We start from the raw sequence: 71,630 nt of genomic DNA on the forward strand, positions 1-71,630 counted from the left end.
ATGCATATATAGTTGTCAAGTGGTACTTCTCATTACCTGATAGAAATGGTACCATCTCTACAAAAATGCTTTACATTCAAAGACTTTGTTAGTGCATCCTATTCATCTGTAATGTGAGTAATGTGTTTTCATTAGGGTTTTGGGTATATTAGGAAATATACTGGTTTTATCAGGTGTAGCATACATAGGCAAAAAGGAAGGAGTAGTTTTACACTGGCTCCTGAATTCATACCTTCCCTACTGCTCCTTCTCTGCCCCACCACTCCCTGAGGCTAAAGATAGAAACATGGTTTTCCAGTATCAGGCTATTGTCCAAGGCAATGGGAGGAGGATGTTATTTGGAGCTGAGCTTTCAACCCAAACATAAAGGTTTGGTCACTCACTCAATGACTTTTCCTATTGCATTAAGGAGTGAAATAAGGTAGGATTCCAGGAGAATTTTTTTTGAGTGTGTACTAAGATGCCTAAGAAGACTTTATTTTATTTTTTAAAAGATTTCTTTATTTTAGAGAGAGAACGTGTGCATGCATATGCACGTGTGAGCGAGTGGGAGCAGGAAGCAGGGAGAGAATCTTCCAGTAGACTCCCCAATGAGCAGGGAGACTGTTATGGGGCTTGTTCCCACAAACCATGAGATCATGATCTGAGCTGAAACCAAGAGTCTCACACTTAACTGGCTGAGTTACCCAAGCACCCCATGAAGACTTTAAACCTATGTGGTTATCACTAGTATATAATCCTTGTGTTCCTCTGATTCATAAAGGATCCCATATTAAGTGATTCTTTTCTTTTCTTTTGCATTTGGGAAATTGAAGAATTTGAAGGCATTGGAAGTATTTTTGTTGCCCTGCCCTCAACAAAGATGAAAAACAACTGTCTTTATAGAACCCTTCATTACTGGAGACCCCATAGGGGGAGAGAGGCTCTGGAGGTTGAGAGATCCTAAGGAGAAGACCTCTGTTGTCCAGCCACTCCAGTGAGGGGACTAGTCTAGCCTTCAGCATTTCTTCTGCTTGGTGCAAAAGCCCTGTTTTGACTGGAATATCAGATAGTCCAGAATGGCTGCCAAAAAGAGCTAGCAAACTGCTTCATTTGGAGATGGAGACCGCAGTGATAATAGAACCCTTGATACCACCTGAATTGGTAGGTCTTGGAGAGCTCTGAATGGTTGGGGTTGTGGTAGGATATGCTTTTCCTGTGTTGGAGATTATTACAGAATAGCCTCCCCAGTCTATCTCATTACATATATTGTATAATCCTCTCCCACACTGACCCTGGGCTGCTTTGACTAATGGAAGGTGACCACATACAGCTTCTGTGTTCACTCTTTTGGAGCTCTGAGCATAATATAAAGAAATTCAGCTGTCCTTATCTAGAGATTCATGTGGGGAGATGGGTCCTGGAGGGTCAGTGAACACCAAGAGAGAAAGACCCGATGTACAGTCATCTCATCTAGGGGACTCAATATGTGAGTGAAATAATCTTTTCTTTAAAATTTTATTTATTTGACAGAGATCATGAGTAGGCAGAGAGGCAGGAAGAGAGAGGGGGAAGCAGGCTCCCTGCTGAGCAAAGAGCCCAATGTGGGACTCGATCCCAGGACTCTGTGATCATGATCTGAGCCAAAGGCAGAGGCTTAACCCACTGAGCCACCCAGGCACCCCTTGAGTGAAATAATCTTAAATGATAACCATAAGAGCCAGCCCAGCCGACACCAAGTTGTCCAGAGTTGAGCTAACCTAGCTGGGTTCAGCCAATTTACCTAATAATGAAAATAAACAAGTAATTGCTGTTTTAAGTCATAGTAAATCTTTTTCTATATGTATATAGGATATTTGTGTGTTTGTGTATGTGTGTGTGTGTGTGTGTAAGTCTGACACAATGTAAGTATTTAGAAGTGCTAGTGGTTTCTTTCTTTGTTTCTTTGCCTTCTTAGATAGCCATAGGGTAGGTAACTGGAGAAGGACGTTGAAGGGGTCCAAGCTACATATCACACCACTCACCATCTGGGACATCCTCCTACAGTTAAAGATATTTTTCCCTCTTGCTTTCTATTGGGCTAGCGGTAGTTGAGAGCAAGAAGAGAAACTCTTCCTCCTTTAGAGATATCTGAGGTCGTCCTGGGAAATCTCAAAAAGAATGAGCGTTATGTAAAGGACTCTAATCTAAGTTTCTAGAATCTTGCATTTGTTCATATGTGTGCTGTTTTCTACACACCTTTCATTTATATTCCCAGTATTGTATTTCATTATGTAGAATGGGAATTTTAATCTTTATTTATAAACCAGCTATAAACCACAGAGTGGACTGTGCACTCTATTTCTGAAACTGTTAATCACAGGGTATATTGGGATACATAAACCCCAAGTAGCTTATGGGAAATTAGAGAAACCGAATATGTGATAGAAGTAATAACACTTGTATGAACGTGGTATGGGAGCTTAGGAGAAGGAGGAAGGTATTTTTTCCCTGTTGGATTCAGGAAGGCTTGCAAGAGGGAGCTCCATCTGGGCAGAGCCATGAGGATGAGCAAGGGGTTTGCTGGGTAATAGGGAAAAGATGGGCATTCTTGACACATGGATTGGTGTGGGAAAAGGCACAAAGGTGGGGAAGGTCTAACTGCTAAGAGATAGATGATAAATTTCTTCTAGGTGAGAAAAATTGGAATTAAAGTCTTAAACTGGTGTAATATCATCTTCCAACAAAATTAACCCATATAGTGTTTTACTATCTTTCTCTATGCTTATCTGAAAATGCAATCATGTTACTGTTGATGTTCTTCTATAAATATGGACACAAATTTTGACCTGGACAGGACTGAATGCAGAGCTAGGAGCACTCTGCTTTGTCCTCTTGCTTTGTCAAATTCCTTGATTCCTCTGATTGTTAAGCAAGTTTATTCATATACATGGTATGTGAAGCATTTCTATAGGTGATGAGGATGTAAAAATGAATTAGGTAAAGTACAGTGCTGTCATGCGTATAATCTCCTTAATGCTTATAGTCATGATTCTATACTCCACAACACCTGAGTGTTTGTGAGGCAGAACTCACACACTGCAGAAACAGTGGGTATAGCTGGCTCAAGAGCCGCTCTGATTGGCTTATCCAGTGGGTTTTTTGTTTTTGCTTGTTATTTTTAAAATAGGGGTTTTGAAGTTAGTCATAACTTATCCAGATGGTAATTTTCACATAGAAAATTTAGATTTTGGCTTGCCTTAAAGCAGGCAAATGTAGGGCCACCATCACCTCAATGTAACTATCAGCTAGAGACTCTTTCTAAAACTGAGACAGATTCAGCTTTTAAAGTGCTACTTTACTCTTGAAATCAGAGCAAACAGAAATAAATGGTCACAAAACTTAGTTCTTTTATTGACTCCATGAAAAATGTGAAGAACAGCTCTACTGAGGCAACTAGAAACATTTCCACAATCATGAGATTATAAAACCTGCTTGGTTTTGAACAGAACTGGATAAACATGACCAACTCTTTGACCTTGGGCTTCTTTTTTCTTTTAAAGATTTTATTTATGTATTTGTCAGAGAGAGAGAGCGAGCGAGCAAGCGCACAAGCAGGGGGAGTGGCAGGCAGAGGGAGAAGCAGGCTCCCCACCAATCAAGGAACCCAATGTAGGGCTCCATCCCAGAACCCTGAGGTCATGACCTGAGCAGAAAGCAGATGCTTAACTGACTGAGCCATCCAGGCTTCCCCGGGTTCCATGTCTTTCCATATTGTCCTTGGGTCTTTCATTCTTCGTGAAAATGTTTTCCAGGTAAAGTTTATTGAGTTGAAACTTGAGATAAAACTGTTTGTAGAAGGATGAAATGGTTTGAATGACTGGTAGGAAGTGAGATGACTGATGTAAGGCAGGACACAAACATTTAAAGCATGAATTGTCATGTGTTTATTTCAGTGTGAATGAATAATCAATATGGTAAATCACTGGCTTCATATGTATTATTGTTTAGAATCAAGCTGTGTGAAAACATGAGTTGATGAGAAAGGAAATGTTAATGAACAATACAGAAGGAATGGAGTCATGGTGTAGGTTGCCTGACGTCTGGGAAATTCTGAGATGAACAGGCTTACCTGGGTGGACGCCCTAATTGTCTGGTTTCTCAGTTTGAACTTGTTTCCCAACAATGTTTTCCAAGAATAGTCATTACTGCTGATATATTTAGCAGTTGGGTCTTTCCCTTTGATGGCTTTTCCGGGGAATTGTAGGCCCCTTAACTGTTAAGATATGTTCTTCGTTCAAAGCCAGGGTTTTCCTTCATGGAGCATCATGCCCTACTCTCTCCTACTTGCCTCATATCCTTCCCTTAAGAGGGACTAGCTTGGTTGTCTGATAAAGTGTGCAGGCTTTTTAAAAAGACAGCTTGGAGTTTGATTCACAGCCTTGCTATTCACCTACCGCACTGCGACCTCAGACAAGGTGATTGTCTTCCCTTTTCTGCCAGGGAAACAGTAAAATTCTTTCCAGATACACAGAAATACTAAGTCTGATGGTGGGTTACTCTAGATCCTGAGCACAGGTAAAAACACTAGGAAGTGTAGAGTGCTACCTACCAGACCGTATTGTGAGGCTTAATCCCAATTGCCCAGTCTGAAACAGGTGCACCAAGGATGTGGTGGTTTCCTGGTTTATTTTCAACACTCCCACAAGCCATTCAAATCACGAGTGATACTGAGATATTTTAGGCTGTATAGCACCCATCCATCAAAGCTTCCTCTTAGTTTTTTTTTTTTCTTAAAGATTTTATTTATTTATTTGACAGAGAGACATCACAAGTAGGCAGAGAGGCAGGCAGAGAGAGAGAGAGGAGGAAGCAGGCTCCCTGCTGAGCAGAGAGCCCGATGCGGGACTCGATCCCAGGACCCTGAGATCATGACCTGAGCCGAAGGCAGCGGCTTAACCCACTGAGCCACCCAGGCGCCCAGCTTCCTCTTAGTTTTAATGAATTAAACTCTTGCTTTCCTATTAGACCCGAGGTTGAACTACTGGAGCTAGCCAAGGATGGGAGCTACTCCACTGATGTTTGTGGACCGACTGAGCAGTATCCTCCAGGACATTAGCCAATGACCATCAGTCTCAGTGGTGTAAGATCACCCTGTAGTTCTGTGTTGAACTTTTCCCTTGCTCAACTGAAAAATGGCTCCAAGGGAGAGGGATTTGGATGTTACTTTCCATGTAATACTTAATGTTTTTCTTGATAATATTAAAGCAACGAAAACAACACAACAATAATAAATATACATGTTGCATTAGTGAGGTTTCTCCAGGGAAGCAGAGCCGAGAGGCTATACATAAGGATTTATTATAAGGAATTGGCTCATGCAGTTATGAAGGCTGGCAAGTTCCAGGATTTCTAAGGTGAGGCAGCAAGCTGGGGATGCAGGAGAGCTGATGGTGTGGTTCCAGTCTGAAGGAAGGCAGGCTTGAGACCCAGGAAAAGCTGATGTTCAGTGCAGGTCAGAAGGCAGAAAAGAGCCGTTGTCCCAGTTGAAGGCCATCAAGCAAGAGAATTCTCTTTCATTTGGGGAAAGGGTTACCATTTTGTTCTATTCAGACCTTCAAGTGATTGGATGAGGTCCACCCACATTAGGAAGAGCACTCTGCTTCACTCAGTTTAACAACTTAAATGTTAATCTCACCGAAACTTAAAAAAAAAAAAAAAAAAAGGAGGGTGTCTGGCTGACTCGGTCAGGGGAGCATATGGCTCTTGATCTCGAGGTTGTGAATCTGAGCCCCACACTGGGTGTAGAGATTGCATAAATAAATAAACTTAAACAATATATTAATCTCACTCCAAACCACCCTCACAGAAATATCCAGAGTAGTGTTTGATTGAACATCCAGGTACACAATGGCCCAGTCAAGTTGACACATAAGGGGTGCCCGCATGGCTCAGTGGTTGGTCATCTGCTTTTGGCTCAGGTCATAATCCTGTGGTCCTGAGATTGAGTCCTGCAGGTCCTGGGATTAAGCCCTGCATCGGGTTGCCTACTCAGTGGGGAGTCTGCATCTCCCTCTGCCTGCTGCTCCCCCTGCTTGTGCTCTCTTTCTGTCAGAAATAAATAAAATCTTTTTTAAAGAAGACATATAATTGGGGAGCCTGGGTGGCTCAGTGGGTTAAGCCTCTGCCTTCGGCTCAGGTCATGATCTCAGGGTCCTGAGTTCGAATCCCTCATTGGACTCTCTCCTTGGCAGAGAGCCTGCTTCCTCCTCTTTCTCTGCCTGCTGCTCTGCCTACTTGTGATCTCTCTCTGTCAAATAAATAAATAAAAAATCTTAAAAAAAGGACATATAATTAACCATCACATATGTATAATACAATAAGTTTTATTTCAGGTAGTCAGGCTATTTTTTCTGGATTTAGGTATAATCTTTTAGGAAAATCAGATTTACATTAGTAGAAAAATTCAGAAATGTGAATTGCATTTTCTGTTGAAATTCTTTACACACATGTTCCTACACCTCCATTTTCTCAAGGATTCAGAGAACTATGGAGAGTCTGAGTTGGGAGGAATTTGTTGGGTCTTTCATTCCAAGTCTTTCATTTAGCAGCTGAGGACCAGAATGGTGGGATGATTTGTCTAGCTGACACAGAAAATTGGTCTAGCTGACAGAACTGGGAATTAAATACATGGCTCCTTGATATGAGGACTCCGTTAGGACTATGTGGCAATATAACCAAATGAGGAGGGTCTACGTGCAATCTGTAGAGGTCTGCAGGTAGTGGGGTGGAGGGAAGGAAGGAGGCAGGAGCTGGGACTGGGTGTGCAAGAGGAGGAGGATATAACGAAGTGAGCTCATCAGTGGAGAACGTAGAATGAGGAGAAAGGAGAAAGGGGGAGAGTGTGAAATGCTGAGGGTCTGGGGTCTAGGGAAGGTGGGACTGGGGACCTAAATCAGGGGAAGTGAGACACAGGTGCCCTACTCTGCCTCTTCGTTCCCTCTTCTGGGAGAGAAAGCGTGACTAAGATGTGGATCCTCTTCCTACTCACTCCTGGACAAGACTGTCTTCTTTTGGGCCAAGAGCTTGGTATAAATATATTTTTAAAAAGCACTTATTTATTTATTTATGTGTATGTCAGATAGAGAGCACAAGTAGGGTAAGTGGCAGGCAGAGGGAGAAGCAGGATCCCTGCTGAGCAGGGAGCCCGATGTGGGACTCAATCTCAGGACCTGGGATCATGACCTGAGCTGAAGGCGGGTGCTTAACTGCTTGAGCCACCCTGGTGTCCCAAGGCCAAGAACTTGGTAACCAACTCCTCAGACTTCTCGGCTCTACCGCTCGAGGTGAGTGTGAAGCGAGAGCTTTCCTTCTCTCACAGGGCTGCTGCTCCATGCTCAGCAGCATTTGGCATAGTTGACCACTCCTCCTCCTTGGTAAGGCTGACGAAAGAATGCAGCTTTTTATGACAGAAGCAAGGATGAAAAGCATCGTGCTCTCAGTCCTGCCTCAAGGCAGACAGTCAAGCTCCAGACTGGTCTCTAGGACGCCACCATCTCCTGGCTCTTCAGCGACCTCACAGAGTATTTTTCTTAGGCCCCTCTGCAAGTTCCTCTTCTTCTCCCTGGTACTCGTATGGGGAGAGCCCCAGGGTCAGGGTGTCCATTTCTCTATCCACATATTCTCTCTGTGATCTTATCCAGTATCAAGGCTTTAAATGCCATTGATAGTCCCCAAATTCCCAAATTTATACCTTTAGTCCAGCTCTCCCTCCTGAACTTCAGACTCATATATCCAAGTGTCCACTTGACATCTTCAGTGTTTGTTTAATAGACACGTCAAACTTACCACATCCCAAGTGGAAAGACTGATCCTCTCTTCTCCTCCCCTAAAGCTGCTCTTTCATTAATATTCCCCTCCTTAGTCGAAGGTAATAGCATCCTTTTAATCTTGAGGCCAACGACTTTGGTGGTGTTCTTGATTCCTTTTTTTTGGTCCCTCTTCCATCCTGTCAGTCAAGTCCGCTGTTTTCACCTTCAAACCTAATCCAGCATCTAACATCCAGCCATCTCTCACTACCTCCACTGCTACCACCTAGTCTGAGAGACCATTTCTTCCCACCAGGATCCTTATAAACATCTGGGACTTGCACTCTCTGCTTCTACCCTTAACTTCACACAGCAGCCCAAGTAATCCTTTCAAAATATAACTCAGATCATGCAACTCTGCTCAGAATCTTCTAATGCCTCATTTCACTCCGAATAAAACCTAAAATCCTTACAAAAGTCCTTATGCTTGGAAGTAATCTGTCCTCCCACACCTTCCCCTTTCAGAACAAATCCCCTACTCTTTATCTTCCCTCTCACTCACTCTTCCTTATGCCTGGTGCCTTTGCTGTTCCGAAAAGACAGGCAGGCTCTCTTTAAGAAATCACCTCCCCTTCCCTAGGTATTCTGCAAGGCTAAGGACACTGCAAGGCTAAGCCTCACCTTATCAAAGATGCTTAACTACCCTACTTAAAAATGTTATTCATAGCTTCCCCCATTCGCCTTCCTGTTACATTTTCCCATAGACCTTATGACCTTACCGGTCTATATAATTTACATACTTATATTTTTTGTCTCTCTTTTTCTTTCTTTCTTTTCTCTCCTCCTGCCCTCCCCCCCTCCCCTCCCCTTCCTCCTTCCCCTCCTCTTCCTCTTCCTCCTTTTGGTTTGGTCTGCTGTGTTCTCTGATGAGTCCCACATTCCTCTAGTGTGTAGGTACTCAAGAAATGGTTACTGAATAAGGCTCTGCCAACCAAAGGCCCAACTGCCACTACACAATATTCCTGAGATGTCAAGGTCACGGACTGATATGGGCTCCCGGCCAGGCCTGACCACCTCCTCACTCAACTGAATCTCCACTCTGGCCATCCATGAGGCCTAATGGGGGGCCTGGAGGAGACACCCCCTTTCCCCTAAGTGGCAAGTGCAGGTGATCCAACCGCTCTTTATCTGTGGGAACCTCAGTTCTTCTTTTTAATGCCTTCTCTCGGAAATCCGCAGCCGTCATCGACCCCCGGCCCACCGTCTCTTTCCTAGCCTTTCCAGAGGCTGAGGCCTTGACCATGAAGAGGAGCTGATGCTGGCCGCCCTCGTCAACCCTCAATAACCGCGCGTGTAACGGCGCCTTGCCGCCAGCAGGGGGCAGGAACTCCGGCTGAGTTTCCCCGCCCAGCCCCCTCTCCTCCCCAGCTCCCCTCCTTCTTGGGCACAGTGAGGAAGGACGCCAGGGCCGCCCGGGGAATCTGTGCGCACGGGGCCGTGGGTGGTGACGCGGTGCTGGGCTTCGATTCGGGAGAGCCAGGCTCCCGCCCGGGATGATGCTCTTCGAGCTCCCGGGCTCCTCGAGTAACGCTCGGGTGGCGCGGGCCCTGAGCCCCGAGACACCGGGCCCGCCCCGTTATTCCCAGGTCCCTTCACCCCCAGGGGCTCCCCAGGTCCCTTCACCCCCAGGGGTCGGGTCACGGCTCGCGGAGAGAGGTCTTGAGGTTCTACAGGGAGAGCCTCCCGCCTCCTCCAGAGGCGCAAACCCCGGACCCGGGGGGCACAGCCCGCGAACCAGGCGCTGCCGGGAGAGGGGGTTGCGGAGGAGGGGAAACCCCAGCTCTCGCCCCGCACCTTCGCCCTCTCGGGCGGGTCCCGCTGTCGCCGCCGTCAGAGCTGGCAGGGGGCGCTGCGCCGCCCTTGCCGCGCGCCCGGGGACCAGAACGTGACCTCCTGGTTCTTCCGTAGAGGTGGCTTGCCAAAGGCTCTTTGAAATTCTGAGGAACACTGCGCGAAAGTAAGCCAATAGGCTTCGGATAAAGAGCGCCTACTGTGTACCACGAGCTCTCCATCCTGTCGGTGGTTAGATGTGCGGAAGGCGAGGGTGTGTGCTTCCGTCTGCGGGGCTGCTGCGGGGTGACAGGTGGGGGTGTCTGGGTCAACTCAAGGTTTCATCGCGGTGGTCCTTTTAAGTTTTCTTCCTAACGTCATTGTCTGGACTTTCTATTTACCAGGATCTTCCTTACCGACGGAGAAGGGGCTGCAATGAGGTAGTTTCTTTGACTTTTTCCTTTATAGCTATGTATGCATTGCACATGCAATGGTAAGCGTAAATGCAATACTGAGAAACAAATCTGGTAAAAAGGATGTTTTCCTTTGGTCGTTGTTTGTTAGTGTTGGGGTCCGTGATCAAAGGAACGAGACTGATACAAAGCGAAGGTCAAACAAAACTTTATTTCGCGCCAAGCATCAAGAATCAAACTGACCGGTCAGGGCTAGCTCTTACAAAAAGGCGAGGATGATGTTCCCGACAAGGTCACTCCCAAGAAGGCCGCTCCAGACGAGGCTGCTCTAGATGAGGCTGCTCCGCAGATGAGGCCGCTCCATGATCGGAGCCACTCCCAAGAAGAGGCCACTCCCAAGAGGAGGCCGCTGCTCCATGAGGTTGCTCCCCAGACAGGGCCGCTCCCAAGAAGGGGCCATTCTGGACAAGACCGCTTTCCAGACGAGGCCGCTCCCAACGACAAAGAGGCAACGATGACAGCAACGATGACAGCAACGATGACAAGGAGGACAACCCGGATGACACAGACTCTGCTCCCCACGATACCACTCTGTCAAGGCTGCCACCCAGAGGAAGCCACCGCTGCGGACAAGGCCGCTCGTGGCTCGGGGTGGCGAGGCATTTTGCGACAAGGCTGCTGGCGGCTAGGGGCTGTTGGCATCTCAGGGCCACTGGCGTCTCGGGACCGCTGGCATCCAGGGGCTGCAGGCATCAGGACCGCTGACCGGTGGGCCGCTGGACTGCTGGTGTCTCGGCACCGCTGACGTCTAGGGGCTGCAGGCGTGGGGACCGCTGACCGCTGGGCCGCTGGACCACTGGAGTCTCAGGGCCGCAGGCATCAAGGGACCGCTGACAGCTGGACCGCTGGTGTCTTCAGGACGCAGGCGTCAGGGACTGCTGACAGCTGGACCGCTGGTATCTGGGCAGCTCAGGGCTGCTGGAAGCTGCATGCAGCTGAAGGCTGCAGGTGGCTCGGGGCCACCAGAGGTGGGGCCTCAGGCAGCTGGAAGCTGCAGGCGGCTGGAGGCTGCAGGCGCAGGGACTGCCGGTGGTGGGACCGCTAGTGGCGGTTATAGCTCTTACAGGAGCTGTTACAGCTCCTCCACTCCGCCGACTCTTCGCTCCCATTGCAGCTCTCCTCCCACTCCGGTCGCAGCTCTCCTCTCCTGCTAGCCTCGCAGCAACCTTTATGCGGTTGGTTGAGTCCCACCCCTATACAGGTGGCCAATCGGATCTCAATCCACCCTAGTGGATATACACATGCTGCACCAATTGGACATCTCCACCTGGCCTGCCCCACCGCTACATCGGGGTCCACAAGCAAGTTCCTCTGGGAGGGGCAGGCCCTTACATTCCCCCCTTTTCTTTGGAGATTAGTCAAATCCTTGACTTCTCAGATAGTTCTATCTTATATTGAACATATAAGACTAACATTTTATCACCCCAATTTTCTTTAGTATAGCAACAATATACTTCTTTAGTATAGCAACAATAAACTTACAATTTTTTAGTCCATGGTCAGCTGGGTCTGTCTGCTGCCACTCCCATCTGGGGGGCATCCTTACTTGGCTTGTTTGACGTGACCCGCATGAACCCAGGCCCTAATGCCTTCTACTTTTACTGCCGTGGGGGTGGTTAGGATAACAGTAAATTGTCCCTTCCAGTGAGGCTTCAAGTTCCCCACGTGATAGTGACATATCCAAATCAAGTCCCTGGGATGTGGTTCCACCACTGTCTCTGTCCCAGTGTGGGCAGTTTGGATCCCTTCTTTTTAAGACAGACTGTAATGCCTGCAGTGATTGGGGGTATAGACTGATCAGTCATTTCTGCTAGGGCAACCTCCTGTAGCCTAGGCCAGAGCGAGGGAGGGGTCCTCCCAAACATTATTTCAAATGGGGTCACCTTGTTTAAATAGGGTGTACATCATGCCCTGAGAGCAAAAGGAAGGAGATCCATCCATCCACCGCCAGCCTCCAGAATTAACTTTGTCAAGGTCTCTTCGAGAGTCTGGTTCATTCTCTCTCCTTGCTCAGAGCTCTGGGGCCAGTAGGCACACTGTAGTTTCCAATTAGTGTCCGTGGCCTTGGCCATCTGTAGTGCCTTGGTGAATGCAATCAGCTTTGCTTTTCCACCAAGATCCTGTGTGGCAGGGCTGTCGTCCAGAGTCTTGCAGCCCCTGCATACCTCTTTCCCTTGACCATGTAACTACTCCCTTCTGTGAACAGAGTCATTTCTGCATCCGGGAGGGGAGTGTCTCTGAGATCCGGCCTTATTCCCGCGACTTGGGTTAGGACCTTCCCGCAGTCGTGTGGGTGGTCAGCCAGCACCTCTGGTAGCAACGTGGCTGGATTTAGTACTGCTGTGGGCCGGAAGATCACTTTTTTCATTCAGGAGGAGGGCCTGATACCTCGTCACTCGGGCGTTTGTCATCCACCAGTCTGGTGGAGTCCGGAGAAGGCCCTCGATAACGTGGGTGGTGGTCAATATGAGATTTTGACCCAGAGTCAATTTGCATGCATCCTTGACCAGGAGAGCCATGGCAGCAATTATGCAGAAACAAAGGGGGAACCCAGCTGCTACTGGATCTAGTTTCTTGCTAAGATAGGCCACTGGCCTTCACCAAGGCCCCAGAGTCTGAGTCAAAACTCCTTTAGTCAGCCCTGCCTTTTCATCCACATACAAGTGGAAGGGCTTGGTAACATCTGGGATGACCAATGCTGGGGCACACAGTAGGCTCTTTGTAATTCCCGAAATGCTCCTTCTGCCTCAGCTGTCCACACTCTACCAAAGTGAGTCCTCCCTTAGCCAGTTCGTAGAGAGGTTGTGCCATCTCCGTGAAGGCAGCATCCACAGCCTGCTGTAGCCCACCATCCCAAGAAATTCCCTCTTGGAGATCAAAGTGAAAGCAACTGGTATTCCCTGGCAGTCTTCCATCCAAGTACTAACCAGGCCCGACCCTGCTTAGCTTCCAAGATCAGACGAGATCGGGCACGTTCAGGGTGGTATGGCCGTAGATAATCATAGGGTTCTTACCCAATATTCTCAGATGAGTGTACGCGACACCCTATGTAACATGGAACTGTCCTCCCCTTGCTGGAGGAAGCTGAACTTTCTCATACCCTACTGTTACCTTAATGTGTCCAGGCTTGGTTAGCTACCATATCTCTCTCGTTCACAGTTACGTTGGCCCCCGGCCTTCTTGGGTTACTGATGCCTTGTGGTCATACTCTTTCTGTACAAAGGAAGAGGTAGTGGAGGGTTTCTAAGTGCTTGGAACAGAATGATGTTTCAGACAGATGGACATATCGTTCAAAGATGCAGAGGCTGCAGAGAGCCAGCATATTCAGGAACATGCCAGCAGCTGCACATGTATCAATTGGGACAGGTCCCTGGCAGCCTCCGATGGCCAAGATTTGAAGCCTTGACTCCCGAGCTCCTCCCATGGGCCCTTGTGTGACCCTTCGAGTCCAGACATCAGAGAAGAGGGACGGGCAGCTCATGGAGCTTCAGAGAGTTTTCTTCCCCTTAGAAGATGGCTTCCTAGACTCAAAGTGGACCCTCAGACTCTCGTTTTTCTAGGTCTGAAAGCCAACACAGAGGTGCTGAGCAGAGTCCAAATTCATTGCACAGAATTTCTCATTCCATCTCCCAGATTCTGGGTGGAGGAGCCCAGAGAGAACAGCTGTGGTCTGCTCTGCCATCGGAGCAGGGCTGTCCCTGAATGCTGTCCTGCTCGCATCCCTCGCGGGAACTTAGGAGCGTCTTATCTAAGGTCTGTCCGTATAAACCCTGGACCAGGCTACTCCGTGGAGTAGGTGACCGTTATGCCATATGACGCCCTGCAAGATTCAGGGTGCAGTCCATTCAGACTCCATAGCGGAAGCGGTGGAGCCATAGAGATACATTCACACAGTCAGGCACTCTCCAGATTCAAACAGGTTGTACATCCTCCCCTTTGGGTATCCCTGGCTAATGGGAGGTGATCAATCTCCCCTTCCTTTCTTTTACGAATGGATTTAGCTCCGACAGTGACCTCAGGGCTGTTTCTCTCTCTTTTTACATATCTCCTACTTTTTACATACAGAGTTGCTTTTCTCATTTCCATCAGTCTTCATCGCACCTAACAGAATTGTGTACTCTTAGAAATACCTTAACCTCTACTGAAGACAAAACCAATTGTGAGTTGTTACAACAGAATTCTTTAGATGGCAAATTTATCAATCAGTTAAGCACAGAATGTGTTCACCAGCAGATTTCAAAAGTACAAACCCAGTTCCAGCAACCAGCGCCCTAGCATTTCATCCCATTTGGTTAAGATCTAGATGTCCAACAAATTTAACTCCATTTGTCATTCAAGCAACCCTTCACAGTTTCAGGTTACCAAAGATTTCAGAAGCCACTTTAACAATTACTCATTAAACCCTTGAAACAGACAGTTAACCATCGGCCCAGCCATCCCTTCACCAACAAACCTCATGTTCCACCTGGGCCCATTCCACTTCAGATGCCATGCTTTCCCTGCCAGCAAGGGGGAGGGGCTAGGCAGTCCACGTCGGGCCAGAGAAGGCAAGGAATTCCCCGAAACAAAGAAGTTTCGGCAGCTGCTTGGGAATATTCCTTAAAGTCTCTGTCTCGAGGTCGGTTCATCCCACAGTGCCAGTTCTGCTTACCAAAAGTGGCCCACTAGGCACTCATATTCCATGCCCGGTTCCAATGAGCATCAGCATTGGACACCTCAACCCGGCATTTGACTAACTCCAGGTGGCTCGTTATAGCCCTTAACACACAAAATGAGTGAGGGAGAAGTCCCACATCTATTATGAGGAACAGAGAGATGAAAGCCAGCGTCCCCTTACTCTCTGCTTGCCACATTCCTTCAACCATAACAAACAGCACAACAGACAACAACAAAAGAACAAGGCAAAAACAAACGTAGACCCAGCGATCCTTATCCAGAGCCTGCTGCTGGGGGGGCTTTCTTGGTCCCCTACAAACACAACACACCACACAATAGACAACAAAAAAAAAAAACCAGACAAAGACAACTGCAGACCCAGCGATTCTTACCCAAAATTTGCCACTTGAATTGTCTTGGCACCTCTGCCAAGCATTAACTGACCACAAATTGTTATTTCTGTACTCAATTCCATTGATTTGTATGTTTATCTTTATGCCTGCATGTACCACAGTCTAGATTATTGTAGCTTAAGGTTTTATCTCCCCTGCTTGTTTCAGGTTCAGTTTGTTCTCTTCTGAATATTTTTAAGGTAGGGTTTGAGGGTTTTTTTTTGTATCCTTTAAAACATGTGCTTACTGCTATAATTTCCCTTTAAGTACTGTTTTAGTGGCATTCCATAAGCTTTGGTGTGTTGCATTTTTGTTTTTGTATAGCTCAATGAATTTCCTCATTTGATTTTTCTCTTTGACCTACTGACCAAATTTATGGAGTGCATTAATTTCTACACACTTTTTAATTTACCCAGAGCTAGCCACTGGTGGGGGCTATCTTTATCCCCCAACCATCTAAGGGGACTTGAACCCTTCAACTGTCTAAGGGGAGGCAGGGGACTCGCAACCCCCGACCGTCTAGGGGGACTCAAACCCCCCGACCACCCAGGGGGACTCGAACCCCCCGACCGTACAGGGGGACTCGAATCCCCCGACCGTACAAGGGGACTCGAACCCCCTGTCGATCTATCAGCAGAGGGATGGGGCGTCCCCACATCCACTCCAGCCCTGGGGAGCATGGCTGCGTCCAGCTTCTCCCTGGTGGGCTATACCCTGGAGCTCCAACCAGACAGACAGATAGGATCCCAATACCTCAGATCCCAATACCTCCGAACCCAATACCTCCGAACCCAATACCTCAAAACCCAATACCTCCAGAGGCTTTTCCTAAAAATTCTGATGCTGGCTCAGTTCTCATCGTTTGATCCCGGACGAGCCCCCAAATGTTAGGGTCCGTAATCAAAGGAACGAGGCTGATACAAAGCGAAGGTCAAACAAAACTTTATTTCGCGCCAAGCATCAAGAATCAAACTGACCGGTCAGGGCTAGCTCTTACAAAAAGGCGAGGACGATGTTCCCGACAAGGTCACTCCCAAGAAGGCTGCTCCAGACGAGGCTGCTCTAGATGAGGCTGCTCCGCAGATGAGGCCGCTCCATGATCGGAGCCACTCCCAAGAAGAGGCCACTCCCAAGAGGAGGCCGCTACTCCATGAGGTTGCTCCCCAGACAGGGCCACTCCCAAGAAGGGGCCATTCTGGACAAGACCGCTTCCCAGAGGAGGCCGCTCCCGACGTCAAAGAGGCAATGATGACAGCGACGATGACAAGGAGGGCAACCCGGATGACACAGACTCTGCTCCCCACGATACCACTCTGACAAGGCTGCCACCCAGAGGAAGCCACCGCTGCGGACAAGGCCGCTCGTGGGTGCACGTGCCCCTTTGGATCACTACGTTTGTATCTTTAGGGTAAATACCCAGTAGTGCAATTGCTGGGTCATAGGGCAGTTCTATTTTCAACATTTTGAGGAACCTCCATGCTGTTTTCCAGAGTGGTTGCACCAGCTTGCATTCCCACCAACAGTGTAGGAGGGTTCCCCTTTCTCCGCATCCTCTGCAGCATCTGTCATTTCCTGACTTGTTTATTTTAGCCATTCTGACTGGTGTGAGGTGATATCTCATTGTGGTTTTGATTTGTATTTCCCTGATGCCGAGTGATATGGAGCATTTTTCATGTGTCTGTTGGCCATCTGGATGTCTTCTTTGCAGAAATGCCTGCTCATGTCCTTGATTGGATTTCTTGATTGGATTATTTGTTCTTTGGGTGTTGAGTTTGCTAAGTTCTTTATAGATTTTGGACCCTAGTCCTTTATCTGATATGTCGTTTGCAAATATCTTCTCCCATTCTGTCAGTTGTCTTTTGATTTTGTTAACTGTTTCCTTTGCTGTATAAAAGCTTTTGATCTTGATGAAATCCCAATAGTTCATTTTTGCCCTTGCTTCCCTTGCCTTTCGCGATGTTCCTAGGAAGATGTTGCTGCGGCTGAGGTCGAAGAGGTTGCTGCCTGTGTTCTCCTCAAGGATTTTGATGGATTCCTTTCGCAAATTGAGGTCCTTCATCCATTTTGAGTCTATTTTCGTGTGTGGTGTAAGGAGATGGTCCAATTTCATTTTTCTGCATGTGGCTGTCTTTTTTCCATTGGACATTCTTTCCTGCTTTGTCGAAGATTAGTTGACCATAGAGTTGAGGGTCTATTTCTGGGCTCTCTATTCTGTTCCATTGATCTATGTGTCTGTTTTTGTGCCAGTACCATGCTGTCTTGATGATGACAGCTTTGTAATAGAGCTTAAAGTCCGGAATTGTGATGCCACCCACTTTGGCTTTCTTTTTCAATATCCCTTTGGCTATTCGAGGTCTTTTCTGGTTCCATATAAATTTTAGAATTATTTGTTCCATTTCTTTGAAAAAGATGGATGGTACTTTGATAGGAATTGCATTAAATGTGTAGATTGCTTTAGGTAGCATAGACATTTTCACAATATTTATTCTTCCAATCCAGGATCATGGAACATTTTTCCATTTCTTTGTGTCTTCCTCAATTTCTTTCATGAGTACTTTATAGTTTTCTGGGTATAGATTCTGTGCCTCTTTGGTTAGGTTTATTCCTAGGTATCTTATGGTTTTGGGTGCAATTGTAAATGGGATGGACTCCTTAATTTCTCTTTCTTCTGTCTTGTTGTTGGTGTAGAGAAATGCAACTGATTTCTGTGCATTGATTTTATATCCTGACCCTTTACTGAATTCCTGTACAAGTTCGAGCAGTTTTGGAGTGGAGTTTTTTGGGTTTTCCACATATAGTATCATATCATCTGCGAAGAGTGATAATTTGACTTCTTCTTTGTCGATTTGGATGCCTTTAATTTCCTTTTGTTGTCTGATTACTGAGGCTAGGACTTCTAGTACTATGTTGAATAGCAGTGGTGATAATGGACGTCCCTGCCATGTTCCTGACCTTAGCGGAAAAGCTTTTAGTGTTTCTCCATTGAGAATGATATTTGCAGTGGTTTTTTCATAGATGGCTTTGATGATATTGAGGTATGTGCCCTCTATCCCTACACTTTGAAGAGTTTTGATCAGGAAGGGGTGCTGTATTTTGTCAAATGCTTTTTCAACATCTATTGAGAGTATCATATGGTTCTTGTTCTTTCTTTTATTGATGTGTTGCATCACATTGACTGATTTGAGGATGTTGAACCAACCTTGCAGCCCTGGAATAAATCCCACTTGGTCGTGGTGAATAATCCTTTTAATGTACTGTTGAATCCTACTGGCTAGTATTTTGGTGAGAATTTTCGCATCTGTGTTCATCAAGGATATTGGTCTATAGCTCTCTTTTTTGATGGGATCCTTGTCTGGTTTTGGGATCAAGGTGATGCTGGCCTCATAAAATGAGTTTGGAAGTTTTCCTTCCATTTCTATTTTTTGGAACAGTTTCAGGAGAATAGGAATTAGTTCCTCTTTAAATGTTTGGTAGAATTCCCCCGGGACGCCATCTGGCCCTGGGCTTTTGTTTGTTTGGAGATTTTTAATGACTGTTTCAATCTCCTTACTGGTTATGGTCTGTTCAGGCTTTCTATTTCTTCCTGGTTCAGTTGTGGTAGTTTATATGTTTCTAGGAATGCATCCATTTCTTCCAGATTGTCAAATTTATTCGCGTAGAGTTGCTCATAGTATGTTCTTATAATAGTTTGTATTTCTTTGGTGTTAGTTGTGATCTCTCCTCTTTTGTTCATGATTTTATTTATTTGGGTCCTTTCTCTTTTCTTTTTGATAAGTCGGGCCAGGGGCTTATCAATTTTATTAATTCTTTCAAAGAACCAGCTCTTAGTTTCATTGATTTGTTCAATTGTTTTTTTGGTTTCTATTTCATTGATTTCTGCTCTGATCTTTATGATTTCTCTTCTCCTGCTGGGCTTAGGGTTTCTTTCTTGTTCTTTCTCCAGCTCCTTTAGGTGTAGGGTTAGGTTGTGTACCTGAGACTTTTCTTGTTTCTTGAGAAAGGCTTGAACCGCTATATATTTTCCTCTCAGGACTGCCTTTGTTGTGTCCCACAGATTTTGAACCGTTGTATTTTCATTATCATTTGTTTCCATGATTTTTTTCAATTCTTCTTTAATTTCCCGGTTGACCCATTCATTCTTTAGAAGGATGTTGTTTAGTCTCCATGTATTTGGGTTCTTTCCAAACTTCCTCTTGTGGTTTGGTTCTAGCTTCAGAGCATTGTGGTCTGAAAATATGCAGGGAATGATCCCAATCTTTTGGTACCGGTTGAGTCCTGATTTAGGACCGAGGATGTGATCTATTCTGGAGAATGTTCCATGTGCACTAGAGAAGAATGTGTATTCTGTTGCTTTGGGATGAAATGTTCTGAATATATCTGTGATGTCCATCTGGTCCTGTGTGTCATTTAAGGCCTTTATTTCCTTGCTGATCTTTTGCTTGGATGATCTGTCCATTTCAGTGAGGGGAGTGTTAAAGTCCCCTACTATTATTGTATTATTGTTGATGTGTTTCTTTGATTTTGTTATTAATTGGTTTATATAGTTGGCTGCTCCCACGTTGGGGGCATAGATATTTAAAATTGTTAGATCTTCTTGTTGGACAGACCCTTTTAGTATGATATAGTGTCCTTCCTCATCTCTTATTATAGTCTTTGGCTTAAAATATAATTGATCTGATATAAGGATTGCCACTCTGCTTTCTTCTGATGTCCATTAGCATGGTAAATTCTTTTCCACCCCCTCACTTTAAATCTGGAGGTGTCTTCGGGCTTAAAATGAGTTTCTTGGAGGCAACATATAGATGGGTTTTGTTTTTTTATCCATTCTGATGCCCTGTGTCTTTAGCCCATTAACATTCAGGATAACTATTGAGAGATATGAATTTAGTGCCATTGTATTGCCTGTAAGGTGACTGTTACTGTATATTGTCTCTGTTCCTTACTGATCTACCACTTGTAGGCTCTCTCTTTGCTTAGAGAACCCGTTTCAATATTTCCTGAGGACCTGGTTTGGTGTTTGCAAATTCTTTCAGGTTTTGTTTGTCCTGGAAACTTTTTATCTCTCCTTCTATTTTCAATGATAGCCTAGCGGATATAGTATTCTTGGCTGCATGTTTTTCTTGTTTAGTGCTCTGAAAATATCATGCCAGCTCTTTCTGGCCTGCCAGGTCTCTGTGGATAAGTCAGCTGCCAATCTAATATTTTTACCATTGTATGTTACAGACTTCTTTTCCCGGGCTGCTTTCAGGATTTTCTCTTTGTCACTGAGACTTGTAAATTTTACTATTAGGTGACGGGGTGTGGGCCTATTCTTATTGATTTTGAGGGGCATTCTCTGAACCTCCTGAATTTTGATGCTCGTTCCCTTTGCCATATTGGGGAAATTCTCCCTAATAATTCTCTCCAGTATACCTTCTGCTCCCCTCTCTCTTTCTTCTTCTTCTGGAATCCCAATTATTCTAATGTTGTTTCGTCTTATGGTGTCACTTATCTCTCGAATTCTCCCCTCATGGTCCAGTAGCTGTTTGTCCCTCTTTTGCTTAGCTTCTTTATTCTCTGTCATTTGGTCTTCTATATCGCTAATTCTTTCTTCTGCCTCATTTATCCTAGCAGTGAGAGCCTCCATTTTTGATTTCACCTCATTAATAGTTTTTTTTTATTTCAACTTGGTTAGATTTTAGTTCTTTTATTTCTCCAGAAAGGGCTTTTATATCTCCCGAGAGGTTTTCTCTAATATCTTCCATGCCTTTTTTGAGCCCGGCTAGAACCTTGAGAATTGTCATTCTGAACTCTAGATCTGACATCTTACCAATGTCTGTGTTGATTAGGTCCCTAGCCTTCGGTACTGCCTCTTTTTCTTTTTTTTTTTGTGGTGAATTTTCCCGCCTTGTCATTTTGTCCAGATAAGAGTATATGAAGGGGCAAGTAAAATACTAAAAGGGTGGCAACAACCCCAGGAAAATATGCTTTAACCAAATCAGAAGAGATCCCAAATCGTGTGTGGGGGGGGAAGGGGATAAAAAGAGGTTCAAAAAGAAAGAAAAAAAAGAAAAAGAAAAAGAAAAGAAAAGAATTAAAAAAAAGAAAACAAATAAAGAAAAATATAAAAAAGAATATATATATATATATTAGATAAACTAGTTAAAAAACGTTAAAAAAGAAAAGGGTAAAAGTTAAAAAAAATTTTAGCAGCAGAAGAAAAAAAATGAAAAAGAAAAAAATTAAATTAACTGCAATAAAAAAAGTCACAGGGAGAAAGCCATGAGTTCCGTGCTTTGCTTTCTCCTCCTCTGGAATTCTGCTGCTCTCCTTGGTATTAAAACCGCACTCCTTGGTAGGTGAACTTGGTCTTGGCTGGATTTCTTGTTGATCTTCTGGGGGAGGGGCCTGGTGTAGTGATTCTCAAGTGTCTTTGCCCCAGGCGGAATTGCACCGTCCTTACACGGGGGCCGTGCTGACTAATCCGCTTGGGTTTGCTTTCAGAAGTTTTTGTTCCCTGAGCGCTTTCCATAGAGTTCCGAGTTCCGGAGGACTGGAATACAAATGGCAGCGCCCTTGTCTCCGGCCCGGAGGAGCCGAGAGCCCGGGGCCCCACTCCTCAGTGCGCCCTCAGAGAACAGCGCCCAGTAACTCCCGTCTGCCTGACCTCTGGCCAAGCTACGAGCTCACCGAGCCTGCGACCGGTTCAAGGTAATCCCGAGCTGGGAGCTTATTGTATGCTCTGTCTCTGTAGCCGGGTTTCCCATTCCAATACCCGCAAGCTCTGCGACACTCAGACACCCCCGATCCTTCTGTGACCCTGCGGGACCTGAGGCCACGCTGACCCCGCGTGGGCTTCGCCCTGGTTTAGCCTCTGGAGCGATGTCCCACAGCGGAACAGACTTTTAAAAGTCCTGATTTTGTGCTCCGTTGTTCCCCCGCTTGCCAGGAGCCGGCCCCTGCCCCCGGGTCTATCTTCCCGTCGCTTTGGATTCACTTCTCCGCCAGTCCTACCTTTCAGAAAGTGGTTGTTTTTCTGTTTCCAGAATTGCTGTTCTTCTTTTCTTCGATCTGCTGATGGATTTGCAGGTGTTTGCAATCTTTAGATAAGCTATCTAGCTGATATCCTGCTAGCTGAAGTAGTCTCAGCCTGCTACTTCTCCGCCATCCTGACTCCTCCCTCCTGAGTAGTTATTCTTATTATGATTATGATTTTTTTCCTTTTTAAAAATTTTTTATTTCTTTCCAGCGTAATAGTATTCATTGTTTTTGCACCACACCCAGTGCTCCATGCAATCTGTGTCCTCCCTAATACCCACCACCTGGTTCCCCCAACCTTCCACCCCTTGCCCCTTCAAAACCCTCAGATTGTTTTTTTTGTAATGGGTATCTGAGAAATCAGTATCAGTTGGATTAAGAGTCTCATGCTCTACCGACTGAGCTAGCCAGGCATATCAATTGGATTAGATTTTGGTCTTTTAATAGTGGAGAAAGTTAAAATAAGTCATTTTAGTATATGGCGGACAAACTAAGGTACTAGGATGGACAGCCATCTTATTTTTACATTCACTTGGAGCATATTCTGGAGCAGATTGAAAGTTTCCATTTGTAAGACAATTTAGCTAAATTGCCTCACTGAACCCTCACACCAGACTACAAGGTAGTTCTGACTGTCCCCATGCTAGAGATTGTCCTGAGGCCCAGACAGGGTTGGGCCTGCTGCTCAGAGGGAGGCAGGGTTCGATAGGGTTAAGGTCGGTTCTGCCCATTCAGGCAGCCTCTGAGTCTCATCTCTAAGAAGGGCATATCATCCAGACTGAACTACCCGGCTTGTCAGGGTTTTGTTTCCTAGGTAGTCATGTTTTTTTAACAAAATGTATTTGTAGTATGTGACAGATGGAACTAGTCTCTGTTCCAATAGTTTTCTCACCTTTCACACCCCTGTCATCTCCGGGTGCAAGCTGTGTTTATTTTTTTTTCTGATTTATTTTTATTTTTATTTTTTGAGATTTTCTTTATTTATTTGTCAGAGAGAGAGCACAAAGCAGGGGGAGAGGCAGGCAGAGGGAGAGGGAGAAGCAGTTTCCCCGCTGAGCAGAGAGGCCAAGGTGGGGCTCCATCTATAACCCTGGGATCATGACTTGAGCCAAAGGCAGACGTTAAAAGTCTCAGGTCATGATCCCAGTGTCCTGGGATTGAGCCCTGCCTCAGGCTCCCAGAGAGCCTGCTTCTCCCTCTCCCTCTGTCGCTCTACCTACTTGTCCTCTCTCTCTCTGTCAAATAAATAAATAAAATCTTTAAAAGAAAAAGAAAGGAAAAAGAAAAAAATGTATTGCGGAAAGAATTGATGGTTTGACATCTCTGTGTGTCTAGATTGGCTGAAGGAATTTTGGGAGTGAATGGATGCTGCAAAAACTACAAGCTCTGGACATCACATTACTGAACTTAAATAAAATATCAAGGCTGCCATAGAGTGCACCCACCATTCCTAAAAGTCCAAGAAACGAAGGTAGATTTCTGGAAAAGTGAAGCTACGCTTCCTGTGAGAAAAAATGATTTTCCTCCTCATCCTGAGTGATTTGATCAGTGAACTTTCCAGAACAGGAGTCAACAGAACCAAGGGAACTAAGTACCCTACTATGCCATCCTTTCTGATCTTGTTTCTCAGGTCTCCCTAGACCTACTTCCTTGATGCCATATCCATAATCTCCTCTACCTTACTTCTTTTTTTTTTAAGAGATTTACTTATTTATTTGAGAGAGAAAGAGAGAGAGAGAGAGATCATGTGCAAACGGGACGGGCAGAGTAGGAGAGAGAGAGAGATTCCTAAGCAGGCCCTAATTGGGCACAAAGCCCAATACAGAGCTTGATCCCAGGACCCTGAGATCATGATCTGCACTGAAATCAAGAGTAGGCCCCTTAACAGACTGAGCCACATAGGAGTCCCTCTCCACTGCACTTAAGAAAAGGGAGGGGCGCCTGGGTGGCTCAGTTGGTTGAGCGACTGCCTTTGGCTCAGGTCATGATCCTGTAGTCCTGGGATTGAGTCCCACATCAGACTCCCTGCTCGGCAGGGACTTCTCCCACTGACCTCTCTTCTCTCATGCTCTCTCTCTCTCTCTCTCTCAAATAAATAAATAAAATCATTAAGAAAAATTTAAAAAAAAAAAGAAAAGAAAAGGGAGACTGCAGGATTTTCTTCCTGGGTCCACTCTGGTAGCAGAAAGAATATGGACTGGAGGCCAGGAGACCTGGGGTCTAGTCTCATCTGTGCCACTATGTAGCAGCAGCCTTGAGCAAGTCACTTACCCATTCCTGAGATTCAGGCTGTTCCTCTGTAAACGTGGGGACTACATTATCTCAGGGATGGCAAGTGGAGCACACATATTTACCTTCATCCTGCCTTCAATGGAGGCTACTGTTCAACCACATCGCTTATTAGAATTTTTTTCTGCAGCATTCTAGGCAGGCCCATCCCATTAAAGTGGATACTCAAGTATCCTACGTATTCTTCTGCAATTTAATAATCCTTACAGACCCCTCTAGCTCCTAAATGGAAGGTTCCAACTTTCCAACTAAGAGATGGCCATTTTTGCGATCTGGTAATAGTTCACTCAATAAAAAGAAAAGGAAAATTTAGGATCATAATTTCATCCCCTACTCCTGCCCAGCCAGAGTCTGAGCAGGATTTTCTTGAGGTCACCCTGTCCTTCCTTCCATGCCAGAGAGTTTGGTATTTGAGCTCACCCTCCATCAGCTCACCCAGCGGGACAGTCCCAGACTGTAGCTCCCTTTCATCTCAAATAGCCCATACTTAACAGCTTCATATTTGGCAGCAAGGCATCTCTGAGAAAAGGAATGATCTCAGGTCACTGAAAACCAAGAATCAGGAGCAAAGGCATGTAATGATTCTATTCGATGCTTACCAAATCTACCCAGATTTACAGTTCTCACCCGAGCAGGAATGCAATCACACAGACAGTACCAGATGGTGACAGCTTCAGAAATCCAGGTGGTTGCAACAGTGTTTTATTGAAAGAAGCAGTGAAGTGGTTCACACGGGCCCCCCTCCACCCCCAAACCATGCAGGGGCAAATGCTGGACAAGAATGTGTGTGTGTTTGGGATAGGAGCCCTGGCTGGAGTTCTTTCTCTAAGAGGAAGGAGGGGAGAGGGGAGAAGCAGGTGCCACCATGAGGGAGGTGGGGTATCTCGCTGCTCTGGCCTCAGGTGCAGACCTACACAGAACCGTCAAAGTGGACTGTCTCAGGTACTCGTATGTGTTTATACGTACAGGCCACGATGATGGATTTCTGTAGCTGCTTGGTCTCATAGTCGCATTTGGGGTATTTGGAGCCTTTCTTCAGGCGGCAGTCGGTGATGCGCATCTTGGAGCTGCTTTTGTAGCAGTTGGACTGCCCGTTCTTGCAGCGGACATTTTCCTGGGAGCAGATGGCCTCGACCTTATGCAGAGGCTCGTGGATAAACGTGTTCACTGGCTTGCACCGTCCAACCGTCATATTCCGGCGCTTCATCATTTCATTGCAGTAGCTGGCAGTGACAGTGGAGGTGTTTGGGTCCATGTGCTGCCGCTGGAACTTCTCGGCCTGAGACTCCTTGGCCAGCGAAGGCTGGACACAGCCAAGCACCAGCAACACCAGGACCAGTGGTGGGAACAGGATGAAGAACCTCTCCTGAGCCATGGTGGTCTCACTCCTCTGGAAGAGCCAGGAAAGGGAGAGAGGAGAAAAAACATTGCCTCAGAAAGAACCCAAGCTCCTACCTGTGGCCTCCCTGGCTCACAGTTTCCATTTGGGTCAGTCAGAAAGGTACCCCTTCTCCTGTGCAATTTTTCAAGGAATGAGACGCTCACATACACTCTTGTCTAAGAGCATTTAAGTCCCACTAGCTGGAGACAGGTGGTCTTCGTCTCTGGGTGGTGACTTGACAGTAAACTAAAATCCTACAGTCCTTTGTTTGAATATTAGAGGTAAAATTTAAAATCCATTTGAGGAGGCACGTGAGTGGCTCAGTCTGTTAAGTGTCTGCCTTGAGCTCAGGTCATGATCAGGTGTCCTGGGAAAGAGCCCCACCTCCAGCCCAGCTCCCTCCTCAATGCGGAGCCTGCTTCTCCCTCGCCCTCTGCTGCCCCCTCTATCAATCTCTTTCTATCAATCTCTTCCATATAAATAAATAAAATCTTTAAAACACTAAAAAATAAATAAAGTACATTTGAAAAATAAATACATTTATACCCAGTGCTCAAGGGGCTTAGCAGAAAATCCTTTTGAATAAACCGTAAACTGAACTGAACCTGAACTACCACCATGACCTGCAGAATCATGACGGACAGGGACCTGTTGTCCTGCAAGGCAAGGGAAAGAGCCCAGTGCCTAACACCAGCATCACAAAGGGATGCCATAGTATTCCCAAGAGAAATGCTTCCCTCCCCCAGCGTCATTGGTTCCCAGCAGCCCACATGCTCCATCCCCATACTGGTCCCGTCCAAGCTTTCTCAAGTGCTAACCTCAGCCACCCTGGTCCCTCCAATCCAACGCATAAATAGAACAGTCCCAGAGATCTCCTCTTCAGCCACTGACCTGGATCTCTAGCTTGGTCCCTAGGACAGAGCAGAAGGCCAGTCTCTGTGATCCTGGGATCCCTGAGGAGGGAATCTTATACAGATTACAAAGGGGCTTGGCTTCCAAGGAAAGATAGGTGGGAGGAGCATCTTGGTTTCACTTTAGAGGGAACCAAGGACCTTGTAAAGAAGGACATTGTAGGGAATCATCTACACCACTCTTTTTTCAGGACTGCTGGGAAGGGTGAATCTTGGCCTCTACAGTACTGATGTCTGAACCCCAGCAAAGTCTCGGTCATCTCAGGGGGCCATTTTCACCAAAAAGTGCTTGGAGGTTTGCAATAGACACATAAACATGTGATCCCTAGAGCAGCAGAGAGGGGGAGGTCTTCTGTCTCTCCAAGAGTCCTGGCATGGCTGGAATTCCAACAACACCTTTTCTGTGGGGAAGAGAGTGGGGCATCCAGGTGCCCCCCAATGGAAGGCTGCAAGGACCTGAGGTCTGGGGATGGGCGTGGGCAGTGGCCGGGCAGGGAGGAGGAGGAGACCTGTGACCTTACCCAGTGCTGGCTACGTCAGCTCTCCTGGATGTGGAAGGTGGGTGTGTGGCAATTCTTGGCCACAGCAACTGCTCCTGGAAGGTCAGAGTGGCAGAGAGGAACTAAAGTCAAACCAAGTCCCCAAGGGATGTCAGGCTGGCTCAGTCACCAGCGCATGGGACTGTTGATCTCATGGTCGCAGGTTTGAGCCCCATCCTGGGATTGGAAATGACCTTTAAAAAAAAAAAACCCTCAAATCCCTTTTGGAGAAAAAAGTAGAGAACACCATATTTCTTAGCAGCAGAATTCCCTCTGTCAACTGAGAAAGTAGGAAAAACTGAACAAGAACAAAAGCCTTTACTGGGAAGTCTCAGGATTGTGTTTTTTTGAGCAATGCCTCAAAAGCTCTCTCCTGTACAGGAAGAGCAGAGTGTTGGGGATAAAGGGTCGGGGACAAGTACCTGACTTGCATCAGGGAGCCGAAGGCTCTGACAGACTGAGCCCTGCTGATTTATGCTTGAGTTGATCAATGCATTGGTGTTACCATAACACACGATTTCTGATTTGCATGAATTAATCATCTGTCATCAGAAGGCCACACTGGCAGTTTTATGACCCAGACGCCAGTGGTCTCGTTGCTTTATACGCAACTGGTTATAAAACAATTACTGTGTCTGGCCAGTTCAAAAGGTCTTTCCACCCAGTTCAAAACTTCACTACAAGGGGAAATGGAGCTTCAAGATGGAGTCTGTCATGCCCAGAAATTTTATACGATTTCACACCTCCTAAAAAGAGACCTGTCTCTTCTGGGTGACAATTTCCATTCCTCTGGAATGAGAATAATCATAACTCCCTTCTTGCTCTGGATTTAGATGGTCTCAGTCCAAACTCTGATTTAGCACCTGAGGAGCTGGGCAACTCCCAGAACTGAATTTCTTTCCCTGTTCCTCCGTTTCCCCGACCGTGAAATGGGGATGATGATAAGTACATCTTAGGTTTATTATGAGGACAAAGTAAGGTAAGATGGGCAGAAGGCTTGGAGAGGTCCTTGGAAAGCATGATAAATGCTAGCTCTAGTGATGGCTCACATAGGGTGCTATTGACATCCTCCATAAAGAATCTGCATCATTGACATGGGCCATCTCTGACTTCCTAAGAAAGTAGGGGTGAAGTAAAAACCTCCCAAGGTTTTTTTTTTTTTTTTTTTGGGCAAAATTCCTGAACATGATAAAGTAGGCTGTTTTGAAGCCCCGAGGAGAGGAAGAAGGGGAAGAGGAGAGAAGAGAGGGACCTTAGTAGAAAGAACAGAATTCTTTAAAGGAAGAATTTTTATTATGTTGCCACATGATATCCAAGAACTCCTTCCGAAGTCAGCATGACTTGCTAACAAGTATGAATTGGAAAGTGCCAGTAGGGTGAGGAGGATGTGGTATGGTGTGAACTTTTACTTTTATGTAATTTGCCTAGCACCCTACCCTTCACCCAGGTTTGGTCTGTCTCTTTGTCCTTACATAGCACGCATATCATCTGGAGTGGTGTTGGGAGGAAAACTTCCCTTAACCACTTAGGTTCATGTCAGAGAGCCTGCAATGTCCCTGATAAAAAAAGACTGACAGGAAAATAGACAATGTTTACTCACATGCCTGTGTCGGAGCTCAATGAAGTGGCTCCCTGAACAGCAAGGGATAGGGGTTTCTAGATTAACGTCATAGGGGAAGGAAGGGAGGGAAATAGGATATAAATGGGGTCTTGCTTTTGTGTTTTTGGGGAAGATAAATGAGCTTTTAGGGAACAAGTGGGAAGTAAGACAGTTTGTGATAATGTTTGCTTATGTAGGCATGAGTGGCCTGTTCTCTTCCAGGCTGCAAAACTTCCCCAGTGGAAATCTAGGGCAGTTTCACTCTCAGAAGATTGCCTTTATTCAGGTAAGAGAATCTCTGCGGGACGCCTGGTGCCTCAGTTGGTTAGGTGTCCAGCTTTTGATTTCAGTTCAGGTCATGATCTCAGGGTCTTAGGATCCAGCCACCATCAGGCTTCTCCCTGTCACCGGGGAGTCTGCTTATGATTCCCTGTCCCTCTCCCTCTGCCCCTCCTCCCCTACCTCTCAAAGATAAAATAAAATAACCACTTAGAGCTGAGCAGGTGAAAAGTTAGTGACTTCTACATCAACCACTTTTTAAGGAATAGGTACATGTTACCTTGCTCTCTCTCTTCTGCTTGCTTCTGAGCAGGACAGAGGACTGCCCCTTCCTCTTGTTCATTGTGCCATTAATTCATTATCTCCCCACAACTCTCCATCTCCCCATTTCTGGGAACTGTAAGTAACAAATCTTAAGACTTTGCTTCTGTATCCATGTCCTGAAATGGTGACCTGGGTTTTTCTCTCCCCAAAGTAGTAACTGGAATGCCGAGGGAGTAAGCTGACCATGTGGATGGGTTTTCCCCTCTTCAGCACATCATAATCTTAATTGAATACACTAGCTCTGATTTCTCAACACACCAACATAGAATTATTTACCCTGCACTTTGGAATGAAGATAAAATAAGGAATTTGCTGGCAAAAAAATAAAATAAAACAAAACCTAATAGAGTTTAGAACTTCATTAAAGCAGCCCTCCGCTAAAAATATTTCTAAGCATGGATTTTAGATTACAGAGAAAAGCTACTCAATGGAAATATGAAATTCAGGAAGGAATAAAAAAGATGATGACAAATATGTGAACAAATCAAAGATGTCTTGAGTATATAAAGCAATGATGTGTTGTTGAGTTACGAAGATAAAATTAAAATAAACATCAGTAACATAACTTTGAAGTTATGTGAATTGCCAAGTGTTCAGGAGATGACTAAAAGTACTGATTAGACTTGTCTGCGTTTACTATGCATTTGAGAATTTCTAAGGTAAAAAATGAAAAGATTTGAATCATAGGGTTTGCATTCCAAGCTAGCAGAAGGAATAAGTAGACTGTGGATCAGTTAGGATAGTCTAGGTTGTGCTGCGGTAACAAACAATCTTAAAATTTCAGCAGTTTAAAGTTTATTACTCATTTACTGCTGTGTGTCTCTCCTAGTCCAGCCAGTGGTATCTGCCTGCTGTAATCACTTGGGAAAACAGGCTGACACAGGTTTCATCTTGACACACACTGTCATAATCACAGAGGCAGAGGAAAGACAATATAAGACTGGGATGCCCAGGTGGCTCAGTCGGTTAAGCAACCTGCTCACGACTTTGGCTCAGATCATGATCTTGGGTCATGAGATCAAGCCCTGAGTTGGGGTCTGGGATGAGCATGGGGCCTGCTTGAGATTCTCTCTCTCTCTGCCTTCCTCCCACTCACTCTCTCTGTCTCTCCCTATGTAAATAAATAAAACCATAAAAAAAAAAAACCCAGCACCCCACAGGACGCTCTTAAAATTTCTGCTGAAAGTGGCACATGTCACTTCTATTCACACTTCATTGACCAGAGAAAGCCTCATGTTAACATTTAAATACAAGGGACAGAGAAATAGGATCTTTCTAGGTGCCTGGAACAAGAGAACTATTTGTGAACAGCTTTAATGGCTGTCGCTGAATGACAGACAAATACACCTATAATCCAAGAGAAGAGAGAAAGGGTAAGAAATAGAAATTCCAGACAAATGAGACACATAGAAAAGGCAAAATAAGATAGTAGATATTCACAGAGGAGAACAAAAGTGAAAAATTACATTATATAAATGGGCTAAATGGTCCAGTTAAAGATAAGATTGATAGTGGGGAAAAAATTAACACTCTCTCTCTTTCTGTCTATGTGCACGTATGCAGAGAGAGTAAACACACACACCATGTGTATATTTATATATACATAACATTATTTACATATAAGATATGTATCTATCCTACAATTTTAAAAAATATTTAAGAAGGAAATATTTATTAAATGATGACATGTAATAATCAGGAGATCAATGGAGCATTTGCTGGAGTACTTTCAGAGCACCCTTATTCAAATATATTAAAGAGAAAGTCAGAGACAAAGAAATGGAGTTAACAAGGAGGCTGACAATGAGGGGATGAAGCAAATCTGTGCACTAGTGTGATGTGGGTGACTGGAGAGAAGGTGGCTTGAAGGTGTGCACATCTTGAGGAAAGTCAGTACAGCAGAAGATACTGAAAATATAGTACAGAGATAGAGCATAGCTCCAGCAAGGAGGCTGACATGGATAGAGGAACAGGTGACTTTCTTGTCTGTGAGGATGGTGGAAAGGGGGAGGTGGGTACCAGACAAGGAAAAGAATGCAGCTGAGAAACAGTGAGGTTGACTAAGAATATGAGCAACAGAAGAATGTCCTTTCCAGCAATGGGATTTTCTCCAAGCAGTGAGACTTGAGTCTTGTTTGCCTCAAACCTCTGCTTTAAAACAGGGTTCAGGAGGCGCCTGGGTGGCTCAGTGGGTTAAACCTCTGCCTCCGGCTCAGGTCATGGTCTCAGGGTCCTGGGATTGAGCCCCACATTGGGCTCTCTGCTCAGCGGGGAGCCTGCTTCCCCGTCTCTCTCTGTCTGCCTCTCTGCCTACTTGTGAACTTTCTCTCTCTGTCAAATAAAAAAAAAATCTTTAAAACAGGGTTCTGAGAATGTCTGCATCATCTCTGTTGTCCTCTAGGTCATGAGAACAGTTATCCCGTGTAGAATGAGTCTGTGACCCATTACTGAGAGACCTCATTTCCCATACATTAAATCACAGTTGCAGTATTTATCTTCATTACACAGATTAAAATGTGATATCAATCTCTCAAAATTTTTCTCAAGTAGTTAGACATACAACCCAGTTGTCATTTCTTTAAGCACATACAATGTGATATTCATTTCCATAAACCATTCTTGAGAATTTGACTAGAGCCTGTAGAGTGGGGAGACCATATGTATTAGTTGCAGCTTCATGACTGGTATGTTATGTTCAGGAAAAATTTTTCACCTCTCTGGACCTCAGTTTTGTCATCTATAAAACACACAAGCTGGATGATTGGCAAAGCACTAATAAAAGGGAATTTAAATGCATAGGGACTGGAGTGTGTTTGGACGGGGCTTTGGAATCGGTTCACCTTTTTAATTATTCCTAAAACTCCAACTTGGGTTTTTCTGGTTGAGTGCAGATGAATACCCAAAAGTCCTGTATTAGGATTTTTTTTTAAAAGATTTTTATTTATTTATTTGACAGAGAGAGATCACAAGTAGGCAGAGAGGCAGGCAGAGAGAGAGAGAGGAGGAAGCAGGCTCTCTGCTCAGCAGGGAGCCCAATGCGGGACTCGATCCCAGGACCCTGAGATCATGACCTGAGCCGAAGGCAGCGGCTTAACCCACTGAGCCACCCAGGCGCCCCCCTGTATTAGGATTTTAAAGATCAGTAATATATTAACTTATGTATTTGTTTCCTTATCTGTAAATCAGGGATAATTAAAGTACCTTATTCTAAGATGCTATAGACTGAATGTTTCCCACCCGCCACCCCAAATTTGTATATTAAAACCCAAGTCTCAATGAGATGGTATTTAGAAGTGACGCCTTTGAGAGGTGATTATGTCATGAAGGTGGAGCACTAGTGGATAGGATTGTGTCCTTACAAGAGAGACCACGGAGAGCTCTTTTAGCCCTCTATCATGTGAAACTGGTTCATAGCTATGAAACCATAAAGATGCTCCTGTTGGCCGAAGCCCATCCCTATTTTTGCTCATTCCCTTGACTAATAAATGATAATGTCCCTCTTCACTCCCAAAAGTGTCCCAATTCAGACAGTAAATTATATATATGGTCACTCTATTGAAAACACATAGTAAGCCCTAATAGAATTTTTATATTATTATTATCACTACTGATATTGTTCCTTCAAGAGTCAAAATTAAAAGTTCAGTTTTAATTCTGATTTAGTAGAGGTGACAGTGATTGATGTTTCTGATTGGGAGGGAGGGATAGACTGACAATCTCCAAATTCTATCTTTATTTTTTAAAAAGATTTTACTGATTTTTTTGACAGAGAGAATAAGCAGGGGGAGCATAGCGGGGAGAGGGAGAAGCCGGTTCACTCCTGGCAGGGAGCCCGAGATGTGGGGCTTGATCCCATGACCCTGGGATTATGAATGACCCAAAGGCAGACAGTTAACTGACTGAGCCACCCAGGTGCCATAACTTCTGTCTTTATAGAGAATCAGAGATCAGCGAAAATGGAATGGGTGTATCAGGAAATCACAGGCAGATCTGGACTTGGACATCACAGTAGGCACACATAGATTTACTCTGGGGTAACCGTAAGAGGGCACTGAGACATCCAAAGCAGAGCCCCCGAGAGAGCCTTGGGATAACCATGTACAACTGAGTATAACTCATAGGGACGATGATGGGAAACATAGCTGTACCTGAGCCTCCCTGGGGGAAAAATGGGACAGACAAGTTTGTAAATAAGAAGCGAAGGGAGTGAATGAAGGCTGGAGGAAGAGGGGTCTAAACAATGCAGCTTACCTTGCACCTAAATGTTGCCTTTGGCTACTCCCTTCTGTGTCTAAGTAGAGTGGCCAGAAAGAGGAAGGGGGCAGATCCAGAGCAGGGTATGTCTTATCTGCAGTCCCCTGTCTTGCCCTATCTCCAAAACTGCCTCTCAAGAGGTCTCGATTTCTGTTAGGTTCCTGGGGGAAGTTGCCTCAAGACACCTTCAAATCTCCCGGATGTACCCAGGCCTCAGAAAAACGGACCATTGGAGATAGCATTTCAGACCTGGAACTTGGTCAGCCAGCTCCGATGACCAGGGTTACAGCTGAAGAGTGAAATCATTACTGGCTTAAGTTCTCAGCGAACAATGTAGTTTTTGTTTAACATTTCTGAGTGCTTGTTGATAGATCAAGTTTCAGAAAATACTCTCTTCCAGTGAAAAGTGTTTAGACTGGGTGTAGGAGTAAGTCAGGGAGGTCTGGGGTTTGTCCTGACCTTCCACTGACCTTTCAGTCCCTTGAGAGGATGGCCCTTGTAATCAGTTCATCCTGTCCAATGACAAGTCTAAGGAAAGAGAAGATATTGTTCCATATCCAATAGATATGCCTGCTTATTTGCATGTTATCATCTTAGTCTCAGAAACACTTTCTGCTCCTGACTCTATTTCAACTTAACTTCATTTGTGACTTTGTGGAACATCATGTAGTGAGAAAAAGCATGGGCCTGAATTAGAGCCCCAATGCCACAGTATAGTCTACAGCTAACAACATGGTGTTGCTTATGCATTGCTGTACGGCACACTTACTAAACACCAATACTTTCATTATCTCTGATTTTATGGTTTAGGTGTAAAACATCAGTCTTCATTAGGGTTGGGTAGAGATAAGGGAAAAATTACGAACACATCCTAAACTTTTGGAGTTCATCATAGTGGTATGGGCAAAACAATTCTCAGACTATGTTAGATGTATTACAAGAGTGAGCAAATGAGCACAAGTGTTAATGTTGTGAAGAGCCAGGTTTCAACCTGGACATGTGTTTACAGAATAGGTGGAGGAAACAAAGGGAAGGAAGAAACTTTTTCCTCCAACCTCTTAGGTTCAGAGACTGGGAATGTACAAGTTAAACTGACAAAAGATAGACTAGCAAGAGAAAAAACCTGAGCTATATACACATATACAGCACCAAGAGTGAACCCTAATGGATTCTCTGGACTTGGGGTGGTGTGTCAATGTAGGTCCATCATTTGTAATAAATGTACTGCTCTAATGTAAGATGTTGAGAGTGGGGGAGGCTGTGCATGGGGGGGCATGGGGACACAGGGTATATGAGAATTCTGCTTTCTGCTCATTTTTTTCTGTGGATCTAAAACTGTCCCCAAAAATGATGTCTACTTAGAAGGAAAAATTTAAAAGAGATGCTGATTTCTTCAAAAATTTCAAAGACCTTGACTTATTTCACTCAGCATCATCTCTTCCAGTCCTGTCTATGTTGATAGAAAAGTTGGATATTCATCCTTTCTGATGGAGGCATAATACTCCATTGTATATGTGAAGCAGAGAGAGTCAATTATCATATGGTTTCACTTACTTATGGAGCATAAGGAATAACACGGAGGGCATTGGGAGATGGAGAGGAGAAGTGAGTTGGGGGAAATCAGAGGGGGAGACAAACCATGAGAGACTATGTACTCTGAGAAACAATCTGAGGGTTTTGGATGGGATAGGGGTGGGGTGTTAGGTCAGCCTGTTGGTGGGTATTATGGAGGACATGTATTGCATGGAACACTGGGTGTGGTGCATAAACAAAATTTTGGAACACTGAAAAAAAATTAAAAATAAAAGAATGTCAATGCTAAAAAAATATTTCAAGGACCTAAGATACAGAGACTGTGGAAATATTATAGATTAAAGGTGGCTAAAGATGCATGGCAACTAACTGTGACACCTGACACTGGCCTTGACCCCGAACTAGGGGAAGCACACAGCTGAGAGAGCATAATGTGATGCAGGAACGGCTTTTGCATGCATAACCTCCAAGTCTGTACTTCCAGGCCCCCCACATGACAGGCACAAGCGCTGTCCTAAACAATCCCTACTGCTCAAATGCACACGAGAGGGAGGTGGAGATGAGTGACCCTGGAGATTTAAAGCCATTGCTCTACACGAGAGGACCTAGAGTGGGGCAGGTGCAGTTTCAGGATTTGCCATAAGATGAGAAATGAGAAGACAACCTTGATCTTAATCAAGAATATGTGGACGGACCATGTGATTGATCAGAATCAATGAAACTCTCTTGAGAACAAGCTTTCAGGCTCTTGGACAGGCTGCACACAGTGTCCACGTGCCCAGAGAGGATAAGCTGTGTGCACTCTGTGTGGACAGACTGACCAGACCACAATAAATGATGTTGATAAAGAAGGGAATTAGGCTTCTGAAAATGAACAGAATAATCAGACAGAAGATCTTTATTCCATCAGTGGTCTTTCATGATCGTTGATGTGTGGGACCCTGATTCTTTCAAAGACCAGCCCATGTATTCCACTTTTCTTGGTAGGAAGAAAACTGTATAGAGAGATCCAATGGATGGAGAGTCCACATTTTTCTTTCATAGTTCAGTGGCGCATCTCCCAGCCTTCTCTGCCACTCTGTCATAATGGTTCTAAATCTCTGTTTGTATTTGAATGCAGTTAATTTTTGTCTTTTCTCAGTGTTGACGGTAAGTCAACATCTGTATGGAATTTGTCATTACTTAACATAGTTTGTTGTTGCCACCACTGCTGTCATTTCAATGTCTGTTGCTCTTACTTCCTGCTGCCAATGGTGGCGCTCTTTGAATGGCTTCTCCAGGGAAAGCATCACTCATCTCCTCTCTGTCTAGTACTGAGGCTCATTACATCCTTCTGTCTGAGGGGACCTCAGAACCCCTCAGACGTGTCACCTCACTCTCAGATGTGGAGAGAGCTGTTGACCTGGGATTTGACTGCTTGATCTTGTATAACTCCCTGGGGTGAGCTTATCTAAATTTCTTTCAAATGAGAGTCTACAGTCAATGTCGTCTCATCCTTTAGGAAATCTATGCTTTCTTGGGGTACATGGGTGGCTCAGTGAAGCCCTTAGTGCTTGATTTCAGCTCATGTCAATGTCTGAGGGTCATGGGATTGAGCTCCATGTTGGGTTCCGTGTTCAGTTAGAATCTGCTTGAGATTCTCTCTCCCTCTGCTTCTGTTCCACCCCATTTCCCTGTTCCCACTCACTCTCTCTAAAATTAATGAATAAAATCTTAAAAAATTAAAAAGAAATCTAGGCTTTCCTTTTCCCATTTTCCTGAGGCCATGCCATCTCTATGACAAGAAATCCAGGAGCTGCTGACTCCTCAACCGGATTCCTTCTATTAAGTATTTTATTTCTTCTCTTTAGCCTTGTCACCACCATCTCATATCCCCTCACCTCTCCCTGACCATACCAACCTCTTTAAGGTGAAAGAAGATGCCAAGTTTTGCCTGCTACAGGGCTTTTGCTCTTGTTATTTTTTCCTGCCTGAAATGTTCTTTTATATGATTGTGTCCTCATTTGACAGGTTTCACTTTAAATATCCCTTCATTGGAGTTCTACCCTGACCACACTATCTGTGGTCCTTGTCTTAGTCTGTTCAGAATACTGTAGCAAGCCCATATACTAGATGGCTTATAAAGAACAAACATCTCTTTCTAACAGTTTAGGGGACTGGAAAGCCCAAAGTCAAGGCACCAGCAGATTTGGTGTGTGCTGAGAATGCCACCATTTATAGATGGTTTATAGATGGCTACCTTTTTGCTGTGTCCTCATATGGTGGCAGGGCAGGGAGTTCTCCTGGGCCCCATTCCTGTGGGCTACACCCTCATGACCTAGTCACCTCTCAAGTGCTTGATCTCCTAATACTGTCACATGTGGGATTTAACATTTCAAACATTGTGTCTGTAGCAATTCTGTTTTTCTACCCACCAGTTCCTCTTCGATTAATTAGTCTAATTAATCTTTAATTAGTTAGTGGCCAATTAATCTTTACCAAAGCAAGTAAGACTATCCAAAGACAAAAAGACATTCCCTTCAACAAATCTCTGGGAAAACTGGACAGCTACATAACAAAAAATGAAACCGGACCACTTTCTTTTACCAAACAAAAACAAACCCCAAATGGATTAAGGACCTAAATGTGAGACCTGAATCCATAAAAATACTAGAAGTGAGCACAGGCAGTAATTTCTCTGACATCATCTACAGCAACAAATTTCTAGATATGTCTCCTGAGACGAAGTAAAGGCAAAAATAAACCACTGGGACTACATCAAAAGAAAAAGGTTCTGCGCAATGAAGGAAACCATCAATAAAACTAAATGGCAACTGTGACACTTGGGTGGGTCAGTCAGTTAAGCATCTGCCTTCAGCTCAGGTCATGATCCCAGGATCCTGGGATTGGACACTCATCATGCTCCCTGCTTAGTCAGGATACTGCTTCTCCCTCTGCTTCTGCCTCTGCCTCTCTCTTTCTCTGTCTCTCATAATTGAATAAATAAAATATTTTTTTAAAAATATTTTTAAAAAAATATTTTATTTATTCATTGGACAGAGATATAGCACAAGTAGGCAGAGTGGTAGGAAGAAGGAGAGAGAGAAGCAAGCTCTTCACTGAGCAGGGACCCCGATGTGGGGTTCGAGCCCAGGACCCTGGGATCATGACCTGAGCCAAAGGCAGATGCTTACTTAACAACTAGGCCACCCAGGCACACCAAGTATCAGGACTTTTAATGACAGTTTTAATGATAACCTAAAATGGTCATCATGCAAAATGTGCTTTCTTCCCAACACCAAACTGCTTTCTTAAGAAGGGATGGTAGGACACCAAGGGAGAAGTCAATGACGATTCTTCTTAGAGAAAAATATTTTTGTATCAAAATAGGGATTCTCTGATGGTGTGTGTTGTCATCATCCTTCTGAAAGACATCAAAGAAAAAATGGCTGGGGCCCCTGGCTGGCTCAGTCAGAAAAGCATGCTGACTCTTGATGTAGGTGTCACGATTTTGAGTCCCACATTGAGTATAGAAATTACTTAAAAAATCAATCAATCAGTCAATAAATCAATCTTTAAAAAAATATTGTAGTTGGGACCCATGAGTGTTACAGTCAAAGTGACCGACTCTTGGTTTTGACTTAACTCTAGATCTCAGGGTCTGGAGGTCAAGCCCCACATTGGGTTGCACACTCAGCCTGGAGTCTGCTGGTTTCTCTCTTCCTCTCCCTCTTCACAATCCTCAAACTTCCTTGCTTGCCCCATCTCTCTCTAAAATGAATAAATAAATCTTAAGAAGAATTGCAGTTATCCAGAGGGTGAAGCATTTTTCTTGATCTTCTTGGGGGGGAAAGAAGTGAATTAACCTCATAGAAATCAGTCAAGAATTCTCTGAGCAACCCTGGGATTCCAAACATTCCTCTATCTGTATTACCCACCTGGAAGAGGAGTCCAAAACTCGAGGTGAGTGTGTGGTCCCACTGCAGTAAGAAGAGGGTTTGATGAGGCTGGAAACAACCTCAACATCTGATTTAAGAAGGCAATATGTTAAATAACATCACTTTTTTTCTTTTTAGAGAAGCAACACATATTCAATTCAGAAATGTTAGGAATTTTGGAAAAATCACAAATCTTAAAAAAGACCGAAAACAAAAACAGTGTTTCTTGGGTAATTCAGTTGATCAAGTGGCTGCCTTCAGCTCACGTCATGATCTCAGGGTCCTGGGATGGAGCCCCAAGTGGGACTCCTTGCTCAGTGAGGAGTCTGCTTCTCTCTCTGTGCACCTTACCCCCAGGTTGTGCAAGTATGCTCTCTCCATCTAAAGTAAATAAATAAAATCTTTCAAACAAAGCAAAACAAAAACCCCAAAACGTTGTCAGCTGTAATCTCAACAAAGATAAACACTCTTTGTTTTCACAATTTCCAACCAGTATTTTTTCTGATTATATTTGAAATGAAAATGTGTGATAGGATATATAGCATTTTATTTTCTGCTTTTTTTTGTCATAACAATATAAACAGAATATTTTCCAATTTCTATAAGCTTTTTCCTGGCGTGTATTTTATAGTGGCAGCATTGTTTTCTAGGCAATGTAATGCCTAGATTTCAGTATTCTTGAACTTCCTTTTTTTTTTTTTTTAAGATTTTATTTATTTGATAGACAGAAATTACAAGTAGTCAGAGAGGCAGGCAGAGAGAGGAGGAAGTGGGTTCCCCGCTGAGCAGAGAGCCTGATGTGTGGCTCGATCCCAGGACACTGAGACCATGACCTGAGCCGAAGGCAGATGCCTTAACCCACTGAGCTACCCAGCTGCCCCCCCACCCCCCACTTTTTAAAGGTTTTTTTTTTTTTTTTTTTTTTTTTTTTTTTTAAGTGACTCATGGGTGGCTTGGTAAATTAAGCACCTGCCTTCAAGTCAAGTCATGAACCCAGGATACTGGGATCCAGTCCTGCATCAGGTTCCTTGCTCAGGGTGAGCCTGCTTCTCTCTTTGTTAGCTACTCCCCCTGCTTGTGCTCTCTCTCTGTCAAAGATTTTATTTACTTATTTGTGACAGAGAGAGAGAACATGAACATGCAGAGAGGAAGCATAAGAGGGAGTAGTAGATACTCAGGGGTGCAGGGAACCCAACAGTGGTTCAATTCCAGGACCCTGAGAACATGACCTGAGACACCCAGGTCATGCACAATGTCCTTGAACTTCAGTCTACTTTATCATTGGTCAAGAACAGAGAACTACATGTTTTGAACTTTACTATGCTCAGTGATTCTTATTTAATTAATTATTTACAGATTTCACAATTTTGTGTGTTCATGGTCCCACATAACTGCTCATTGGTCTTATAGTATCCAATCCTTGGGTGTGCTCTGCTTGGCTAAGTAGTTATGTATAGGGTCTCATTATCTATAAGGAGTAGAGCTCTGATTCAAACCAATGTCCTTCACCTGACCTTAATTTTCTGAAGGGGATATGTGACAGGCAGCAGGACCAGGAAATATGTAGAAATTTATTCTCTATGAAAACATTCATCTTTATATTGAGGAGAAGCCATCTTTGTAGCATGAAAACTAATCGAGTCCTCTGAAGACAACCAATGGAAAAAAGCACATTTACAAAAATTAGTGATTGAGGCAATTACTGAACAATATATAGCTTAGGTATCAAAGATTTATATGAGGAGATTAAGCATACAGGATAATTATCTGTGTCAAGTGTCTGCCCTAGAGGAGGGAATGAGGACACAAAGAATAGGGCACATGCATTTCCTTGGACAGATACTCTTCTCTCCTGAACCAGACCCCAGGCCCCCAGCCCCTCCCATTCCCTGGGCTTGTCTCCATCTCTCCTTGCCCCTCCAAGCACTCCTGTGAGCAACTCACTCCATCATCACATCCTCCTGCCTTGTCACACATCTTCTCTACCTCCCCCTTCTTTCCTTCCCTCCCGTCTCAGTGCCCTGGTCTAGCAGGTACCCTCGGAGTTCTCTACAGACTGCAAATCTCATTTGGGGATTTCCAGTGTACTAGTGTATCCTCAGAACAAGAAAATATGTTTTTAATACCCATTTCTATTGTTAATTTTCTTTAGTGAGCTTGACCTCTCTACCTTTACTGCTCCTTAGCTGGAAAACGAGGTGTTTAGCACAAATGTCTTTAGGAGTTCTTTTCAGCTCAGACTTTATCTAGGATTTGAATACTCTGATTAGGGAATAAGGGTGTGTGTGTGTGTGTGTGTGTGTGTGTCTGTAGAGGAAAGTGTATGGGAAGTTTGACTGAGATGCATTACTTATCTATGTAAATCTGATTTTCCTAAATCATTACAAATTCATGCAAAAAGGTATGATTATCTGAAATGAAATTGTTTTTACTTATAGACTGCATCACTATTTTAAACTACGCAAGCCATTTTTTAAGCTGATTTTATTCTAGGGGAGATGCCAAGGCCTGTGGCTCAGAACTGTTGTTCAACTGAACCAGAGAAAAGATCAGCTCAAAAGATAGAGGATGATTTCAAACCTTTAAGACCGTCTAGCTTAGAGGACTGGAGAATACACAGAGATGCCTCTCAGTCAGCAGACATGAGTGTCAGAGTTTCCATCCTCAGCTGTCTCTGATAAAGTTTCTTCCCTTCATCTACCTTTGGTCTAATAGGCAGTCAAGAGGCCTGGAACATGACATCCGGAGGAAACTTTGTTTGACAGGTGCTGTGTATCCTAACATATCTTGGCTTCACTCCTAATGTATAGCCATCATAATTTTCCAATGAGCATTGGAAATGAAGGGGCCTGACACTGCGTGGGTGTACTGATTTCATTCTAGACATATTTATGAAGCCTCACAACAATGCTGTTGTATCAGTAACCCCTTCCTCCACTTCCCTAGAGATGATACTGACTCTTACATGTTCTCAGAATCTAGGGAGACCTGCCATCCAATTGATTATGTCCCTATCATAGAGAATTTTGCTGTTTACCTGGTAGAAAAGAAGGAGTGAGCTCCTGCTCTGAGGCTTGGCTGGGATGGCTTGTATGTCCTCTGTCTAGTGCCAGCTGAGCCTGTTCCTGTAGCTCTAACTCAGGCTACAGAATTCCGGGTGAAATCACTCTCCTGTTTCATCCATTGTCTGGGACAGCTGGGACACAGGGCTTCTCTCTCCTCATGGCCATCCACCCTCTAGGACTTTTTCCCCACAACCTCCACTATGAACTTGACCGCAGGGGAGCTGCTTTTTCCAGGATGCTCCAGTTTCCAATGTGGTGAAACCAGAAACACCAAGGCTTAGACACAACACTTCATGCAGTCACTTCTGTCCCACTCTGTTGGTCCAGGTCAGGTACAAACCCAGCCCAGAGTCACTGGGAGGGCACTGCCCAAGGGGGTGAATGCAGAGAAGGGTTAAATATGGGGGCCATTCTATCACGATCTCCCAGAGAATGAATGGCCAGTGCCCTAGCCAGGCCCCATTGAGAGGTAACTGGTGCCTCTAACACAGAGGCCCTTGTGCTTCTCTTGTCCCTGCAGGCCCCACTGCACTTCTCTGAGTCCCAGTCAGGTTCTTGAGCTCCTATAGACAACCTCTCAGGGCCTCCTGATATTTCAAGTTATAACAGGGTTGACTCGTCATGGAGGAGAAATATCAATTCCTAGACCACCAGATCAAAAAGACTTCATAAAGGGGGTCACTATGGATTCTTACTGAGGCCAGGCAATGACAGAACATCCTTGCAAAGGCCTCAAAGTCTGCTGTTTTCTAAATGCTACAAAGGCCCAGGCAATATTCACTTTGTGGCTGAGACGAACGCATGGATGTACAAGAGTGATCACCACACAAGCTTAGTTTCTCCTAACGTATCTTAATAGGCACCACCAAAAAGTCTCACTGAATGCAGCCTTCTTTCATATATATATATATATATATATATATATATATATATATATAGCGAGAGAGAGAGAGAGAGAGAGAAAGCATGCATGGTGTGCGGGGGGCAGAATGGGGGCAACAACACACAGGGAGAGGGAGAGAATCTTGAGTGGACTCTGCACTGAGCATAGAACCCGACATGGGGGTTGATCTCCCGACCCTGAGATCATGCCCTGAGCTGAATTTGAGAGTTAGAGGCTTAACTCCCTGAGCCACCAATGTGGTTCACTTTTTAAAAACCTTCTTCTAATGCTCAGTACACCCCCCACCCCCCACCCCAACTGGGGAAATCACTGATGAGTGACCAAATACAGTTGTTTTGCTATGACAGAGGAATGCCAAACCACCTCCTCCGCTGCCATCCTCCTCTGCTGCCTAGAATAACAATCTGACAGTGGGTAAACCATGGTCAGATATTCAGGCTCACACAATGTAAAAACAGACCATCAGCTACAGCGTCCATATGTATGCATGCTTCCGGGTTGGCCAGCACCGCCGCATTCTCGTGTTCCACACTTCTGCTGGATATTCTACAGTGGCAGAACTCAGAGTTTTTGCTCCTGATTCACCTTTAGAGTCTTAGAAATTAGTGAGGACTCCAAAGAGGGTTTTTGCGTTTATCTGTTCATATAGACCATATTGTAAACTTAACATGGAGAAAACTTCCTAAGATTTACTCATTAACTCATTTAAAAATAACAACAGTGAATCCATCCTATGACATTGATATATTTTTATGGCAAGTAATTCCACTTTCCAAAATAAAAAATTAATATGAACAATGACATTGCTTTACATTCTGAATATTCTTTTAATGCCTAGCTTAAAAATAGACAGCTGGATTCTCATATCTGCTTTTCCATTCAATCTATATGGCACAGTGTTGTTCTGTCAGATAATACAAAGAAAAGCCAGGCTCCCACAGATGGATAGTTTTGGGTTAGAACCTCATAGACACCTCGACAGAGTTTGAGCAACCATCAAGGTCCTTGGGCCACACTTTGACAATTGCTTTACTAGAGCACCAGCAGCTTGCTACATGATATTGCCGATGTCCAACGGGAAACACCCATTTATCTATGTTAACGATCAATGCAAGGGGGCTAACAAAAGAGCTGTACACCAAGAGTCTCTGCTGTGGTGGAATCATTTAACTCAGAGACCTAAAAGCATCACATAACAATTTCATATAATATATAATTTATACATGCATGCATGATCAATTAAAAGAGCAAACATGTTACTTGTTTTGTTACTTGTATTCATAAACACAGCTTGTAGGACCTGAAGCAGGGAGAGGCAGGGGGAGAGGGATCCCAGGAAGACTCCTAAGCAGACTCCCGTGACATCTCCTGGTCTCTAACCTACCTCATCCCATCCTCCATCCTGGACTAGAGCCCTGGATCTTAGTGTTAGTGAAGGAAGAAGGGAAGACTCCAGGCTTTCCTTCTTCATCCCAGGATGGGAACAGATTGATGAGACTCACTTTTATTCTGCCAAGGTGCCATAGTTTGGGATAGCACTCCCGAACCTCCCGCCCCCCATACTAAAAATCAACAAATCTGCCAAGAGAATTTAAAGAAGAGAGTCATCCTATGTTCATGTGTCTAAAGACTCAATATTATTAAGATGTGGATTCTCCCCAAACTGGTCTATAGATTCCACTCAATTCTAATAAAAATCCCTGGAGGATAAGCTGTTTCTAAAATTCATATGGAAATACAAAGAACCTAGCATTGCCAAAAGACTTAAAAAAAAAGATATTATTTTTCAGTAATCTGTACCCTCAAGGTGGGGCTCAAAATCACAACACCAAGATCAAGAGTCCAATGCTCTATCCACTGAGCCCGCCAAGGGCCCCTAGAATAGCCAAAACAACTTTAAAAAGAGCAAAGTTGAAAGGCTAATGCCACTAGGTTTCAAACTTATTATGACATTAGCATGGGTTGGGGGCAGCAAATTGGGAGAGAGGGATTCTAAAGTAGTATGAAGAAAACTTGGGGGAAAGGATGGATACCTTTATGATCTTGATGATGGTGGTGGTTGCATGAGTATACCTATATGTGAAACTTACCAGGTTGTATTCTTTACATATATGCAGTGTACCATGTGTCAGTTCTCTGTCAATAAGGCTGTAAACACCAATTAAAGAACTTGTGTTCTTTAAAAAAAGTGTCAGGAGAATGAATAGATATTCTCCTGACAGACAACAGACAACAAAGGGAAATAAAAGGTATCCAAATTGGCAATGAAGAAGTCAAACTCTCTCTTCACAGATGACATGATACTTTATATGGAAAACCCAAAAGACTCCACCCCCAAACCACTAGAACTCATACAACAATTCAGTAATGTGGCAGGATACAAAGTCAATGTACAGAAATCAGTGGCTTTCTTATACACTAACAACGCAAATACAGAAAGAGAAATTAGAGAATCGATTCCATTTACTATAGCACCAAGAACCATAAGATACCTGGGAATAAACCTAACCAAAGAGGTAAAGGATCTGTACTCGAGGAACTACAGAACACTCATGAAAGAAATTGAAGAAGACACAAAAAGATGAAAGACCATTCCATGCTCTTGGATCAGAAGAATAAACACTGTAAAAATGTCTATACTGCCTAGAGCAATCCATACTTTCAATGCCATTCCGATCAAAATTTCACCGGTATTTTTCAAAGAGCTGGAGCAAATAATCCAAAAATCTGTACGGAATCAGAAGAAACCCCCAAATTGTTAAGGAAATGTTGAAAAAGAAAAACAAAACTGGGGGCATCACGTTACCTGATTTCAAGCTTTACCACAAAGCTGTGATCACCAAGACAGCATGGTACTGGCATAAAAACAGACACATAGACGACTGGAACAGAGTAGAGAGCCCGATATGGACCCTCAACTCTATGGTCAAATAATCTCGACAAAGAAGGAAAAAATATACAGTGGAATAAAGACAGTCTCTTCAATAAATGGCGCTAGGAAAATTGGACAGCTATATGTAGAAGAATGAAACTCGACTATACTCTTACACTATTTACAAAGATAAACTCGAAATGGATAAAAGACCTCAATGTAAGACAGGAATCCATCAGAGTCATAGAAGAGAACATAGGCAGGAACCTCTTTGATATCAGCCACAGCAACTTCTTTCAAGATATGTCTCCAAAGGCAAAGAAAACAAAAGCGAAAATGAACTTTTGGGACTTTATCAAGATCAAAAGCTTCTGCACAGCAAAGGAAACAGTCAACAAAACAAAGAGGCAACCCACGGAATGTTAGAAGATATTTGCAAATGACAGTACAGACAAAAGGCTGATATCCAGGATCTATAAAGAACTTCGCAAACTCAACACACACAAAACAGATAATCATGTCAAAAAATGGGCAGAAGTCATGAACAGACACTTCTCCAATGAAGATAATGGTGTTATAGTAAATGGAATCGATTCTCTAATTTCCCTTTCTATGTTTTCATTGTTAGTGTATAAGAAAGCCACTGATTTCTGTACATTGACTTTGTATCCTGCGACATTACTGAATTGCTGTATAAGTTCTAGTGGTTTGGCGGTGGAGTCTTTTGGGTTTTCCATATAAAGTATCATGTCATCTGCGAAGAGAGAGAGTTTGACTTCTTCATTGCCAATTTGGATACCTTTTATTTCCCTTTGTTGTCTGATTGCTGTCGCTAGGAATTCTAATACTATGTTGAACAAGAGTGGTGAGAGTGGTCATCCTTGTTGTGTTCCTGATCTCAGTGGGAAGGCTGTGAGCTTTTTGCCATTGAGGATGATATTTGTTGTGGGTTTTTCATAGGTAAATTTTGTGCAGTTCAGGAATGTTCCCTCTATCTCTATACTTTGAAGCGTTTTAATCAGGAACGGATGCTGGATTTTGTCAAATGCTTTTTCTACATCAATTGAGAGGACCATGTGGTTCTTCTCTCTCCTCTTATTGATTTGTCCTATCACATTGATTGATTTGCGAATGTTGAACCATCCTTGCAACCCAGGGATGAAACCCACCTGGTCATGGTGGATAATCTTTTTAATGTGCTGTTGGATCCTATTTACTAGGATCTTGTTGAGAATCTTAGCATCCATATTCATCAGTGATATTGGTCTGAAATTCTCCTTTTTGGTGGGGTCTTTGCCTGGTTTGGGGATCAAGGTAATGCTGGCTTCATAGAAAGAGTCTGGAAGTTTTCCTTCTGCTTCAATTTTTTGAAGCCACTTCAGGAGAATAGGTGTTATTTCTTCTTTGAAAGTTTGGTAGAATTCCCCAGGGAATCCATCAGGACCTGGGCTCTTGTTTTTTGGGAGGTTTTTGATCACTGCTTCAATCTTGTTACTAGATATTGGTCTATTCACTTTATCAATTTCTTCCTGGTTCAATTTGGGGAGTTTATAGTTTTCTAGGAATGTATCCATTTCATCTAGTTTGCTTAGCTTACTGCCATATAACTGTTGATAATAACTTCTGATTATTGTTTCTACTTCTTTGGTATTCATTGTGATCTCTCCCTTTTCATTCATAATTTTATGAATTTGAGCTTTCTCTCTTTTCTTTTGGATTAGTTTGGCCAATGGTTTATCGATCTTTTTGATTCTTTCAAAAATCCAGCTTCTATTTTCATTGATGTGTTCTACTGTGTCTCTGGTTTCTATCTCATTGATCTCTGCTCTAATCTTGATTATTTCCCTTCTTCCGTGTGGCGTTGGCTTAATTTGTCATTGATTCTCCAGTTCTTTAAGGTGTAGAGACAGCTGGTGTACTCTGGATTTTTCAATTTTTTTGAGGTAGGTGTGGATGGCTATGTATTTCCCCCTTAGGACCACCTTTGCTGTATCCCATAGGTTTTGGACCGGATTGTCTTCATTCTCATTGATTTCCATGAATTGTTTAAGTTCTTCTTTGATCTCCTGGTTGATCCAAGCATTCTTAAGCAAAGTGGTGTTTAGCTTCCAGGTGTTTGAGTTCCTTCCAAACTTTTCCTTGTGGTTGAGCTCCTGTTTCAAAGCATTGTGATCTGAGAATATGCAGGGAATAATGTCAGTCTTTTGGTATCGGTTGAGTCTTTATTTGTGACCCAGCATGTGGTCTATTCTGGAGAAGGTTCCATGTGTACTGGAGAAGAATGAGTATCCTGTTGTTTTAGGGTGGAGTGTTCTGTATATATCTATGAGGTCCATCTGGTCCAATGTGTCATTCAATGCTCTTGTTTCTTTATTGATTTTCTGCTTGGATCACCTGTGTATTATTGAGAGTGGTTTTTTAAGATCTTCTACTATTAATGTATTCATATCAGTATGACTCTTTCTCTCGTTTTTTTTTTTTAAGATTTATTTATTTATTTATTTATTTGACAGAGAGAAATCACAAGTAGGCAGAGAGGCAGGCAGAGAGAGAGAGAGAGAGGAGGAAGCAGGCTCCCTGCTGAGCAGAGAGCCCGATGCGGGACTCGATCCCAGGACCCTGAGATCATGACCTGAGCTGAAGGCAGCGGCTTAACCCACTGAGCCACCCAGGCGCCCCGACTCTTTCTCTTGATTAACAGTTTTCTTATGTAATTGGCTGCTCCCATATAAATATTTACAATTGCTAGTCCCTTTAAGAATTATGCAGTGTTCTTGGAAACACCATGTGTTGGAGAGGATGTGGAGAAAGGGGAGCCCTCTTAAACTGTTGGTGGGAATGCAAGTTGGTGCAGCAACTTTGGAGATCAGTGTGGATAGTCCTTAAGAAATTAAAATTAGGGCTTACCTATGACCCTGCAATTGCACTACTGGGTATTTACGCCAAAGATACAAATGTAGTGAAAAGAAGGGCCATCTGTACCCCAATGTTTGTAGCAGCAATGGCCATGGTCGCCAAACTGTGGAAAGAACCAAGATGCTCTTCAATGGATGAATGGATAAGGAACCATATACACTATGGAGTACTATGCCTCCATCAGCAAAGATGAATACCCAACTTTCGTATCAACATGGATGGGACTGGAAGAGATTATGCTGAGTGAAATAAGTCAAGCAGAGAGAGTCAATTATTATATGGTTTCACTTATTTGTGGAGCATAAGAAATAACACGGAGGACATGGAGAGGAGAAGGAAGCTGAGGGAAATTGGAGAGGGAGATAATCCATGAGAGACTGTGGACTCTGAAAAACAACCTGAGGGTTTTGAAGGGGCGGGGAGGGGGGTGGGAGGTTGGGGGAGCCAGGTGGTGGGTATTATGGAGGGCACACATTGCATGGAGCACTGGGTGTGGTGCAAAAAACAACGAATTCTGTTACGAGGAAAAGAAATTAAAAAAGAAAGTATTATGCAGTGTCCTTCTGTATTTCTGACTACAGTATTTAGTTTAAAATCTAATTTATCTGATATGACAATCACTACCCTGGCCTTCTTTTGAGGCCCACTGGCATGAAAGATACTTCTCCATCCCTTCACTTTCAGTCTGGGTGTATCCTTAGGTTCGAAATGTGTCTCTTGTAGACAACATATGGATGGGCCCTGTTCTTTTATACAATCTGCGACCCTGTGTTGTTTTATGGGTGCATTAAGCCATTCATGTTGAGAGTGATTATTGAGAGATACGTTTTTATTGACATCATGTTACCTGTGAAGTCTTCGTTTCTATAGATTGTCTCCATATATTTCTGTTCAATGATATTCTTAGGATTTTTCCTCTTTTGTAGAACCCCCCTTAATATTTCCTGCAGTGTTGGCTTGGTGGTCACATACTCTTTTAAACCTTGCTGGTCTTGGAAGCTCTTTACCTTTCTATCCATTTTGAATGTCAGTCTTGCTGGATAAAGTATTCTTGGCTGCATGTTCTTCTCATTTAGTGCCCTGAATATGTCTTGCCAGCCCTTTCTGTCTTGCCAGGTTTCTGTGGACAGGTCTGATGTTATTCTGATGGGCTTTCCTCTGAGCATAAGGAATTTCTTTGTCCTAGATGCTTTCAAGAGCTCCTGTCTACAATTATGATTCATCACTTTCACTATCAGGTGTCTTGAGAGATTGTATGATTTTGGGGGGAGGCATTTCTGCCTCTAGTACATGAATGCTGATTCCATTCACAAGATTGGGAAAATGTTCATGGAGAATTTGTTCAACTATATCTTCTAATCTTCTTTTTTCCTCCCCCTCCCCTCAGGTATTCCAGTAATTCTGACGTTGGAACATTTCATGGTGTCATTTATTTCCCTAATTTTGTTTTTGTGGCTTCTAAGCTGTTTGTTCCAGGCTTCCTCCTGATTCTTTTTCTCTATTTGTTTGTCTTCCAGATCACTGATTCTATCTTCTGTCTCGGTTACCCTAGCTTTTAGAGAATTTAGATTAGATTAGAACTCATTGAGAACATTGTGAACATCATCCCTGGTAGCTTTCACTTTTGCCCTAATCAACTCCATTTTGTCATCCATGGCTTTCTCCAACCTAGCTATTGTCTGGATAATTGTTAGCCTGAATTCCATTTCCGACATATTGTCTATGTCCATAGCCATTAGGTCTGTTGCAGAAGTCCCAGTCTTCGAATTTTTCTTCTGTTGGGCAGTCCTCCTTCTAGTCATTTTGGTGAGAGATGGCTGAATGGATGTGTAACTGAATGTATTGACAGTGGTGCAGGGAAGGTGCACCCTGGAACACTTCTGAGCAGTCAAGAGTTCCCACCCAAAAGAAAGAAAAAAGAAAAAGAGAGAGAGAGGAAAAAAAAGAAAGATAAAATAGAAGTCCCAACCCAAATGGGCCCCAAGTAAGATTTATGAAGTATACCAGCAAAAAGACTGACAAAAGTAGATGACAAAAGAAAAGGAAATAAATAAGTAAAAAGAAAACAAAAAAAGAAACTCATCTACAAGTACCCCAAGTATAAGATTTATATATTACCAGGACAGAAAGAAATACACAGAAACACTGGCAGAAGAAAAAGATGAGAGAGTAGTTATAAATTTTCAGTGTGTGCGAGTGCTCGCTTCGGCAGCACATATACTAAAATTTTCAGTGTGTGCGAGAAAGGTTATTTTGATTCTTCCTGGATGTATCTTGATATCTTTGTTAAAGGACTCAACTTTCTTAAGATAAAGCGGGATTAAAAACTGGTTTACCTAAGGGGTAGCATTGACTGGGGAAAGGGGATTACCTTGAAGCTTAACTCTATATGAATATTAAAAAAAAAAAAAGAAAAAAAAGAATAAACTAAACTAAAATTAAAAAATAGAAAAGCAAAAGAAAAACACAGGTATATGTATCAAAAAGTTTAGGTTAAAAGGTTATTATGTAATTTGATGTACTGGACATCTCACTGTGATGGTAAATAGGTTAAAAAGTTATATATAAAAAAATGAACCAGAATAGTGGGAATGAATTAAAAATAAAAGTTGTATCTATGAAGTAGTGGTGATTGTCCTCTTGTCTTTTTTTTTTTTTTTTTTTTTTTTTGGTTGGCTTTTTGGGTGAGGGGCCCGCCATGTGGGTTTTCAGGGAGTCTTTCTGGAGTTAAGTCCTCCTGCCCCCATCAATGGGGTGGGCTCTGAGGAAACCAGGTTTTCAGGCTTTTGTTCTCTGGAAGTTTTTGTTTGTTTGTTTGTTCATTTGTTTTCTCTCACCTTGGCAGCTTTTGATGGCTTTTGGAGGTTTAGAGGAAAGCAAACTGCACCCGGACCTCCCTCTCAGAGAGAAGCCTGTCTGTTCCCCTCTGGGTGCTCCAGAGCACATAAATTCCCCCTTGGCCACTGGCAGAGCACATTCCCAGTCACAGTCTCTGGGGTCACAGGAACTCCTGCTTGTACCCCAAACCACGGTAGCTGCAGCTGTCTGAGCTGCTCCACATGGCCAGAGAGGTCCCAAGCAGCGATAGAGCACTGAGATTTTCCCACTTGCTCAGCCTGGGAGTGCTCAGACTCCCAGGGTCTGAGAGAGCACCAGCTGGCGCCTGCATGCACCTCTCTCAGGGGAAGGTGTGGGGCGAGACTCAGACTCTGGTAGTGCGGCTTACATGTGGAGAGTGCAAAAGGCTGTGTTTCTGCTGGCTGGTGAGTCTCCCTCACCCTTACGGGAGCTGCCACCCAAAAGCTCTCAGGCTGTGCTGTCATGCTGTCAGCTCAGGGACCAAGACCTGGCTTCTTCGCAGCACTCTCTCTGGCTCTGTGCCAGGGGTGGCTGTCATGGGTCGGGAGACTTAAACCCCTGTCCCTAACTGCCCAGATTCCCACAATTTTACCCCACAATCTTTTGCTTTTTCTGTTTTCAACCAGACTCCAAGTTAATGCTGGTTCCCAATCACAGGGCACTCTCATATTGGGATATTACTTTCCAATGGGTCACTTCTGGAGGCTCCCTCCCGCTTTTGTTTATCTTGTGATATCAGTCCGGTGTTCCCACTCCACTTTACCTGCCCACTGGCATCTTCTGGCCCCATAGAGATCCTGAAGTGTATAATTCTAATACCAGGCTGGTTTCATGAGCGATCAGAGTTCTTTGGTAGGTAATCAGCTCACTTTAGGGTATAGGTTGAATTGGTGCCTCTCATACTTTCCTGCCATCTTGTTGTCCTCAGTATTTTATTTTTTTAACTTAAATTTATTTTATTTTAAATTCAATTAATTATCATATAGTATCTTATTAGTTTCAGAGGTGGAGTTCAGTGACTCATTGGCTGTATATAACACCCAGTGCTCATTATATCACATGCCCTCCTTAACGTCCATCACTCAGTTAACCCATTCCCCACCCTCCCCTCCAGCAATGCTCATTTTGTTTCTTTTCTTTTCTTTTCTTTTCTTTATTTATTTGACAGATAGAGACCACAAGTAGGCACGCAGAGAAAGAGGGGAAAACAGGCTCCCCGCTGAGCATGGAGCCTGATGTGGGGCTTGATCCAGGACCCTGGGATCATGACCTGAGCCAAAGGCAGAGGCTTAACCCACTGAGCCACTCAGGTGCACCCCCACCTCAGTTTGTTTCTTATGATTAAGAGTCTTTTAGGATGTTTCCCTCTTTGAGTTCATCCTGTTTTCTTTGTCCCTCCTTCCCTCTATGCTCCCCTGTTTTGTTTCAAAATTCCACATATGAGTGAAATCATATGATAATTATCTTTCTCTGAATGACTTCCTTCACTTAGCTTAATACCCTCTAGTTCTATCCATGTCATTGCAAAGGGCAAAGTTTCATTTTTTTTTTGATGGCTGAGTAATAGTCCATTGTGTATCCATACCACATCTTCTTTATCCATTCAGTTGCCCATAGACATCTGGGGTCTTTCCATAGTTTAACTATGTGGACATTGCTGCTCTAAACATTGAGGTACAGGTGCTCCTTCAAAACACTATATTTGTATTTTTGGGGTAAATGCTTAGTAGTGCAATTGCTGGGTCATAGGATGGCTCTATTTTTAATGTTTGAGGAAGCTCCATACTATTTTCCAGAGTGGCTTTATCAACTTGCATTTCTGCCAGCAGCGTAAGAGTTTCTCTGCATCCTTGCCAACATTTGTTGTTTCCTGACTTGTTAATTTTATCCATTCTGACTGGTGAAACACAATCTCATTGTGGTTTTGATTGTATTTCCTGGATGCCAAGTGATGTTGAGCAGTTTGTCATGTGTCTGTTGCCATTTGGATGTGTTCTTTGCAGAAATGTCTGTTCATGTCTTCTGCCCGTTTCTTGACTGGATTATTTATTCTTTGGATTTTGAATTTGATAAATTCCTTGTAGAGTTTGGATACTAGCCCTTTATTTGGTATGCCATTTGCAAATATCTTCTCCCATTGTATCAGTTGTCTTAGTTTTGTTGACAGTTTCCTTTGTTGTGGAAAAGCTCTTTATCTTGATGAAGTCCCAAGAATTCATTTTTGCTTTTGTTTCGCTAGCCTTTGAAGACATGTCCAGTAAGCAGTTGTTGCCCCTGAGGCTGAACAGTTGCTGCCTGTGTTCTTCTCTAGGATTTTGATAAATTCTTGTCTCATGTGTGGGTCTTTCAGCCATTTTGAGTTCAAAACTCAAAATTTAGTAATAAGAAATCAAAATATCCAAGTGTTCAATATCATTGTTCATTAAGGAAATGCAAATTAGAACCATTATGCACTTACTCTAATGGTCAAAATGAAAACTACTGACCATAGCCCAAGCCATCAAAAATGTGGAGCAACTGCAACTCCATTGCTGGGGGAATGAAGGCCTCTCCTGGGGTACCACAACAAGTGCCCCACAGGAGGAGGGCATGCCTGAGTCCAGACCTACAGCAGCATCTCCAGCTCGCTTTCCCACCCAGGTGTCCAGGACCCCCGCCCCTAATTCCCCCGCCCCCCACCACATCTTCATAGTGGGATCCCAGACCTTTCCTGGATGCACTTTCCACCATGCCCCCAGGGGAGGGCAGGTGCCCAGGCCCATTCCTACAGGGTGCTCCTTGGTGTCAGGAGCACTGGCAGTCCCCCACCCCATCCCCAAGGGACTTCTGGTGTCCAGGAGCAGCAGTGGGAGGGGGTGCCCACATGGGCAAAGCTGTCAAGCACCAGGCTGATGTCGCTGTGGGCTGACCCAGCTGGACCCAGACAGCCACACTGCTCTGTGCTTGGCAGGACAGCAGGAAGATGTGGCATGATCAACCTTCTGCCCCGGGAGTTGGGTCTGTGCAGAGACCCTGGTACCAGTGCACCTTCCAGGCCCCATCTTCTCTGCTTGGAAAGCTGCATGTTAAAAACCAGTCAGTGTGAAAAATAAATAAGTAAGTGCAATAAAATAACATGTTTTTGCTCTCAAGAGCGAGTTTTTCCACCCTAGTGGCGCTATCACTTCCCTCGATGAAGTATGTACTGACTGACCTTAAGCTCCACTTCCAAGGAGTTTCCCTTTTTATTCCTACCACAGGTGTTCCTTGGGCAAGAGTCAACTCCTCTCCCTTGCCTGCAATGGGAGAATTCTGAAAGCCTGGGCCTACCAATTAATAACTACTTTGAAGAAAAATTGGTTTCAAACTATACCATTACATTCGGCCAAATGCCTGAGCAGTTCTCTAGAGAACTGTCGTGGTTTTCGAAAACAAGGATAGTCTGAAAGACTGTCATAGTCAGGAGGAGCCTAAGGAGACAGGTAATGAAATGCCAAGTGTATCCTGGATGGAACCCTGGCACAGAAAAAGGATGTTGGTAAAAACTAAGGAACTCTGAATCAAGTATGGGTTTCAGTTCAATCATACTAAGAATAAAACAACTAACATACTCCCCTGCTTTCCTTTGTCCTTGGGAGTGAACACTTTGGGACTCCCTCATGGTGAGCTGGTTTGATTAAAACTGTAGCTGGAACACAGCATTAGTGGAGTTCGGGACAGGAATTGGCAGCCTGCCCTGCACTCTAGCTTCCTGTGAGTTTACCAACTGTTGTTGGTAAACTGTTATTTGGAGGGTGCTACACAACATGACCGCAGGAAGGGAAGAAAGAACATCCCCACGCTTGGGTAAATCCTGGGGACATGGGCTGCTATATTGGTCAATATTTCCCTTAAAAGCTTTGTGGGACAAATATCCCTGCTTTGGTTTTGTTGTTGTCATTGTTAAAAATAAGTGACAAATTGAAATGGGTCAGGACTTCAGATAGGCCATGGTGAGGGCCCCTTGTCTCTGTTCCAAAAACTGAAGCCACAGCTAGAAGACTGAAAGTTTAAGAGCTGGGATCATCTATAGTCTCAATCACCCACAGGATGAGTGACTGATGTTGGCTGAGACCTTAGGTGGCTTATGTCTTAGGTGGCTGGTTCATCTATGCATGGCCTCTCTGGGTTGCATAGGTTTCTTGAGAACATGGTGATTGCATCCCAAGACAGAAAGGGAGAACCAAGCAGAAGCTGTATCACTACTTATGACTTGGCCTTGGAAATCATGCAAGAGGTCACTTTGATTTTATTCCTTGGAAGTGACTTCATACCACTACAGGTAGACTTAAGGAGCGCCTTTAAGAGGGGTGCCTAGTTGGCTCAGTCTGTACAGCATGAGACAGTTCATCTCAGGGTCATGGTTTTGAGCCTCAGATTCACTAGAGTTTGCTTTAAAAAAATTAAATGAAAAGTTAAAAGGTGAGAACTTCTAAAGTGTTGTAAAGTGTGTGGGTGGGCATCCCTGACATGTGGGCCAAGACTCCAGAGACTCCACTTTTCTGTGTAAGGGCAGTTCCAGCTCTAATCATATCTCTTGCATGGCCCACAGAAGAAGGCTCCAGAAGACACATTTGTGCCACTCTGTCTGAGTGATGACTGACTGACAGAGGTGGGTCAACCAGACATTCTTCATCAGGAAATTATATTTAAGGGAGAAGTAGAAAGTGAGATGAACATGGGCTCACCACGTGAAACAGAAGGGTTGAGGAAATGAATCTGCTACCTACAGACTGAGGGAATGCATAGAAAAAAACACTGATGAGAGACACCAAGAGGCCAAATACCTTTCCAGTCCTGAGTCCATGATTTCCTGAGGCATTAGTTACAAATTCTCAGCCTGCTGGATGTCTTCCCTCCTACTAAATTCAGCCACAGCCAGAAGACAACATCCATGGAATAGTTTTGTTGACCAGAAGTAGCAGACCTTTTCTATACAGGGCCAGACAATAACTATTTCATATTAGGGGGTTATTTGTGGTGTCTCTCTTCCCCTCTCTTTCTCTCCTCCCCTCCCCCTTGCCTGATAGTCCTACCTCTAGATGGACAGTAGTTCCTGAATCAGACTGCCCATTACAGTCAGGCATGGACCTTTAAAATATTCCATCAAGCCAGGCCTCATCCTCAGAAATTCATTTGGTTGTTTATTAAGTGTTCATCAAATTCATTTAATGGGACAAACAACTTCTGTGTCTCACCTTTACTGTCATACTGCTACAACACTCACGACACCTCTGACCTCAGATATGCAGTGGGTGTGTGTGTGGAGGGGGGAGGTGGTTTCCTACAACAGCCAATTCTGGGGCACCGGCTGGATGTTCAACAATTTAACTCAATTCTGACACTACCTCCCTGGAGATAGTGTCAGCTCCCCCAGATTAGGGATTCATTCCCCAAGGCTCACCCAATCTAGATGTCAATTGCAAGTCTCCTGATTGCCTGGCTATAAGTCTCAGCTTTCCCCTTGTTGGATTGATTTGCTAGAACCACTCACAGAACTCAAGGAAACACATATGCTTTCCCAGTTTTTGAAGGGATATGACAAGGAGAGAGATGCACAGCCAGATAAAGAGTTATGTTGGGTAACGTCTGGGAGGGTCTCTAATGATTGTGCTTCTGTCCTCATGGAGTTGGCATGCATCACCCTCCCAGTGTAGATGATATAGGAAGGATGTTAGGCCTCAAAGCCAATGACCAAGAACAAATTCTTGAGATGTCTTTGGTGCAAAAAGATGGTTACATTAAAGCAGGGTGGCAGGACCTGAGGGCAGATAGAGCTGCACTCAGGTGATGAGGAGTGGTCCATTATATAGTTCCAAGTTCAGAGGACTTTAGGGATAGGTAAATCTCTAAAGAACTGGGCAGGAAGGATTCCAGGACCTTGAAGGGGCTAGCTATTGCTAGGAAGAGGTCATTTACTACTGTCTAGTGAAACATCAGTCATGAGGACTTCAGATTTATGTAAGTGGGCCATATGGTTGGGGATCATGTTATCATATATCTTGGGAAGGAGTAGAGATAATGAAAGTTCCCAAAGGACTTTTATATGTTATGGTAGACGTACAGGATCCTGAAGATCAGGCTATGATTGCCAGTTGTCCTTGGCAAAGTAGTAACATTGATGCAGCTGAGATCTTAGAGGAGTGTCACTCGGCCTGTGTCAAGGGCTTGTCATGGGCTGCAGGTAGTAAGGAAATTTAGTTCTTCTTTCACTTTTGTTTCTCACGTCATAGATGTGTTTCCAACCCATTAGTTCCCCTAACCCTGAACATTTTTTTTTTTTTTTATAAAGGCTACCTCACACAGGTAGGGCAATTATTACCTCCATTTCCAGCTGCTCTCCTCTCTCTTGAGGTTGGGGGTGAGGCCAAAATTACCAAGCTTTTCATCATGGTTCCATCTTTCTGGTGATCAGCCCCCATCCAGAGACCTCCCAGTTGGCTTCCAGGGTTCTCTTCCTTCCTTTCTTTCTTTCTTTCTTTTTTTTTTTTTAAAGATTTTATTTACTTATTTGACAGACAAGTAGAGAGGCAGGCAAAGACAGAGAGAGGAGGAAGCAGGCTCCCCACTGAGCAGAGAGCCCGATGCAGGGCTCGATCCCAGGATCCTGGGACCACGCAGGGTTCTCTTTCTTATAAGAAAAGATGTTCCCAGTGCTCTTATCACTTAGGAATTTACAAGGGTTTCAAGAGCCCTGTGCCAGGAATCAAAGACAGAAATCAACATATATTTTCTACTTTCTCACAGGGATCCAGTCATTGATTTTGTTTTTTTATAAAGCTCCCAGATGAACTTCATATGAAACCAGAGTTGAGAGCTGCTGGAATATTTGCTAAGTTCATTTCTAAGGTTTGCTACTTCTGAGTCATTCCTATAATGACTGTCAGGTCATTGAAACTGACTTAGGAATATACCTAAATGAATATCTGATTTAGTCAGTTATCTTGACTCTCCCACAATATCTGATTGCATGCAGAGAATAACACAAATCTGAGAGAAAGTCTACCCTGGTCTGGTCTGTTAATTTAGAACAAATGCCTCTGGGCATAAAAGATTTTCCCCAAGTTATCTTCATTCTTATTCCCTCCCACAATTTCTTCAATTTGTGTGTTCTGTAATGTATAAATAGTGATTGTTGAGAAATAGTTGAGTAAGGTAGAGTAACTGAGTGGTTGGGTGACAGGAAATTCAGCCTTTTACTAGGTTACTTTCTCCAAGAATCTTACTTTCTCCAAGAATCTCCGGGTAATGTTTATACAACATGTAAATCCATTGTGATTACTGATCAGGTCAATGCACCCCTTTCCCTGAGGATGATGCTACATGTTCCTACACTGGTTCCTACCAAATGTGAACACAGATCCTTGTGTCCATGCCCCCTGCACTTGGCTTGAATACTTTGAACCTATGCAATGTAAATGTCACGCGGCTTAAGATTAATACTATCGAAACCTGTTCTAAATTGGAGGACTCAAGTCCCACAAGAGAAGTTCCCCAATGGGTACATGTTTTGTCAAGTGCCAGGTTGTCCTGGCCTTCTTATATCTTCCCACTGAGAGAGCCCTTGAGTATTTAGTACCCTTGGAATCCAGGCTCCTGAAACCCAAAACTTTATATTTCTGTCTTTGTTTCTAAGACCTGACGTAAAGATGTGGCATAAAGGAAAGTGAGTCTGACTAGCACAGCTGTTAAAGGAAACCCTTGGTTTGGAAAGAACCATTGTGCAGCACAGATAACTGACACACTTGTAACTACTTCAGTAGGTGGCCTTTTGGGTAGACATTATGTTTGGCTGATACTCAAAGACAGATCAGGCTACAGAACATTTTGACTTCCACTGGACTGTTAACCCAGTGAGTCTAGTCGTTGGCAGGGAAATGGAAAGGTATGAGGGGTAGCAGAATAGGCCACCCCCAAATATTCTTTTTTGGCACAAGAATTATCTTAAGCTGTTTATTGTGAGAAAGTGTAGACCAGGAGAAGTTCTCAAAGCAGAGTAGAGGTTACACTTTTCTAGGGGAAATTTATATTAGAAAGGGGTCCAGTACAAGAAGTGAGCCATGTCAGGGACTGCTTTCATCTGGGAGAGTCATCTTCATGACAGGACTAATTTCCCTCCACAAACATTTCCTCCTCTCACCTTCTTCTGAATTGCCTTTCCCTCTTTTAAAGCCCTAGATCCCTATCCTTTCCTTAGCCCTGGATGGTCCATAAGCCCCTGGTGGACAGCTGCTTTTTAGTTTCATATTTTTGTGGGGATCCCCTGTGTATGTACATAATTATAATAGTATTTGTCCTTTTACTCTGCCTTTATAGAGGGGTCATGGGACTAACAGCTAAAAATCTAGAATGGAAGAGGGAAAACTATTTTTCCTCTCCTACATCTAGGACCTAACTTCTTAATCCCAGCCAAATTCTGAATCCCAGTCCCTCAATTTCTATGTCTTCTACTTCTTCAAAAACACCATTACTCTGTGATATTTCAGTGTTTAAGTAAGACACGCGTGTTTTTAGCTTCCCATTACTTTTTTTTTCTTGATCTATGCTTTCTTTTCATGCATTGCAATAGATCATGGAAGAATTGATTCTAAGGTACAGTGGATTATTCTCCCTAATACTACTGACATTTAAAACATTATCTGATGAAATATGGAAACCAACAGTAAAGATGTAGGATGCATTGGTTGTCAGTGTTAGAACCTGTGTGTGAAAGTACTACAGATAATTTATTAAATATCTGTGCCACCTCTAAATAAACATAGATCAGGGTGTCAAGGGAAATTCATAAAAGCCATGAGTAGAGTTTGATGAAATGGAGAATATTCTTGCTCCAAAGTTCCAAAAAGACACAGGGGTGAGAGAAGTGGGCAGAGGCCCTGGGGTTGCAGATTAACACCAAAGGATGCCTAAGGGCCAGCTAGTTCTCCTAAGAATGTCAGCAAATGCAATCTAGATGGCTCCAGGCTGGCAATGATGTGAAAGGCATCCCAAACACACACTCAAGGTCATTACAATGCAGCAGAAAGTGATTTTATTGCTGGGAACAGAATGGAACAAACTTGGACGAAGTTCCAAGATTGAAAATATTGGGGCCTGAGTCTTTCCTTGCTCCTTTCCCTATTGCCCTTCTTCAAAACACACAAAGCTCCAAAGCAGAAGGGAGCTTTTTGTTGCTATTTGTTTTTGTCCCCAGATCTGGTCTGGCATCATGGCCCCATAATTCTCTCACTACCCTCCTTCTTTCTTCTATGGGAACCATGGGAATCAACAAGGAAAAAAAAAAAAAAGGCAGAAGGGAGCACAAGAGAACCTGCACCAAGTGTAAGGCAAAGTAATGGGAACCTTAATCTAATCAAAGTATCCAGGAGGCTGTGATCTGATACTTTTAACTGTACAGGAAGCATACTATTCGGAGGGTAACCTGGCTGAAACTTGTTACATTTAACAAGGTGGAACCAGTTCTGGAGAGTAGCCTTGTAGCGGTAGTCACACTGTCCCTCCAGAGTGACAGCAGTATGTCATGTTAATACAATTCACACTCCAGTGGCATTATTTTTGGCCAGTCTCGCAGTCTGTCTTGGGCAAAAGACAGGTAGCAGCTGCGTTCTGAATGGTGTTATGCAGAAAGGTATCTGAAGGTTGACAAGTCTAAGTATAAATATTGACCCCACGCATTTCCATCTTGCATTGGCCAAGACCTGCTCTTATATGCTGAATTTCAAACCCTTGAACCCTTTGAGGTTTGGAGGCCTAGCAGTAAGTGCAATGGCCTCCATGTTCCCAGCAGCACCCAGAGGAGAGGAAATGGTCCCAGAAGATCCAGCATCATCCCTCTGTGTGGGAAGAGGGAAGAAAATAAGAGAATGATAGTAGTAGAAGCAGTAAGAGCAAAATTATCATTCGCAACCATTTAGATCTTTATCGCGTCTTTCAAGATTTCTTTTTTTTATTATTTTTTAAAGATTTTACTTATTTATTTGACAGACAGAGGTCACAGTTAGGCAGAGAGGCAGGCAGAGAGAGAGGAAGGGAAGCAGACTTCCTGCTGAGCAGAGAGCCCAATGCAGGGCTCAATCCCAGGACCCTGGGATCATGACCTGAGCCAAAGGCAGAGGCTTTCACCCACTAATCCACCCAGGTGCCTCCTTTAAAGATTTCTTAAGTCCATTTTTTAAAAGCATCATCTTTACAACATGAGTTTCACAATTCTATGAAGGTCCTGAAGCCCAGTGAGGAGGTATGTGAATTATGATGATCTTTCCTCTGACTGGCAGATACCATTTTTCTCTTTGTCCTGTGCTTATGGGTCCAGAATCTTGCCTCTTTCCTCCTCCCTCCTGGATAATTTCTCCTCCATCATTTAACCTGGGCCTTCTGGCCATCATCACGGCTCTACTCTCCCTAACGCCCAGGCTTCTCCTCTTATGAGGTCTCCTTGCTGGGGGTCCTGCTGAGGACGGAGGAGGTGGTTAGTCCCAGGCTCAGAGACTTTTGTCTGCTTTTCCTCTGCCAGGTATGCCAGCATAGCCTGCCTGCAGCAGGGAAGGGTTCTGACCCCTAGGAAAGAGGAAAGGGAAACCTAGGGCTTGGAAGATGCCCTTCTTGTGCACAGTGTGGATGAGACCCACATCCTCCAACTCACTGTTTAAAGCCAGTATCCCTGCAGATGCAGGAAGACCAAGCCTCCTTAAAGGAACAAAGAAGTGATAACTTCCTCAAAGAAATTGTGAGGAAATGATGACTTCCTGATAAGGGTTTGTTTCTTCCTTCTCCATAGGAAGCTTCAGTGTTTTGAACCTCTATGCTTTCAGTTCTTTAGGAGAAAACACCCGAGGTAAATTTGATAGAATAGCTGCCAGGTACCTGGTAATGTTGTGAGTTGTAACAGCAGACTCCAAAGAATTATTCATTTATGGGTATGTTGTTGGGCCAGACTTTGGGCTTCTCATGTATCTTGACGTATTTGATCCCAGATCCCAAGTTGTGCCTCCCTGTCCAGAAGAATGCTTATCTCCAGATTTTTCATGGACCTCCCAACAAGTGTCAGAATACCCCTTAGCTTCCTTTCATGTGTATAAGTTGTCCCTTACAGATTCAGGAGTTCATAATCTAATGAGGGAGATGTTCAGATAAATGGAGAAATACACTGTATATTAACAACTGTAAATAGCTCTTTTGGCTGTGGTGGAAGAGGTGCCAGGGGGCTCTGAGGAGCTGGTAGATAGAAGGCTCTGACACCTGAACTTATTTTCGGATTAATAAGAAGTTAGGTGAAGAGGATGGTTATGGCATCCCATGAGGGAACTGCATGTAAGAGGAAGCCAGAAGCTGGTTCCTGACCCATTCTGAAACCATAAGGATCACTGTAATTTTATTGTTCGTGTGGTACACTTAAGTCTAAGTTGTGTTGTTTCCTACTTAATTATGTGTTACATACTCTGTTTGAAAAACTTATTTATTCCTTTGAGAGAGAGAAAAAGAGAGAGGGCACGAGTGAGTGGAGGGGCAAAGGGAGAGGAGGGAGACTCCCCATCCAGCAGCACTTCGTCCTATTGGGGCTCAGTCCCAGCACCCATGAGATCAAGACCTGAGTGGAAACCAACTGGAAGGTCAAATGACAGAGACACACAGGTGCCTCTGTTTTCCTTACTTCTTAACCTTGAGCACGACCAATCATTAACTTTGTCTTTTTATTTCTACCCTGCGGTACCTAATGATTGTAGAAACATAACAGGGACCAGACAGAAACCTGTATCTTGATGTATCTGATCCCAGATCCCAAGTTGTGCCTCACTGTCCAGAAGAATGCTTATCTCCAGATTTTTCAAGGACCTCCCAACGAGTGTCAGGAAACCCCTTAGCTTCCTTTCATGTGTGTAAGTTGTCCCTTATAGATCCACAGGGCAAGAGGGCAAGGCAGCTTTGGGAATGATCCCCTTCTTTCTCCTTGGGCTGCTCTCTAGACTACAAAGCTTTCCTTGCTTTAAATCCAGTGTCTCAGAATTTGGCTTGCTTCAAATTGCATACATGTACAAGTTGGATTCTGGCAACAGAGACCCATAGGCATGAAGGAGAAAGGCCAGTTGAGGGTATTTGCCTCTTCGGTCTGTTCTTGCTTTTCCACTGGTGCTGTAAAACACTTACTTGGAATCTTCTTGGTTTTTGGAGGGCTCACAAAAATGTCTCCTACAGGGACTCCCTGCCTCTAGCCTCTTTTCCTTCCAGTCTGTTTTACACATACCTTCCAGATTAGTACTCCTTGAGCATCAGTAGAATAAGGGAACACTCTTGCTCTTAATGTCTTAGTTATCTACAGGATAAAAACGATGTCTTTTCAGAGCAAAATCACAAGATACAAGGTTAATATACAAAAATCAATTGCTTTCTTAGATACCAGCAATGAACAGTTGAAATTTGAAAAGAAATTTTACATTCGCACCAAAAAGAAATGAAATATGTAGATATGAATCTACTAAAAAATGAATAAAATCAATATGAGGAAAACTACAAAACTCTGTTTAAGGGAATCAAAGAAAATCTAAGTACATGAGGAGATAATCTTTGTTCATGCTGAAGGAAACTAGACTCTGTGAACCCAAACTATGGCTCTTTGACACAAATAATTATTTTGTACTAAAAGCAGTTAAGAATCCATAAATGCAGGAAAGGCTCTCCTTTTTTGCCTAAAGGCAGGATATTCTTTTCCTGGAGACAATGTTACCAGCCAGAGGTGGCACCAGAGTAATCTGGAAACAAACCTTGTTATACTAACCCTTTTCTTTCTAGTTATTTATTCCCCATTTCCTACCCATAAACCAAATCCCTTTATCCTGTCAAGTCTCCAAAATGTATTGTGTCTTTGTCTAAAGGGTATAAAAGCTTCCAGCTCTGGTCGCTATTTCAGGTCTGGTTAAACCTGAGTGTGTGTATGCCAGGTTTGAGGAAGAGTGGAAAGTGGTGGAAAGATGCACTAGAATAAAAGGTACAAGGTAAGTGTACTACTTGGGGGCAACTTAGGAAGATGTCTCTCCATTTTTTCAGATAATGACACTCCTTTCCTCTGGGTGTGAAACCCTCTCCCAGGAGGGTTTAATGACCTGCTTCCAGAGAAGGTCAATAAGTCTTTCCTGTACCTGTCCTTTCTCAAGTTTCTTCAACTTAAAAGATTGAATTTCCCAAGTTGCCATATTCTGTAATAGCCTGTCCTGAACTCTGTCAGAAGCTCAGTGTGATGTGAATGGACCCTGGGAGTTGGCTTGGTCCTTGGTGCAGCCCTACAATCCTAAAGCAAGTTCAGGACATTTGATGCATCCATTTTGGGGCCTCTGTTGCAACATGCCTGTGTCTTTTCCAAACTGCTGCCTGGCTTGAACAGGATTAGTTCGAAGGCCTGCTATTTGGGCTGTTTCTTTCTCTAGACTTTTATATGCTTGCTGACTGCAAAAGTAATGGTGCCAAATTCTTGTCATTGAAAGAACATTAGCATCTTGAATCATACACGATATCAGCCATATTTAGCCTCTTAGAACACTCCCTCTTCCGTGGTTGCTGAGGTCTTTCAGCAACCTGACAAGTGAGTCTGTCAGGCACCTGACAAGTGAGTGGTCAGAATAGTGAGTCAGAGACTAATGCTACCTGATGAGCTCCACGTTCCTTTTAAGGTTTAGTTTCATTGTTTCTGCAGAACTACGGGCCTGATTGTCAAAATGGCTGACACTGAGGAACACTGCAGGAAAGTAAGCCAATAGGTTTCAGATAAAGAGCGCCTACTCTGTACCACGAACTCTCCATCACGACGGTGGTTAGTTGTGTGAAAGGCAGGGATGTGTGCTTCTGTCTGCTGGGCTGCTGCGGGGTGACACGTGGGGGTGTCTGGGTCAGCTCAAGGTTTCATCGCGGTGGTCCTTTTAAGTTTTCTTCCTAACTTCATTGTCTGGACTTTCTATTACCAGGATCTTCCTTACTGACAGAGAAGGGGCTGCAGTGAGGTAGTCTCTTTGACTTTTTCCTTTATATCTATGGAAATGGTAAGCATAAATGCAACACTGAGAAATAAATCTGGTAAAAAGGATGTTTTCCTTTGGTCATTGTTTGTTAGGCCCCAGTTTCTTTTCCAGACGCAGTTCAGTTTTTTATGTCCCTTCACCGTCTTTATCTATTACACAGATTTAAGTATTAAATATTATTAATATATTTGATGGAATATGATTCAGCCATCAGAAACATGAAATCTTGGCATTTGCAACAACTGGGTGGAACTGGAGGACGTTATGCTAAGTGACAGAAGTCATTCAGAGAAAGACAGTTATCGTGTGATCTCACTGATCTGTGGAATTTAAGACACAATGCAGAGGATCATAGGGGAAGAGAGGAAAAAATAAAACCAGAGGAAGCCAGAGAGGGAGACAAACCATACAGACTCTTAATGATAGGAAACAAACTGAGGGTTTCTGGAGGGGAGAGGGTAGAGGGATGGGGTAGCTGGGTGATGGACGTTGAGGAGGGCACATGATGTAATGAGCACTGGGGATTATATGAGACTGATGAGTCACTGACCTGTACCTCTGAAACCAACAATAATTGTATGTTAATTAGTTGACTTTAAATAAAAAAATTTAAAATAATAATAAACTAATATATTATTACCAAAAATATAAATAAAAATAAAAGTTTATTGACAGGGCACCTGGGAGGCTCAGTGGGTTAAATGTCTGCCTTGAGCTCAGGTCATGATCCCCGGGTCCTGGGATTGGAGCCCCTGGTCTTGAGTGGTCAGGCTCCCTGCTCAGTGGGATGTCTGCTTCTTTCTTGACCTCTGTCCTTTCCCCCTTGCTCATAGGCTCTCTCTTTCTCAAGTAAATAAAGAAAACGTTTTTAAAAAAGTGAATTAACATGTATACTGGTGCATGTGTTTCTCTCCTCTTTTTCTGTCACAAATAATAACATTTCATACGCAATGTTGTACACTATTTCCTCTTTCCCATTAAGAATATATTTTGAACCTATTTCATGTCAGTAGCAAAAGTGTACTTGGTTCTATTTGCATAGTATTCTGTTGTAAGGATATGCATCATATTTTAATCAGTCCCATGTTCAGGACATTCTGCTTTTTGCCAACTCTTACGAGTATAAACCAATTAGGAGGAATATACTGGAGCAAAACAACAGCTCAAAGGCCCATGGGTTTATCTGTAGTGCGCATGCTGTCCATAAGTCCCTCTGTGTGCTACCGGTCTTCCCTGGAGATAAGTTCTGAAGCTCCCGCATGAGTGTGGGTTCCAGGGGCTATGGGTTGACAATAGGAAACCCTTCCAGATGCATTTGCTGTTACCAGACCTAAGGAAGCCTAGGAAAAGTGAACATTCTGGGCACAACTGAGTAGTTATTTTTATTATGATTATGATTATTTTTTTGTAATGGGTATCTGAGAGGTCAGTATCAATTGGATTAGACTTTGGTCTTTTAATGCTGGAGACAGTTAAAATAATAGCCATTTTAGTATACGGCGGCCAAACTAAGGTACTAGGATGGACAGCTAACTTATTTTTACATTCACTTGGAACATACTCTGGAGCAGATTGAAAGTTCCCATTTGTAAGGCAATTTATCAAAATTGCCTCACTGAACCCTCACACCAGACTACAAGGTAGTTCTGACTGTCCCCATGCTAGAGATTGTCCTGAGGCCCAGACAGGGTGGTGATAGCAGGGAGCAGCAGAGTCCTGAGGGGCTACTTCCAAGCTCCAGGGCTCTTCCTTGAGCACTGCTGCTCAGAGGGAGGCAGGGTGTGGTAGGGTTAAGGTCGGTTCTGCCCATTCAGGCTGCCTCTGAGTCTCATCTCTAAGATGGGTATATCATCCAGACTGAACTACCTGGCTTGTCAGGGCTTTGTTTCCTAGGTAGTCATGTTTCCTTAACAAAATGTATTTGTAGAATGTGACAGATGGAACTAGCCTCTGTTCCAATGGTTTTCTCACCTTTCACACCCCTGTCCTCTCCAGGTGCAAACTGTGTTTATTTTTTTTCCTATTTTTTGATTTTATTTATTTATTTGTCAGAGCGAGAGAGCACAAAGCAGGGGGAGAGGCAGGCAGAGGGAGAGGGAGAAGCAGTTTCCCCACTGAGTAGAGAGGCCAAGGTGGGGCTCCATCTATAACCCTGGGATCATGACCTGAGCCAAAGGCAGACATTAAAGGTCTCAGGTCATGATCCCAGGGTCCTGGGATCGAGCCCCACCTCAGGTCCCTGATCATCAGAGAGCCTGCTTCTCCCTCTCCCTGTGTTGCTCTCCCTACTTGTGCTCTCTCTCTCTCTCTGTCAAATAAATAAATAAAATCTTTACAAGAAAAAGAAAGGAAAAAGAAAAAAAGTATTGAGGAAAGAATTGATGGTTTGACATTTCTGTGTGTCTAGGCTGGCTGAAGGAATTTCAGGAGTGCATGGATGCTGCAAAAACTACAAGCTTTGGACATCACACTATGGAACTTAAATAAAATATCAAGGCTGCCATGGAGTGCACCCGCCATTCCTAAAAGTCCAAGAGACAAAGGTAGAATTCTGGAAAAGTGAAGCTATGCTTTCTGTGAGAAAAAATGATTTTCCTCCTCCTCCTGAGTGATTTGATCAGTGAACTTTTCAGAACAGGAGCTGAACAGAACCAAGGGAACTAAGTACCCTACTATGCCATCCTTTCTGATCTTGTTTCTCAGGTCTCCCTAGACCTACTTCCTTGATGCCATATCCATAATCTCCTCTACCTTACTTCTTTTTTAGAGATTTACTTATTTATTTAACAGAGAGAAAGAGAGAAGGTGCAGGCAGGGGAGGGGCAGAGGAGGAGAGGAAGACCCCAGGCAGGCTCTGCGCTGAGCACAAAGCCCAAACGGGACTCCATCTCAGGAACCTGAAATCATGATATGCACTGAAATCAAGAGTAAGCCCCTTAACAGGCTGAGCCACCCCGGTGCCCTCCTCTACCGCACTTAAAAAAAGGGAGAGTGCAGGATTTTCTTCCTGAGTCCACTGTGGTGAAGAAAGAACAAGGACTGGAGGCCGGGAGACCTGGGGTCTAGTCTCAGTTTTGCCACTAGGAAGCAGCAACCATGAGCAAGTCTCTTACCCTTTCTGAGATTCAGGCCGTTCCTCTGTAAAAGTGGGGATTACATTATCTCAGGGATGGCAAGTGGAACACACATTTACCTCCATCCTGTCTTCAACAGAGGCTACTGTTCAACCACATCGCTTATTAGAATTTTTTTCTGCAACGTCCTAGGCAGGCCCAATCCATTAAAGTGGATACATGAGTCAAAATCTACTTATTCTTGTTTAATTTAATAATCCTTACAGACCCTTCTAGCTCCTAAATGGAACGTTCTGACTTTCCAACTACGAGATGGCCATTTTTGTGATCTGGTAATAGCTCACTCAATAAAAGGAAAAGGAAAATTTAGGATCATAATTTCAGCCCCATGTCCTCCCAGCCAGGGTCTGAGCCGGGTTTTCTTGAGGTCACCGTGTCCTTCCTTCCATGCCAGAGAGTTCGGTATTTGAGCTCCCCCTCCATCAGCTCACCCGGCAGGATAGCCCCAGACTGTAGCTCCCTTTCATCTCAAATAGCCCATCATTAACAGCTTCATATTTGACAACAAGGCATCTCTGAGAAAAGGAATGATCTCAGGTCACCGAGAACAAAAAGTCAGGAGCAAAGGCACGTAATGATTCTATTCGATGCTTACGAAATCTACCCCGATTTACAGTTCTTACCCGAGCAGGAATGCAATCACACAGACAGTACCAGATGGCAACTGCTTCAGAAATCCAGGTGGTTGCAACTGTGTTTTATTGAAATAGTCCAGGAAGTGGTTTACACGGGGCCCCCCTCATCCCCCAAACCACACAGGGGCAAGCCCTGGGTAGGAAGGCATGTGTGTTTGGGACAGGAGCCCTGGCTGGAGTTCTTTCTCTCAGAGCCAGGAAGGGAGAGGGGAGAAGCAGGTGCCACAACAGGGAGGTGGGGCATCTCACTGCTCTGGCCTCAGGTGCAGACCTACACAGAACCGTTAAAGTGGACTGGCACGTATGGATTCCCTTCACAGGTCACGATGATGGATTTCCGTAGCTGCTGGGTCTCGTATTGGCATTTGGGGTATTTGGTCTCTTCCTTCAGGCGGCAGTCAGTGATGCGCATTTTGGAACTGCTTTTGTGGCAGTTGGGCTTCGTGTTCTTACAGGGGACATTTCCCTGGAAGCAGACAGCCTGGACATCTGGCAGAGGCTCGTGGATAAACGTGTTCACCAGCTTGCAATTTCCAACCATGATATTCCGGTGCTTCATCATTTCGTTGCAGTAGTTGGCAGTGACTGTGGAGGTGTCTGGGTCCATGTGCTGCCGCAGGAACTTCTCAGCCTGCGTTTCCTTGGCCAGAGAAGGCTGGACATAGCCCAGCACCAGCAGCACCAGGACCAGTGGTAGAAAGAGGATGAAGAACCTCTCCTGAGCCATGGTGGTCTCACTTCTCTGGAAGAGCCTAGCTGGGAAAAGGAGAGAGGAGAAAAAACATTGCCTTAGAAAGAACCCCAGCTCCTACTTTTGGCCTCCCTGGCTCACAGTCTCCCTTTTGGTCAGCCAGAAAGCTACCCCTTCTCCTGTGCAATTTTCCAAGGAATGTGACAGTTACATACACTCTTGTCGGAAAGCATTCAACTCCCACTAGCTGCAGAGAGGCGGGTCTTTGCCTCTGGGTAGTGACCTGATAGTGAACTAAAATCCTGCAGTCCTGTGTCTGAATATTAGAGATTTTAAAATTTAAAATACATTTGAGGGGGCCCCTGGGTGGCTCAGTCTGTTAAGTGTCTGCCTTGGGCTTAGGTCATGATCTGGGAGTCCTGGGATCGAGCCCTGTCTCGAACCCAGCTCCCTGCTCAGTGGGGAGCCTGCTTCTCCCTCTCCCTCTGCTGCCCCTTCTGCTTGTGCTTTCTATCCATCCCTGTCAAATAAATAAATAAATAAATAAATAAATAAATAAAATCTTAAAAACAAGACAAAAAAATAACATGCATTTGAAAAATTAATATATTTATACCCAGTGCTCAAGGGGCTTATTAAAAAATCCTTTTGAATAAGCCATGAGCTGATCGGCATCCCTGAAATACCACATGACCTGCAGGATCATGACGGACAGAGCGAGGCCTGTTTTCCTCCAACACAAGGGCAACAGCCCAGTGCCTAACACCAGCATCATAGAGGGATGCCAGTGTGTTCCCAAGAGCAATGCTTCCCTCCCCCAGTGCCTTTGGTTCCCTGCAGCCCACATGCACCATCCTGATATTGGTCCAGCCCAAGCTTTCTTTGGTGCTAACTTCAGCCACCTTGGTCCCTCCAATCAATGCATAATAGAAGGAGTCCCTGAGATCATCTCTTCAGCCACTGACCTGGATGTCTAGCTTGTTCTCTAGGACAGAGCAGAAGGCCAGTCTCTGTGATCCCCGGATCTCTGGGGAGGGAATCTTATACAGATTACAAAGGGGCTTGGCTTCCAAGGAAAGATAGGTGGGAGGAGCATCTTGGTTTCACTTTAGAGGGAACCAAGGACCTTGTAAAGAAGGACATTGTAGGGAATCATCTACACCACTCTTTTTTCAGGACTGCTGGGAAGGGTGAGTCTTGTTTATAGTATCATGTGAACCTCATCTGTCTGCTGGTTCACAAGGAGCAACAATGAAAGCCATTATGGCAATGATGCCTGAACCCCGGAAAGTCATCTCCATCTTGGGGGGCCATTTGCAACAAACAAATAGCTCTTGCGGGTTTGCAAAGGGCACATAAACGTGTGATC

General features: G+C 43.9%; 2 protein-coding genes, 1 long non-coding RNA gene and 1 pseudogene across 3 annotated transcripts; all 4 read right to left on the reverse strand.

The window, feature by feature from the left end:
* Window positions 1-10,635: 10,635 nt before the first annotated feature.
* On the reverse strand, window positions 10,636-16,469 carry LOC116590796. The gene is made up of 3 exons (XR_004285741.1): window positions 16,351-16,469; window positions 11,524-11,525; window positions 10,636-10,647 (listed from the first exon to the last, which is right to left on the reverse strand). It is a non-coding gene; the product is annotated as an uncharacterized LOC116590796 (long non-coding RNA).
* On the reverse strand, window positions 12,948-13,066 carry LOC116592153 (annotated as a pseudogene).
* Window positions 16,470-25,095: 8,626 nt separating the features above from the next.
* On the reverse strand, window positions 25,096-26,718 carry LOC116590795 (ribonuclease pancreatic-like). The gene is made up of 2 exons (XM_032343110.1): window positions 26,696-26,718; window positions 25,096-25,823 (listed from the first exon to the last, which is right to left on the reverse strand). The coding sequence occupies exon 2, from the start codon at window positions 25,796-25,798 to the stop codon at window positions 25,334-25,336; it is 465 nt and encodes a 154-aa protein (XP_032199001.1). The 5' UTR covers window positions 25,799-25,823; window positions 26,696-26,718; the 3' UTR covers window positions 25,096-25,333.
* Window positions 26,719-69,618: 42,900 nt separating this feature from the next.
* Window positions 69,619-70,303, reverse strand: LOC116590797 (ribonuclease pancreatic-like). The gene has a single exon (XM_032343112.1). It carries the CDS (start codon window positions 70,295-70,297, stop codon window positions 69,842-69,844), a length of 456 nt encoding a protein of 151 aa, XP_032199003.1. The 5' UTR covers window positions 70,298-70,303; the 3' UTR covers window positions 69,619-69,841.
* Between the last annotated feature and the right edge of the window lie 1,327 nt (window positions 70,304-71,630).

This window comes from Mustela erminea, chromosome 5, assembly GCF_009829155.1.
Source record: "Mustela erminea isolate mMusErm1 chromosome 5, mMusErm1.Pri, whole genome shotgun sequence".
Classification (NCBI taxonomy): Eukaryota; Metazoa; Chordata; class Mammalia; order Carnivora; family Mustelidae; genus Mustela; species Mustela erminea.

Excerpts from the sequence above, each read along its gene's own strand:
- LOC116590797 (XM_032343112.1), bottom strand. The coding sequence starts at position 70,297 with ATGGCTCAGGAGAGGTTCTTCATCCTCTTTCTACCACTGGTCCTGGTG.
- LOC116590795 (XM_032343110.1), bottom strand. The coding sequence starts at position 25,798 with ATGGCTCAGGAGAGGTTCTTCATCCTGTTCCCACCACTGGTCCTGGTG.